This window comes from Oryctolagus cuniculus, chromosome 10 (assembly GCF_051225735.1).
Source record: "Oryctolagus cuniculus isolate XC-2025 breed Fujian yellow rabbit chromosome 10, ASM5122573v1, whole genome shotgun sequence".
In the NCBI taxonomy this organism is placed as follows: domain Eukaryota; kingdom Metazoa; phylum Chordata; class Mammalia; order Lagomorpha; family Leporidae; genus Oryctolagus; species Oryctolagus cuniculus.
The window spans coordinates 78,889,243-78,960,678 of NC_142876.1; the positions used below are offsets into that span (position 1 = coordinate 78,889,243).

The 71,436-nt window shown below is 48.6% G+C and overlaps 1 long non-coding RNA gene across 1 annotated transcript; it reads right to left on the reverse strand.

Moving 5' to 3' along the window:
* Positions 1–23,445: 23,445 nt before the first annotated feature.
* Positions 23,446–28,344, reverse strand: LOC149124301 (uncharacterized). The gene is made up of 2 exons (XR_016214208.1): positions 27,216–28,344; positions 23,446–23,881 (listed from the first exon to the last, which is right to left on the reverse strand). It is a non-coding gene; the product is annotated as an uncharacterized LOC149124301 (long non-coding RNA).
* Between the last annotated feature and the right edge of the window lie 43,092 nt (positions 28,345–71,436).

Genomic DNA, 71,436 nt, shown 5'->3' on the forward strand with positions numbered 1-71,436 from the left:
TATATCACTGAAATATATTTCTATTTCCCATCATCTGGCCAGGCTGTGGTGCTGACTAGCTTATTTCTTGCCAGAGAAAATAAGTTTAAATCATAAGCATATTTAACTAGCAAGCATAAATCATAAGCGCTTCTAATCACAAGCATGTTGAACCCTGGTACCGTTTGTACAGATGGTAGAGCTGAGTGCGTGTGCTCCTCCCTGCATTAAAGATGCAGACAAGTTCTTACTCCCCAATTTCCTCTTGAACTCAGGAAACTTAAATCATTTGCGTTTTGCACATGCAGGATTCTTTAAAGTAGGGGCCTGGAGGAAGGTTTTAGGTCTTAGGAAACATTTGGGTTTTGTGATTCACTCTTCGTGCAGAGAAATAATGAAGGTTAAACATGAACACAGTCTATCCTTATTAAAGCAAAAATAATTGGTGTTTCATGAGGATAGTCAAATTATAAAAGGACAAGATTCCGGTTTTCCAGAATGTGTCTTTTGTAAAAAACGAACATCACAGAATCACATAGAATTTTCACAGAGGTCCATTGGCTTTCAAAAAGCAGGCCCCAGGAGGTTGGTTCTACAGAAATAATTTTAGATACTGCAGAGTTCTTACTGTACATTTTATTTTTAAAAAGTATTTTGGAAAGTCTAATGAAACAATAACACCGCCGTGCATTGCATGACAAAACATTTTTTATGTGGATCGCATATTTTATTTTCCACCAGGGAATGCATTATCAGTATGCATGGCAAAACTTTAAATTTTGGAAGCTAGTAAGTACCATTTATGTACTAATTGTTTTTGTTTTATGAAATACCATTGTAGTTTTTATTGTAAAATAAAAGGTAGAGAAAACCACACAGGTGCGTAACTCAGTGAATTGTTGTAAGGAGGACACTCTTGGAAATAGAACCTTGCCGGCCACCCCAGAGTCCCCTTCAAGCACTGCCTTGCTCCCCACTGAAGTAACTGCTGTCCTCACCTCCAGGAAGCACTTCCTTACATTTCTCTCTGGTTTTATCACAGGAAGTAGAAAACCTCACTGTACCTATAAGGAGCTCTTCTACCTTTGAGTGTTGGGTCCATTTGTAAGTCCTTTAAATTGGTGAATGCCAGATGGCAAAGGCACTATGTTGTGGCTCTGTTCATAGCTATAGTATCAGTAATAACTGCTAACAGGCATGGAGTTTCATGCCATCCAAGCATACAGATGAATTAATTTACTTCTCCCCAGAACCCTATGAAGTAGACACTGTTGTTGTCTGCATTTCCAGTGTGTGGATACGAAGTTCAAGGGTGAAATAACCTCCCCCAGGTCACACCGTCAGCTGCAAAGCCAACACACATGAAAGGTACCGTGACCCCAGCCTATACTAATGCCAGGCTGCTGTGATAGAAACTGGAGATTCCATATGAGAGTTTGTAAAGGAAGGGCTCTCTAGCTTTAAGCGAAAGGTGGAAAATTTGCTGGCCTAGCTCAAACTTTCCATTTTACAGAAGAAGAAATGATACAGAAAAAAAATAAAGAATTTGTTTAAGGTCACACAAGTATTCTGTGGTGAAATTTCATCCAGATCCGCAAACCTCCTGGCTGTTGAAATCAGTGCTCTTACCTTCATGGCCTAGCTTAGGTGGGGAAGACACACTTTCTAACCTGCTTCTTTGCTTCAGTCCTATGTGGGCGAATTTGTCTTGAACCAGTTTGGACCCACCATCCACTTGCTTATTTTTCTCAAGGCTTTAACTAGGAATTAAAAAATTTATATTTGAAGCTTGCTTTTCTGTCTCACTTATTGAGTGCCCAATCTGTAGGCACACATGCCTAACACACTTCTCCGAAGAATGTACAAGAATAACACATTTGACTGGTGTGGATGGCAGGTGAAAAAGAATTAGTGTGTAGGCCCTTAAATGTATTCACGGCCAACTCTGGATTATCCCAGCACAGATGGATCATGCAAAAATCCCTCCTTGCTTCTTATTGGTGACCTTTAACTATTGGTGTTTGCAAATGCTGCTACTGGAGATTGCAAAGAGGAAGAGCAGAGGAGATGGGATTTGGTTTCTTGACCAGAATGTCAGGTGTCCTGGTAAAAGGTTTGGTGGTTTTGCCACTGAAGGCTGTAGGGAGACCCGTTGGATTCTCTTTGGACTGAAGCCATCTGGGGTGCCCAACTTAGCCTTGAATTGTGTACAGTCAGCAGGCAAGCTGGCATAATGGAATAAGCTTAGTTAGGAATTTGCTTTACTGGGTTGAAATTCTATTGTCTTGTGCCTTGACCAACTTACTCAACTTCTCCTGAGTTCTGCATTCTTCATTAGAAGGGATGGGTAGAGCTTTTTGAAAGCAGGTAACACGACATGAAGCGCCCAACTCACTCCTTTGCACCTAGCAGAGGGCTACTGAATGGCACTTCCATTGGTTGGCTGTACGCTTTCATCCAAACAGTAAAGACGGTTAACTGCTCCAAGGAAACTCTTTTGCTCTTGAGACTGGTTCAGCTCAGCTTGTCTGAGGTCCTGGAAGTCTTCACTGGCAATATCCTGGCCAAAACCACTGATCTCCCAACTGCTTGTTCCCTGGTCTCCCCAAGTTACCAGGACCATACTCGGAGAAACAAATTGGCCCCTTGCTTGAGTTCTGTGTACCCGACTTCTGAATTGATTTGCCTTGAACATAGCCTGGGTGATATTTCTAATTAGTTATTTTCTAAGGAAATGATTCCATCATTACTCCAGAATATAAGATGCAAGTTCAGTTGATAAAAAAATATTTTCCAGGCTGAACAAATTCTTGTTGAGGCATAAAGCTCCTGTTGTCCACTCTGGATTTTAGACAGTCAGACTTGTCATTGGAGACAATTATGGAAAATTCCAAGGAGTCCCCTGTGTTACATTGCATGCATGTTATTTTCATCCCGGATATCTTAAAGTTGATTGGCATTAGTAGAGCTGAGATACGGACCATGTGTAATCCCAACTCATTCACTTGGCAGGTACGTATCAAACAACTCTTACATGCTAGGGCACCGAGGACACAAAAATAAAACATCGTGCCTGCTTCATGGAGCTTACAATTTAGTAAATTGACAAACGTCACTAAAGCCATGCTATCAGACCATAAGAAAGGCAGGTGGTGTATCTGAGCCATCTTGGTGGCCCACCTACCTGTCACAGTACAAATTCAATGCATGTTTGAAGGAAAGAGTGTTTGAATGTGTTCATAAGCAGAGTCATTTTGTGTTTTTTTTTTAAGTGAAAATACCCTTAGATTTCCCAAGCCAGGTGTTTTCGCTAATCTCGCTATTGTTTTAAAATTCTCTAATAACAGTTTAGACTCTGAATTCAGTAACCGCGGAGGCTGTTTATAATTTGTTGATGCTTTGCAAACATCTTTCAAAGCCAAGCTGGCCCCTGACTTCTGCTGGGTAATTCACCGCGTCGCGCCGTCTTGCCTATACCTGGGGGGCGACGATGGCGAGCGGCCTGTGCACCAGCATGCTAAATATGGGGCTTCTGACACTGCGGAATGCACAGGCTGCTTACTCTGTAATTTTTAAAAGCCCTGTAACTCCCTATAAAGCATAGACCGCATCCAAAGAAGAAATACGACGCTAAGTCTAGGATTAAATAATATCTTGGGGCCACTGCCTTATGCATTTTCAGCAGTTTGGGAACTCCACTAAGTGCAGGTTAACAAGGGCGGGGCATCGTAAATGAGCATCTGTCCCCTGACCCAGCTGGAGACCCCTTCCGATTATTCATTCCAGAAGCACGTGCTGACACCGGGTTCAGCCCTCTGGGCTCTCCCACTCTCAGCGGTCTTTTAAGATCGGCGGGAGGTCAGGTCCTCCCCGCCCCCACCCCCTCCACCCCGTGCTTTGTGGAGTGGGCTACATGTTTTCTGGGTCTTCCGCGCTTTGAGGACCTGATCACTCTATGTTAAAAATTAAAGTAAAAGAGGTCTTAGACCGGGAGCAATCCAATTCTGCACACTTGGGTGGAAAAGGTTAAAAAAAAAAAAAAAAGGCGGAGTGGGGCGGTGTTTCAAATGCTATCTGGCAGCTCTGCAGAGGGGATACGCGTTCGATTGGGCACCACTGCTGTTCTACCTACTGACCCGAGCTCCGCAATCCAAGCCCAGCCTCCCGCTTCAAAGGCCTGGCTCCGAGCAGATCACACATTTTTCCTTGATGACAAATTAATCAAACTTGATTTCTTGGAGGAGAGGGATACAAAAGAACTACAACTCCCCCAGGCCCCAAAGTCAATACAATCCTTCTGGCTCTGATTAGGGTAACAAAAGGATATCTGAGAGCCATCTTCCTCCCTGCCCGCGGCTGTGGGATGGAGCCCAGAGCAAGCCAGGCTTGTAAAGGAGAAAGGGCCTGATTAAAACACTTTTCAGCTGTGACTAAGTGCACCACGAGCCCTCCTGACAGAGAAAATGACTTTTTTAGGCGAAGCGCACCTTTGCTCGCAAGCAAAGTTTCCGCTTGCAAGAGCTGAGAGGAAGTAGTATATTATGAATCTGAAATGTTTATAGGTCTCCCCTTTTATGTGTCTGCAGTGAAGATGAGGTTACAGCAGAAATCAGCCTTTGGCACTGGCCAGTGTTAGCGATAGCCCCAGTTTGGGATCCCTACGGCTACTTCCGGGTTAAGGAAGGAGGCATTGCTGGCATCCCGGGAATTGATGGACCTGTTAAGGCAGGCCTGGGCGGAGGGGATGCGGTGGTAGGGAGCGCGCTCCAGGGAGACAGTGCAGCCAGCCTCCTGCTAACAGGGAGCACAGGATCTCAGCGCGGAACCCCGCCTGCCGCCCTGCCAGCCGCCCTGTTCCGTGGAGCATTGGAGAACAGTGCCTGTATCCTTCTTGTGATGCGTGACGGCCTATATTTAGAAGAATTGCTATTGCACAAAATATGGTCCCCTGACTTGTGGGGGTGCTTCCTGCGCTGCCCAGAAAGATTGCAAGCAAATAGAAAAAAAAAGAAAGATAGGAAGCGGTCCCTAGCTTTGCTTCTCGGTTTGAAAGAGAAGGCGCTGGTGGCTTGGTTTGGTTTTTCTTTTAATACGCGGAGCAGAAGGCACAAATCTCTCGTCATGTGGGTGCTGCTTCTGGAAGGGTGTCGGCTTGCCTTGCCTTGCCTGCAGCCCGGCTGCGTGCCTGCCCCCCGGCTGCGTGCCTGCCCCCCGGGGCACGCAGGGCCAAGGCCACGATGGTTGATAAATGGGCAGAGTGCTGCTGGGTCCCAGGGGCCCATCTCTCATTCCTGGCGGTTGTTTTGAAGATCCATCCCCCAAGTGTCTTTCTGATCCTGACGGGCAGTTTTCAAAATTGTTTGTGGCATTCCAGGACGCGTAATAATTTAAAGCTGGATTTTAGATTGCAGCAATGCGCAGACATATCTGAGACCCCAGCCCCCGCAACCCCAGTGCCCCAGTGAGCTGGCCCCAGCCCTGTTTTGCTCTGTTCTCTGACACGGGAGCCCAAAGCTGTGGCCCACCCAGCCCCTGTCTCTGTGTAGCCCTCTGCCTGGATTCCAGCCTGCTCACTGTCTGGGGGTGCTATGGGAAAGAGCACCTTGTCCTGAGTGGGAAGACCAGCTTGCTCGTGCTGTGGGCTCCTGGCTCTTCTGAGCCTCAGTTTGCTCATCTGGGTAATGGACATAAAAAATGTCCCCACCATTGAGTGTGAAGATTAAATGAGAACATGCGAACTGTGACTTGCTGGTTATGGGGAGGCCTTGATGGTCATGATTCAGGGGACTACAGTGGTCCTGTCTTTCAGCTACTCCACCAGCTGTTTTAAAGTCACAGCCTAAGGCAGAGTGCAGACACCTTCCTGTTTTCACAGCAATCCTTGTTTGTAGAACAAAAGCAATACATACTCTTTTTTTTTTTTTTTAACAGGCAGAGTGGACAGTGAGAGAGACAGAGAGAAAGGTCTTCCTTTTGCCATTGGTTCACCCTCCAATGGCCGCCGCGGCCGGCGCACCACGCTGATCCGATGGCAGGAGCCAGGTGCTTCTCCTGGTCTCCCATGTGGGTGCAGGGCCCAAGCACTTGGGCCATCCTCCACTGCACTCCCGGGCCACAGCAGAGAGCTGGCCTGGAAGAGGGGCAACCGGGACAGAATCCGGCGCCCCGACCGGGACTAGAACCCGGTGTGCCGGCGCCACAAGGCGGAGGATTAGCCTAGTGAGCCGTGGCGCCGGACATACTCATTTTTAAAAATTTTATTTATTTATGTGAAAGTCAGTTACAGAGAGAGAAGGAAAGACATAGACACTGCTTCTTTCCCTAAATGGCCACAATGACCAGAGCTGAGCCAGGCCGAGCCCTGAAGCCAGAAGCTACCTCCAAGTCTCCTTCGTGGGTGCAGGGGCCCAAGCACTTGCGCCATCCTCTGCTGCTTTCCCAGGCGCGTTAGCAGGGAGCTGGGTCAGAAGTGGAGCACCCATATAGGATGCTGGCATCACAGGTGGCAGCTTTACCCACTACACCAGAACATCAGCCCCAATACGTCCTCATTTTAACAGATGCCAGGGGTAACAATAGCAAGTCCCCTCCCCCCCAAACAGCCTTTTGGGTGACTGTGAGAGATACCACAAGCAACCACTGTGTTCTGTTCTGTGCATCACTCCACGTCGATAGGGCTTTCTCAAGTCACACCCGGAGGGGAGGTGTGAGGATGGGTGAAGTCTGCCCCGGATTCTAGAATTTAGAAAGCCCTGCACTGGTAATGAAGTAGGTCACCGCTCACCTTCAGCAACGGGTGCTCCTGTTTCACTCCCACAGGCAGTGCATTGGCCCCCGAGGAACTGCAGCGCAGGCTGGGGTTGTAAATCCAGTTCTTCTTCTTGGCAGGGTCATCTCCTGTCCACAGGGATGGTCTTTGCCTCTTGCGATCACGCGGCAGAATGAGAGTGGTGTGCTGTGTCTTGTGGACATCTTGCTGAGAGTTGAGGCTGTCAGATTTTACGAGTATAAAAAGGTAGTTACTCTGATCTTTGCTTTGCTGTTCAGCTAAGTTCTGAGTCTTGGCCCATGGGGAGCCCTAGAAGAGCCACCCAGGTTGCTATTCCGAATGAGACAGCGGAGGCGAGAGTGGTGTCGGGGCTCCACCGGGACTCAGGGTGAGTGAGAGTCCCCAGGGCTACTTTTAAGGGGCATCTGCCGTGAGAAGGCACCACTGACAAATCTCAACAGCCACTTCAGGTGCCTGTTTGTAGATTGCATTTTAAACACAATTTTAAAATCTGCTACAGACAGAAACATCTAATTGGTTCAAAGATTGAACTGTTAAAGAACAAAATATATTTTTCTGTGACTGTAGGTTTTTTAAAAGATTTATTTATTTGTTTGAAAGGTAAAAGAGAGAGAGAGAGAGAGAGATCTTCCACCTGCTGATTCATTCCTCAAATGCCCACAACAGCTAAGGGTGGACCAAGCTGAAGCCAGGAGCCAGGAGCTTCATCTGGGTTTCCCAAGTGGGTGGCAGGAGCCTAAGTACTTGGGCCGTTATCACTGCTCCCAGCATGCATTAGCAGGAAGCTGGATCAGCAGAGTGAAGAAAGCAGGATTCAAATTGGCCTCTGATAGAGGATTTGGGCATCCCAAGCAGTGGTTTAACTTGCTGTACCACGGTGCCCACATCTGACAGGACGATGTTAAAAGCAAAGCCTGTGTGGGGCTGGTGCCGTGGCTCACTTGGTTAATCCTCCCCCTGCGACACTGGCGTCCCATATGGGTGCCGGGTTCTAGTCCTGGTTGCTCCTCTTCCAGGCCAGCTCTCTGCTGTGGCCTGGGAGGGCAGTGGAGGATGCCCAAGTGCTTGGGCCCCTGTACCCGCAGGGGGGCCAGGAAGCACCCGGCTCCTGGCTTCAGAGCCGTAGCAGTCATTTGGGGGGTGAATCAACGGAAGGAAGACCTTTATCTCTGTCTCTTTCTCACTGTCTAACTCTACCTGTCAAATAAAAAATAAATAAATAAATAAATAAAAGCCTGTGAAAGTCCTATTCCAGTGACTGATTTCCTCTCTCTGATTCTTACAGATATTTCTTCACTGTTAGAAGTTCAGACTAGGTTAAAAAAAAAGTGTTTTGAAAAGTTGTACAAACTTTCAGGTTGATTCCTAGTTGAATACTAAACATTAGTATTTAGGTAAATTTAAGTAAACAAAGCACTTGCCCATCAGATTCCTGTAAAATTACTTAGCATGCACAACTTGTCAGTGTCAACATTTAGAAATTAATCAGTGTGGCTGCCATGTGATCACTGTGAACTCCTTCCTGTTCCCTGGCTGGAATTGAGAGAAAACCAAGATTGGCCAGTATCTCTCTCTCTCTCTCTCTCTCTCTCTCTCAGCCAGTCAGAGGGTGGCACATACTAGGGCTCACACCTGGCTGGAACCCCACAGCCCCTCTGTGCCACCCTCTCCCAGGGCTGCCTTTTGAGATCTCCATGATTGGACCCTTTGGGGTCTGTCCCTTCCCTGGGAACAAGCCAGTGATGAGCCTTTCTTACCCCAGACAAAAGCAGGTAGGGACTTTTGTAGCTCGAAGAGAAACTTCCATTTCCCTTGGGTACAAGTAGGGCTTTCTACATCTGTGCTTGCCGACATTGGGTGACCAAAGCCTAGCAAAGGCCATGTCCCCTGAGAGAGTGGAGCTGAGAATTTTGAGGCCCAGAGGAAAGGTCCCTTGTCTGAGGTCACAGAGCTGCGTCTCCATCTCCTAATTCCACATCCAGTTTCCTCTTCCCTATTTTTAGGGAATTTTTCCATAATTTTACCATTGGTTAAGCAATGTGTTTCTGCATTCTGTACTCTGCTTTTCAGAGCTCAATGTAGCTGATGCTTCAAGTTTTCACTGGGGATAAATTTTTAAAAATTTTTTAAGATGTATTTATTGGCTTGACAGGCAGAGTGACAGAGAGGGAGAGATAGAGTGAGAGCTAGCTTCCACCTGTTGGTTCACATGTGGCCACAACAGCCAGGACTAGACCAGGCTGAAGCCAGGAGCCTGGAACTTTATCCTGATCTCTCACATGGGTGGCAGGGGCCCAGATACGTGGACCATCTTCTGCTGCCTTCCCAGGTCCATTAGCAGGGAGCTGGATCACAAGCGGAACAGCCAGGGCTTGGATCAGAACTCTGATATGGGATGCCACTATCACACGCAGCATCTTAACTTCCTGGGCCACAACACCAGCCTGGGGATAAATTTGTTTTTATTGTTAAGAATTTAACAAAGCACCTGATGGATTTTAGTAGCTTCTAACATTAGGGATGAAGGAAGAGTTTCACCCTGAGCACTGTTGCATTAAGACTACTTCATAGCCGGCGCCGCGGCTCACTAGGCTAATCCTCCGCCTAGCGGCGCTGGCACACCGGGTTCTAGTCCCGGTCGGGGCGCCAGATTCTGTCCCGGTTGCCCCTCTTCCAGGCCAGCCCTCTGCTGTGGCCAGGGAGTGCAGTGGAGGATGGCCCAGGTGCTTGGGCCCTGCACCCCATGGGAGACCAGGAAAAGCACCTGGCTCCTGGCTCCTGCCATCCGATCAGCGCGGTGCGCTGGCCGCAGCACGCGGGCCACGGCGGCCATTGGAGGGTGAACCAACGGCAAAGGAAGACCTTTCTCTCTGTCTCTCTCTCTCTCACTGTCCACTCTGCCTGTCAAAAAAAAAAAAAAAAAAACTACTTCATTGCAGGTGACAGAATAGCCAACCAAGACTCTTAGAAGGAAAAATGCTATATATATATAACACAACTGGAAAGTTGGGGAGAAGTGGCTTCAGGCACAGTTTGATCCAGGAGCCCGACTCTCTTGTTTCTTCTCTTTCTGTTGTCTTGGCTCCACTTCTAGAAAAAAGCACCTTCCAATTTCAGATCCATAACAACCAGAACAGGCCTCTCAGCAATCGCAGCACGTCCCGAGGTTCAGGACCGCTGGCTCTAACTGGCTCCCATCCACAGCCCTGAGCCAGTCCCTGTGGCCACAGGATGGAGACGCTGGGCCATGCCCAGCTCGGGTCACACACTCATCCCTGCAGCTGGGGTGGAATCATGAAGATGGTTGCTCAGAAAAGAGGGGGATGTTGATCCTGGGTGAGAAGACCCGAACTGACTCACGGGGCATCCACCATCAGGTCCCCGTAGCGGCGCAGTCTCCAGAGCGTCAGGCGCTCCGCCGCACGACACAGAGAAGTTTTCTGTCCTTCAGTGTAGAATCCAGAGCTTTGTATGTGGTGAGGCCCAACCGGGTTTACCAATTAGCATAAGCCAAGAAGCCGGGGGCTGGCACTGGGTGATGCGTCACTTCCAGTTGCCCTGGGGATGAAGGCCTCCAGGGGCCCATAAGGAGCTAAGTCGGCAGCTCTTTCTGGACTCTGTAGTTGAGGGGCCTCCCCACCCCACCCCGGGGTGCCACTGCACAGCTGCTCTGCCTCCCACAGCACTCCCTTCTCCTACCTCTCCCCACCCACTTTTCTGGCCCACCTTCCTCAGGAAGCCCCGCCCCACCTCCGCAGGTGCGCTTCCTGCCTTGGCTCTGAGCCCTGCAAGTGTAGCATGGAGTAGTCTATCTGTCCCTCCCGTTCGACTTGGGGGAGGCAGAGCCCCTGATACTCACTCCAGAGGCTGCCCTGCCCCCATCATAGTGTCCTAGGGTCTTTGTTCCATAAAACCATGAATCAGGCGGAAGTGCAGGCAGGCAGGGCGTCTCCCAGGCACAGGCCAGGGTGGCCCTGAGCGTTTGCTGACCTCAGTGGATGTGTCCCGTAGCTGGGAGCACCACCACCCGGATCTAAGCAACACACTGATGCCCAGAGAGAGGGTGCAGGCACAGACAGAGTGACGCCCCCCAGGCAACATCCTCTATATTGGAGAACCTCAAGTCCCAGCCTCACGGTGCCAATGGCAGGGACTCTTAACCTCCCTGTCTGTAGGTGTGTCGGCACTGTTATCCTCCCCGTCTGTAGGTGTGTCGGCACTGTTGTACTGTGACAGCGTCTTCTGCAGGGTGGCTGGGCCGGCTCTTAATTCAGCAAGGCAGCTTGCAGTCCACCAGTGAGCGTTCCTGCCATCGCGACTCACTTTCCCTGTCAGAGCCTTGGACATGCTGGAGCTAAGAATTGCCCTCATTCACGGTCAGGGCAATTTGCTTTGGGAGGAGAATGAAAAATGTAACAAAGACAGATTTGGAAGTAACCCAGGGACCCACCCCAGTGGGTTCTTGTTCTTAGCTGCCTTTTTAAAGATTTATTTATTTATTTTAAGAGAGAGAGAATCTTCCATGTGCTTATTTACTCCCCAGATGGCCACCACAGCCAGGTCTGGGTCAAGCCAAAACCAGGAATCAGGAACTCCATCCCAGTCTCCCATGCGAGTGGGAGTACTTGGGCCATCTTGCGCTGTGTCCGAGATACATTAGCAGGGAGCTGGATTGGAAGTGAAGCAGCCGGGACTTGAACCAGCGCTGTGCTACAGGATGCCCATATCAGTGTTGCGTCGGGGTGGGGATGGGGTTTAACCCAGTGCACCACAGCCCCCGCCCCTCCTGTCCTCATCTTCTGATGTGGGTGGCAGCTTCCAGCCAAGGGCTTGGCAGCCATCAAGTGTTCACCGTGATTCCTTGCAGTCCAGTTCCGTCTGGGCTGTTCGTGGGCTCAAACCCAGGAACTGCCTCCCCGCTGCAAGTGCCGGAGGTGAGCTGAGGAATCGGCCCCCAGCCCTGCCGCACTTCTGCCCCCCGAGATCCTTTCCGGGAGCTGATTTCTCCATTATTGGAGCACTTCCCACGTGTTTGCTTAAGGGAAATCACCACCAAGACATCTGCAAAGTCTCCAGGCTTTGAAGTATCCACAGGAAACTGAGCAAAGAGAAACCCAGGGTTTGAGCGACTTTGGGTGGGTGGATCTATTGTTTGTTTGGTTTGGTTTCGCAGCAGCGTGTGCTGAAGCTGGAACCCCATGTGCTGGCACCGCCGGAAATTAAAGTGCCTTCCCTTCACCCCCTGCTTGAGACAAGAGCTTTTAATGGCCTTCCTCACCTCCCACCCACAGTAATTCAAAGGGACGGGAAATAGAAGCACACCTAGAAAAAAACATGGGGTTTTCCCTTGTTCTGGTGAAAAATCAGATCGCCCTGAGTTGTCAGGATATCAGTGTACGTCCCTGGGTTTGTAATACGTTCAATATCCGAGGCACCGAAAATCTACAAAACGCGTCAGTGTGCATTAGTGCAGGTAGTCTTCCTAACAATTCCAGGCAGTAAGCATGCAACCCGTGCTCTGCAGCTATGTAGCTGGAAGGAAGGGTGAAGGCATTGGCCAGTGCCACTCAGCCTGGCAGGGCAGACCCCAGGCTCCCTGACCCCAGAAGGAATGCTCTCTTGGACTCCCGCACACTTCTGATTTCCCAGGGGAGAGTGGCCCTTTTGTGTACCTCTCCACACTGCCCTTGCTTTGGGGAGTAATCCCCTTCCTTGGTGGCGGAAGCCGGTGTTTGTGGTTCCACAGGATAAAACAGAAACAAGAAATTAAGCAACAATTATGAGATTAATAGTGACATTTATCAAGCATGGACTCCGAGCCAGGTTCGGTTATAAGTTACGTGCATCAGCTTGCTTAATCCCCAGAGGGAGCCTCCTCGGATCCAGCGAGGTGGAGTGACTTGTCCAAGGCGACTGAGCTAGGCAGTGGTGAGCCGGGGTTCAGTCACAGACCCTGCGACCCAGGCTTCTCCTCGCAGCTCTGTGCGTGCTCACTGGGCTCCCTCGTTGCTCCCTAGCTGTGTGTTTCTGCGAGTCATCACCGCGGATATGGAAATAAGCTGAGAGTGGCTGAGCGTCCTGCCCGTGTCATAGACCTTGGCAAGTGTTGGAGCCAGGATCTGACCCCAACCATCTGTCTCCCGGGCTCAGAGGACCTTCTAGCCCTCTCCCATCCTAAAGGGTACCATTTACACTGCAGTGCATAAAACCGTCGCAAGCGCGGAACTGCAAAAGAGCCCCTCGGGGTGGGAGTCCCGAGTCTGTGCTACCCAGCAGATGGGGCTTCAGAGAGAGGGTTCAAAAATCTCTGAAGAGCCCTACCCTGAGCTGCCAAGCGGTAGCACTGCGGTCTCTTCTGCACATGACAGATGGGGAAACTGAGGCCCAGGGCAGGGACGAGACTTGCACAGAGTCCTGTATCTTTTTTTCTTTTTAAGATTTATTTATTTATTTGAAAAAGTTACACAGAGAGTGAAGAAGAGGCAGAAAGAGAGAGGTCTTCCATCTGCTGTTTCACTCCCTAATTGGCCACAATGGCCGGAGCTGCGCTGATCCAAAGCCAGGAGCCAGGAGCTTCCTCTGGGTCTCCCACGTGGGTGCAGGGGCCCAAGCACTTGGGCCATCTTTTACTGCTTTCCCAGGCCATAGCAGAGAGCTGGATTGGAAGTGGAGCAGCCAGGACTTGAACTGGTGCCCATATAACCTGCTATGCCACAGTGCTGGCCCCAAAGTTGTGTATCTTACCATGAGGTGGCACCGGCAGTGACACTGTGGGTGATGGTAAGCTGATGCACACCGGTAGGGGGAATGGGCCCTCCCCGTTGCACTATAGGCCTTTAAGCTCTCTGTTTCTCCTCCCTCCCCCAAGAAACTTGGAGCAACTGCCACCCAGCTTCTTCACCGGAATTTTGCAAAGATTAATTGGATAATTTCAGAATAGTTCTTTTGAGCCGCTTGAAGGAAAAGTGCCATCTAGAAGAACAAAGTAAAATAACAATAATAATTATTACATTTAAATGTATTTATGAAAATCTCCATGGGGGCAATTAGGAGGAGACCAGCTTGTACTTGTGCAAAATTAGCAAGTTGATGAGACGGGCGAATCCTTGCTGGTCCCCTGCGGTCCCGCAGTGCTACTGGTGTAGAGACAGTGTTGAGGGTATGGGGACCAAAGTCCGGGTGCAGAGGCCACAGCTTCCGAGCGGGGATCCATCACCCCTTCTTCTGTCTGAAAATAACCTGCATGCCCAGGTTCGGGCCTTCGGAAGGTGGCACCTGCTGCACCCCACGCCAGGGACTGCCAAGTGCCTACATGGCTCTTTGCAAAAACTGGGTTGTTTCGTCACCTGCAAAAGCCAACGTGCCTCATCATTAAACACTGCCCATTTGCAAGGCTGCCACCTCCTCCTTGGCTGGGTGCCTCTGAGGATGGCTCTGCCAGTCCTCCATTGCTTCTATGTGGCGGTGGGCAGGCGGGTCCTGAGGTCTCCATGCCACGGAGCCATGACGGTGAGTTTATTCCAGGCTCCCGGAGTCCCTCCGTGGCTAACATCTGGTCTGTTCAGTCGGCGCCCCCTCTGCATTCAGAGGGCCAGAGTTTGGTGGGCAAGATGTTCTCTTTTACAATGCACTTGCCTTTGATCTTCAAGTCCAGCTTCCCCGCTCCCACACCTGGCCGCGCTCCGCCGCCAAGGCAGCCCTGCGCTCCCGCACGGCGCTCCTTTGCTTTGCTCTCCTGCTTTTCCTCCCCGACTTGGCTTTTTATACACAGATGGCCGTCATGCTGTGTGCAACTGCAGCCACAGCCTGCTCATCATCCAGTAACAGATTTTTTTTCCCCCTCCAGCCGATTCAGACAGGATAACCTCTTAGGCAAACACTCGGGTACCTTCTCATCTCTTACAACTTCATTTTCTGCTCTCACCACCCCTGACCAGCTCCCCCCCCGCCGAGTGCAACTGGAGACCTGGCCTCCTGGAGCAGTGCTTCTCAGACAGCCGCGTGCGTACACATTGCCCGGGCATCTGATTAAAATACAAATTCTGATCCTTCGGACGGAGCCAGCCTCCCAGCACTGCTGGGACTGCCAACCCGGGGGGCACACAGCAAAATCCTGGGTGGCTTTTGGAGCTTTAGCCTCTCCTCCTTGCCCCCCAGTAATGTTCCTACCTTCCCATTTCCCTCTACCAAACTTACCTGCCTACATCCTGTTCCCACCGATTCACCGTCCCTCCTCCCAGTGACTATTTCATACTCAAGTGTCAACAGCTGACAGAGAAGCAAGCTGTGGGAACTGAAGACTATGTCTTAGAGAGACAGGTAGAAGACCCATCCTGTGACCACAACATGGGAATCACATTTCATATTGTTGAGCCATCGTCGTTGTAAACGTGGCCCAGCAGCATGCTACCTTGATGAAAATTCTCAACGAGTGCTATTGACAATATGAATCTGTTCACCTGTTTCCTCCCCTGGCCCCACCCTCAGCATTCACAGGGAGCCTCTGCTCGCTCAGAGTGCCCAAGCAGAAGAATGACATCAAATGTACTTAACACTTAGCCGGACTAGGACTGGGGCCAGCATTTAGTGTAGCACTGAACACACTAGTGAGGATGCTCTCGGGCCACCTCAGAGTACCTGGGTTTGATTCCTGGTTCTGGCTCCTGATTCCAACTTCCTGCTGTTGCAGACTCTGAAAGACAGTGTTAATGGCACAAGTTACCCAGTCCCTGCCACCTGCGTGAGAGACCTGGACTGAGTTCCTGGCTCCTATCTGTCACCTCAGTCCAGCCCCTGCAGTTGCAGGCATTTGGGGAGTGAACCAGTGAATGGAAGCTCTTTCTCTCTCTTCCCTCCCCTCTCTCTCAAATAAAATTTTTAAAAATATTTATTTATTTGAAAGACAGAGGCAGAGAGAGAACACGAGAAAGAGGTCCCATCCGCTGGTTCACTCCCCAGATGGCCACAATGGCCAGAGCAGTGCTGATCTGAAGCCAGGAGCCAGGAGCTTCCTCTGGGTCTCCCATACAGGTGCAGAGGCCCAAGAACTTGGGCCATCTTCCACAGCTTTCCCAAGCCATAGCAGAGAGCTGGATTGGAAGTGGAGCAGCCGGGCTTCAAACAGGTGCCCCCATATGGGATGCTGGCACTATAGGCAGTGGCTTTACCTGCTATACCACAGCACCGGCCCTCTCAAATAAAATTAAAACACACACGCACATACACATACACACACAAAACTAGTTGTGCCCCAAATTCTGTTCCCCAGCTGAGACCAATTTATTGCATTCAGACTCCAGAAAGTGCTTTGCACGTGATAAGTCTGATGATATCATCAAAACAATCCCATCAGCAACGGGGTCTTGGTTCCCTTCAGCAGATCCTCAGGGCAAACACTGACTTCTGAGATCTGCCTGATGCAACGAATAACTCTCTCTGGGAAGGAAGCTGTCTTACACCATCGTGAACTGGGCACTTGAGATTCTCACATCGATAAACCCGGGTTAGCAGTCATGAGTTCACCAGTCCTGCACACCTGGAATCATGCCCTTGGTCCCCAACCTTGCTTCCACCATGTTGCTTAACCTTATTTAGTCTTGCTCCCCCTACTGCCCAGAGGGCATAACTACACTGATTTACTTAGGATCTATCGTGTGCTAAGCTTTGTAGTATCCATCTCTCCAGGACAGCCCTACAGAGGTAGCCAGCAACTGGAACGATGGGGTACCTGTCGATGAGAACAAGCCAGCCCTTGCCCCGACAGGCCCTCGTGGCTTCTGTGTGAGTGCCTGAGCGGCCCTGATGTTCCTAGATTAGGGGGTAGCTCGCAACAGGGCAGCGAGGTTCCCAAGGAGGGGCTGCTTCTGCTAGCACAGTGGGGTGCGGGTGTCCCTTGGGACCCAGGGCAGCTGCTTCTGCCTTTGTGCTGTGAAAGGATCTCAGTATTGTCACTGGCCTGTCCCCATTTAGCTGATGAAAGTACTGAGGATTGGAGTGAATGAGCAAATTGCCCAAGACTGCTCAACTAGTGAGTGACAGGATCCAGGTGCGTCTCGCTCTGGAGTCCGTGGCTTTGACTAACTCAACAGGACATGGGACAACGCATGTTGAAAACCCAGCAGTATCCAGGGTGTGGTCATCCGGGCCTCAGGAAAGCTTTGCCTCTTTGCCTTCCTCTGCTCTCGGGCCCTTATCTGCTTCTCCACTGAGTTCAGCGCTGTCTTCCCATCAGGGCTGGGCTGGGCTGGGCTGGGCTGGGCTGGATGCAGCTTGCACGGTTGCCCTCCTGGTCCCGCAGCAGGCCCCGGTGGCTGCCATGACTCACGGTTTCCAGCTTTCCCAGCTGCGCCGTCATCCCCGGTGGTGTTCTAGCTACAGGTTGGTGAAGTATTCCAGGGCAGGATGTTTACATCCCCTAGAGGAACGGGCATGGAATCAAGCAGCGCTCGCTTGGCAACCCCTGGCTGTTCTTCCCAGCCCGAGGCGCCCTGCCAAACCCACGCCGGGGAGGAAGCGGAGCAAGTGCTGATGTGCCTCCCTTTTACATGGAGCATAATACAAGTTTTCAGGATGATTTATTTTCCTAAACAAGAAAATACAATGGCCCCCATCCATTATTCACCATGCTGATGATAACCTTTACTCTGTTGTCAAGGATGATCTAAGGTGGTGTTCAGCCGAAGCACAAAGACCAGGCAAGGAACACACACACACACACACACACAAATACATACACACACACAGAGAGCCCCACCCCACTCCTTGCCACAACCACAGGAACAGAAATTGTGGCACACAGAGGTTTGAAACTAAGAGGCAAGGTATGTGGGTGTGCGTCCCCATTCGCAACCCTCCCAGCATCGCACAAATAGGCAGTACTTTCGCTGTAGGTGCTTGGCTTGGAAATGACCCCCACAGAAAGTGACTCTTGGTGATCACTCAATGAATGCTGCGTTGCAAGGTTTAGAGAATTTATTTCTTCCATCTGACGTTATTCAAACCAGATGGAGCAGAGAGCCTAGCATTGTGTCAGTTCTCAGGATCTTTGGTTTTTATTTCTATGCTATTTATTTTTATTTATTTGAAAGGCAGAGTAGCAGGGAGACAAAGACAGAGACTCCCAGAGATCTTCCATTGACCAGTTCACTCCCCAAATGCCCACAAAGGCAGGAGCCAAGAACTCCATCTGGGTCTCCAATATGAACGGCAGGGTCCCAAGTACGTGAGCCATCAGCTGCTGCCTCCCAGGGTGTACATTTGTAGGAAGCTGGATGAGAAACGAAGCAGACACTCCAGTATGGGGATTCAGGTGTCCCAAGAGGATGCCTAAACCACTGTACCACGATGTGTGCTCCATGGTTTTGTTTTTGTGTTCAGTTAATTATTTTTACTTGGCAGACAGGAGCTCCTATGTACTGGTTCACTCCCTAAATGCCCACAATGGCCAGAGTGAAGTCAGGAATTACACATTCAATCCAAGGGTCTCACGTGGGTGGCAGGGATAACACCTGCTGGATTTGGGAGCAAAATCAGGCACCCTCATGTGGGATGTGGGTGCCCCAGCTGGCAGCTCGAACTGCTGCGCCCAGCACCCAGTGCTGTCAAGATTTTTTTTTAAGGTTTATTTATTTATTTGAAAGAGTTACACAGAGAGAATAAGAGGCATAGATCTTCCACCTGCTGGTTCAGTCCCCAAAGGCCGCAATGACTGGGTCTGGGCTAGGCTGAAGCCAGGAGTCAGGAGCCTCTTCCAGGTCTCCCACGTGGATGCAGGGGCCCAAGCACTTGGACCATCTTCCTCTGCTTTCTCAGGCACATTAACAGGGCGCTGGATCAGAAGTGGAGCAGCTGGGTCTCGAACCGGCACCCATGTGGGAATGCCAGCACTGCAGGCTGTGGCTTTACCCACTACGCCACAACTCTGGGGCCCTATTGAGGTCTTTGTACTGGCCTAGTTAACACCTGCATGTGTTTGGGATGAAGAGAGGGCTACCTGAAATGCCAGTGCTCCCTTGCCCCTGGAAAACTGTCTAGGTCTTTTTTTTTTTTTTTTTTTTACTCCCTGGGAATTACAATTAACCAGAAAAATGTAAAAGTTTGTTTGGGTTCCAAGCAAGTTTGATAGAGTGGCAAAAGGTACTTTCTGAGTAATGAGAACTTTTTTCCAAGTACAGAGTGGGTACTTGGAAAAGTTTGTGGAAAAATGGAACAATCAGTGTGTGTGCGGGGTCTTCAAGCAGGTCATGGCCGCTGTGTTCCATACCGAACTAAGCGTGGATCTTGAACTTCATGCCCAAGGTGGTGATGTCACCAAACGTAAATATATGTTTCTGTTTCCCTTTCCTTTCAGCGTTGCAGGTGGCACGTGGACCAAATGTGTCTGTTCAGAGGAGAGGAACAGCAGAGAGCAGTTGGGGCCTCTGAACCCTGTCCGTGTGTCCTGGGGTGCTCTTTATTAAAAGACATTTAAAAATAAATTAAAGGCAAAATCTTTTTCTGATGCCCTTAAATAGCGTTTTGGCCAGGAGAAATTTTAACTGGCCTCAGCTGTTCTTCCTGCAGGCCCTCCTGGTTTTCAGATTGATGAGTAACAGACAGGGCAGTGTTTGGCGACAGCTGGGTTAGGTCTGGCATCGCTTGGCTGGAAGACTCCAGGCAAGCCAGTAACCTCTCTCATCCGGGTTATTAGTCCACGGAAACATACAAGCGAATGTTGGTTGTTGTGAGGCTGATGTGAAGTCACATGGGTATTTACCACTATAGTGAGCATAAACAAATCTTGCCGGAAATGCTGCCTTCACCCCCCGGGAAAACCCGCAGACGTCAACTCTGCGTCCCCAGGAGTGGGTGTTGAGGCACAGAGCGTTGAGCTGACCCTTGGGAGGCTCCCATCCCATTGGAGTCGCGGCTGCTCTGTGATTCTGACTCAGCTTCCTGCTGGTGCTCCTGGTGGGCGTGGAAGGTGGCCCAGGTGCTTGGGCCCCTACCACCCACCTGGGAGATGAATGGAGTTCCTGGCTCCTAGCTTTGGACTCACCCAATGTGGGCTACTGCGGGCATTTGAGGAGTGAACCAGTGCATAGAAGATCTCTCTCTGCCACCCTGCCTTTCAAATAATTAATTAATAATAAAATAAATAATAAATAACAAATTATAAATGAATAAAATAAATATAAATAAATGAATATTATTTTTTAAAAGAGCAAACGTCCATGTGGCTGGGGAGAGACAATGACTCTGGGGCCCGGAAGGCGGGGAGTCAGATCATGACAGTAGGCTTAGGAAGGCCCAGGAAGAGACCATCAATCAATAGACGTATCTCCAAACCATATGTGGTCCTATAGTGTTCTTAGCACCGATAACAGAAGACTGTGTTTTCTTCTTGCATCCTTTTCATAAGCGTTGACTGAGTGTCTGGCATACGTAAAGCCCTCAGAGAAACCTACTCCAAACAGGGGGACACTTAGCTATGTAAGCAGCCCTGTCAAATTTCAGAATTTTGCAGCAGGAAAGCACGCCGAGGGGCAAAGTTCCTGAAACCAACGGGATAAAACAATTGAGCCACCTGGCCTCCTTCTAGAGCTTTCCAAAAGATAGCTTTAAATCTCTGTCCTTCTTTCCTGCAGGGGCTTCTAAAATTCTTTAGGCTTAACTCCACCGCTCTCTACTTGCAATATCATGTTCAGGATTATTCTAAATGATTCCGAGACGTTCCACGACTGTGTCTATTTCAAGTCTGTTCTCAGAAGATGGAACTCCACAGAAGGCGGTTCACAGGATTTTCAGTCCGAATCTATAAATAATTGGTGTATCCATTTTAGCCCCCCAGAACTCCCATATGGTTCTCTGTTCACACAAGACACGAGGCCGAAAGCTTGGAAGGATAGTAATTCTGCAATGCACTAACATCGCAGGATATTTGTGATGATAGTAGCTGCCCATGGCTTCTGGTGCTTGGAGAATGGTAACTTGGGCTCTCCCAAGGTGATTGGCACCAGGGGGCTGGCAAGGGCGGAAAACACTTCCCTTGCAGGTGGACGCTCATTTCCCCTGTCCTTTTCAGTTCCTCTCTGTGTTCTCGTGTGCTTGGGCTTGTCGTGGTTCAGGATCTAAAAGTCCTGACCTCGTTCCTGCTCCTCGTGCAGACTTTTTGTCATTCCTGCCTGTGAGAGAGGCAGAAGAACACAGCTTGTTTGGCAGATCCCAGATGGAGTTTGCAGGATGGATATTAGAAAAATCATCTTCATTCGACTGGTAAACTGAGCATTGAAATTGGAACAAGCCATGAAACGCCATCCGTATCGGGAGGTGGGGTCGGGGTGAAGGCAGCCCTTGAAGTCACGTTTGCATCTGTAAGGAGTCACTTTAAGAGTTCCTGATGGGTACAGTCAGTTCAGACTCTGAGCTGAGTGTGTTGGAGTCTCTGATAATGTTCTGATTAAGGACGCGCAGGGGGCTGGGGGTGGGGGATGGCGGGGAGCAGTAGCAAACACACACTCAGCAAAAGATGGGGGAGACGTGGGGACCAGGCGCGCCCCTCCGATGTGGTGATGACAGTGAAGAGAGAAGAACATTGTAAGGGCAGGGACTGAAGCAAGAAAAGCCCCCCCAAACAGGAGAGGGAAGAAAGGTCAGCAAAGGTAAGTTCACGAGCAAAACAGAGATTTGGGGTGCAGGGTGGGGGTACGCAAAGGGAGCTGGATGAGAGACTAAGAGAAGCAGGAATCAAGCAAGCAAAGCGCCCAGCATGATTTATTAGGAGCATTTAATGTGAAATGGTGGTGCCTACTATGATTGCAGATGGCGCAGCTAAGAAGGAAAGCGAATTTCATTGTGACAGGGCAGGAAAAACCCAAGAAATATTTGACATTCAAATGCCTTTTTTTTTTTTTTTATAAACTGCCTTTGTTCCAAAGTTCTTACTTTGTGTCTGGCTAAATGCATATTAAGTTTTTCTCCCTTCATCACGAAACACTATGAGCTCGGTATCTTTACAAAGTGGAAAGGGGGTCTCCATAGATTGGAGACTCAGGGATGCCTTCCCTGCCTGGCACCGTCAGCCCAGACCTTGTGTTCCGATCCTGTGGGAGTGATGGGAAAGCTGAAATGGGCAGACTGGAAGAGGCACAGAGTGTGAACAAAAGACTTCTCCAAGGCGGGAGTCGTTGGAGTCAGAAGCGAGGGCTCTGCTGGATGGTGGTGTCTCGTCGCTACAGAGAACTGGGCATTTGTTTCTGCAAAGCTCCAGTCCCCTCAGAATCATCTCATGCATGCATTTCATTTACCCAGAACCACCCCACCTCCCCCTGCAAACAAAACGGGAATTGCAATCACCTCCCCCCACCCCTCCCCTGCCCCGTGCCTTGCAGGGAGAGTGACTGGCAGTGCAGCCGCAGAGAACTGGCAAGTTCTGGATGAAGGAATTAAATTCAGGCCCATTCACGATGCACGTTGACTTTGTGGGTGGAAAGAAACCTGGAGGAGAGAGAGGAAACAAGCCCGAGAGCCTCCCGGATTTGGCAGGCAGACTTCCGGAAGGAGGCTTCTCCAAGGAACCTTCTCCTGGAATTAAACCTGGGACTGGAATACATTTGCAAATGATCGGGGTTGGGTTTTCTCGTGTCATGCTGATATGGGTCCAGAGAGTTTTGTGGATTTTTTTTTTTCTTGCAAGAAAGATATACAATGAGAGTGCAGATCTGAAAATTCTGGGCCACAAATCATCGACTTAGAATAGACCCTGCCCCCTCCGAGCCTCCTTCCAAAAACGCCATGGCGTTTGCAGAGAACGCCACCTTTGAGATGTCGGTGTATGCAGTAATAGTCATTGAACAAGAACATAAACGCCTTCAAAACACGCATCAGTTATCTTGAAGGTTTGTGTGGCTGCTCAGACGCTCTCTGTAGTGCTTGGCCCTCCGCAGATCACATCAAACCTGCTTTCTTATATACGGCTCACCATTCCTGACACATTTATCTGGTGTGATTAATTAAAGATGATTTTTAAACCCATATATTTCTGGAAAATACAGAAGAGACAGCCTAGAGTCTCTGTATCCATCAACGGTGGTCATAAACTTCCATAAGATGGCACTGTAACATAAATTATAGAAAGAGGCAGCTTTGTGGCAGAATGGGGAGAATGAACGGTAAATGGCCAGGGTGGCAGGGAGCCTACGGGATCTGGTCCCTGGGCTGGGCATTTTGTTGTAGTCCCCCTGGTCTTCAGGTCAGGGAAAAGCCACCCAGGAATTCAGTGCAGTTAGGTTCAACAGAACCAGAAAGAGCTGATCTTTTTACATAATAGGAAGAAGAGAAACCAGACCACAAAGTGCAAGAACGCAAAGATTCTCTTCTCACCTGGTCCTGTCGCGGGCATACAGTAAGAACAAAAAAAGAAACCCTGTGTAACCGTTTTCCCATTTCTCCCTGCTTTCCTGTCATTGGCAGGGGCAGGGGTGGGGGTGTGGACATTCTCAGCAGGGCGGCCAACCCCAAGGTCTTGGCTGTGGAGTCCCAGTGCCAGTGCCAGCACACTCATCACCTTGTTTGTTACAAAGCAAGTATTGCCTTTTACAGACGGGCACTGGGGGATGCCAGGTATCCACGGGCGCTGATGTAGCCAGGCCTTCTTTCCTTTTATTCCATGCTTGGTGTGAGAAGGGTTGGGTCGCAGCTGCTTCTGCCAGAGTCGCCCTGGCTTAGTGGCAATTCCTTTGAGATGAAAACCTCATCTAGATTGCTTTGTAGGGGCCCCGTAGCTTTCAGGTGCATCTGAAAATAGCAGCCTTGCCAGGGAGTTCACTGCTTTACAGGAAAGCTTTACAAAGCATACACAAATGTCAGAGTTTCTTGGAGATCTTAGGCTATTATGCTACCAAGTGGGTCCTCTCTTTGGCTTGGCACAGAACCAGGTGCGCGCTTTTTCTCGGCTTAGCAGGCAGGTATCCAGGCCCCGTCCGATAGCATAGGCTCAGGATGCCGCAGGAACTTCCACAAGATGGTTTCCCAACATCCATAGCCTGCCTGCGCACAGCAGGACTGCACAGGGCTAAGGGCAGGTCACTGGGGAGCCTGGCTTCGTGGGCTAGCATCATTTTTCTCCCTACCTCCCTGGAGGAGAAAATAGGTAAGACAACAAACCACTGGATGTGGTAGCCTGGAAAGCCATGGCCTGGTCACGTGGCCCTGGGTGCCCCACAGCCTGATTTCCAGTGTGCTTAGAGACCCAGGGCTTTTCTCTCTCTCGGGTGAGCTAGGCCACAATTCTGGGGAAATCTGGCTCGACCGATTTCTTGCGCAAGTCACGGGGCTGGAGAGTCTGCAGAACAGAGACAAGTGGGGTGATGACCGGATTTGCTCCCAGAGGGCACAAGTGGGGGTGAGTGCAGCTGCTCCCCTCCCCTTGCAGACCCACCCCGTCTGCTTCTCAGCGTGCACACAGCCTCAGGAGGGGGCTGTTCTGGGGACAGCGAAACGCAGTGACTTGCTCCTTGTCAACTGTGTCCTCTGCTTTCTGTTGGTAAAAATCCGCGGTGAAATCACCTGCAGGTTTGTCCTGCAATGGCTGGCTGGGGGGAGAAGATGCTTACCTCTTGCCCCTATCCCCTCTCCTCTCCCCTCCCCACTGTCCACCACACACACAGTGATGTCTCCAGTCAGCACCCATATGGGCTGCTGGCATTGCAGACAGAGGTTTAGTCTGCTATGCCATAACGCTAGCCCCGATTGTGCAGGTTGTGATCAATGGGCCGTGCCTTAGGTTCCTGGTAGCTGAGTGTCTTAGTCTGGCAGGTTAAGCCACTGTCAGCAGTGCCAGCATCCCACATGGATGCAGGTTCAAATCCTGGCTGCTCCACTTCTGATCCAGTTCGCTGATAATGAGCTTGGGAAGGCACTGGAGGTTGGGCCCCTGTACCCACACGTGGGAGACCTGGATGAAGCTGCTGCCTCCTAGCTTTGGCCTGGCCCAGCCTTGGCCATTGCAGCCATTTGGGGAGTGAACCTGTGGATGAAAGATCTCTCTCTCCCTGTTTGTGTTTCCCCTACACTCTCTGTAATTCTGGCTTTTAGATAAATAATTAAGTCTTCATAATATATATTTAAAAAAAAAAAACAGAGCACCACACTAGCGTTTGGTGACAGCCTCTGGCTGCATCACACCATGGCTGAGGACATCACGTGGCGAGACAGAGAAGTGTGCCTGCACAGTCTCTCTTCCTCCTCTCAGAAAGCCCCAAATGACATCGTGAGGGCCCTAACCTCATGGTCTTATCTAATACGCATCACTTCCCACAGACCGTGCCCCCAAATAGCATTAACAGGTGGATTTGAGGATCAAGGCTCCAACACGTGAGCTTGGGGAGGGCACACTCAAGGCAGAGCACTGACGCATGGATGTTTCTGCAGGGAAGCCTGTGAACAAGTGCACGAAGCAGGATAAAAAAGTATTAGAGGCCAGTGCCGTGGCTCACTAGGCTAATCCTCCACCTGCGGCGCCGGCACACCGGGTTCTAGTCCTGGTCAGGGCACCGGATTCTGTCCCAGTTGCTCCTCTTCCAGTCTAGCTCTCTGCGGTGGCCCGGGAGTGCAGTGGAGGATGGCCCAAGTGCTTGGGCCCTGCACCCACATGGGAGACCAGGAGAAGCGCCTGGCTCCTGGCTTCAGATCAGCGCAGTGCACCAGCCACAGCGGCCATTGGGGAGTGAACCAACGGAAAAGGAAGACCTTTCTGTCTCTCTCACTGTCCACTCTGCCTGTCAAAAAAAAAAAAAAAAAAAAAAGAAGAAGAAGAAGAAGAAGTACTAGAAAGTGGTCCAAAGCAGCCCAGATCTTGTCCACATCAAGCTAATTTTTTAAAAATTTATTTGAAGCCGGCGCCGTGGCTCACTAGGCTAATCCTCCGCCTTGCAGTGCCGGCACACCGGGTTCTAGTCCCAGTTGGGGCGCCGGATTCTGTCCCGGTTGCCCCTCTTCCAGGCCAGCTCTCTGCTATGGCCCAGGAGTGCAGTGGAGGATGGCCCAAGTACTTGGGCCCTGCACCCCATGGGAGACCAGGAGAAGTACCTGGCTCCTGTCATCGGATCAGCGCAGTGCACCGGTCACAGCGGCCACTGGAGGGTGAACCAACGGCAAAGGAAGACCTTTCTCTCTATCTCTCTCTCTCACTGTCCACTCTGCCTGTCAAAAAATAAAAAAAAATAAAAAAAAATTTTATTTGAGAGGTAGAGTTACAGACAGTGAGAAGGAGAGACAGAGAGAGAGGTCTTCTATCTGCTGGTTCACTCCCCAAATGGCTGCAACATCCGGAGCTGCGCCGATCTGAAGCCAGGAGCCAGGAGCTTCTTCTGGGTCTCCCACGTGGGTGCAGGGGCCCAAGGACTTGGGCCATCTTTTGCTGCTTTCCCAGGCCACAGCAGAGAGCTGGATAGGAAGAGGAGCATCTGGGACTCGAACCATTGCTCATATGGGATGCGGGCACCGCAGGCAGAGGATTAACCTATTTTGCCACAGCACCGGCCCCCAAGCTAATTTTTTTAAATGCAACTTTTCCCCTTAGAGCCTGTGAATCAGAACTGTGACTAAGGGCATGTGCATTTGTATTTAAGAGTAAATATAATGTAGAAGTTACATCCATTATCTCTGGATTATTGGTGAGGGGAGTATTTGAGATCTGACCTTGAAATTGCTTCTAATTACAGTCTCTTTAAATGTTCGTTGCTTTCTACTTTGCCCTTAGTACTAATGAGAGCCTCCAGTTCAGAGGTTGCAAATGCATGTGTTTAAAATGACCAGGGAGAGGCTAGCATTTGGGACAGGGGTCAGGACACCCTTGGGACACCCATATCCCATAGAGGAGTGCCTGGTTTGAGTCTCAGCACTGTTCCCATTTCAGACTCCTGCTAATGTGCACCCTGGGAAGCAGCAGGTGATGGCTCAAGTGTTTGGGTCCATGCCTCCCATGTAGGAGACCCGGATGGGGTTCCTAGCTCCAGCTTCAGCTTGGCCCAGCCCAGGCTGTTGGAGACTATTGGGGGTGGGAAGTAGCAGATGGGAGATCTCCATCTCTGCTTTTCAAACAAATAAAAAATAAATTCAAAGGGTCAGGGAGATGCTATGAATGGGGTGGGTTGGGATAGACAACAGAGAATAGTGAGGACCAGGGACAGAAGATCACCTGGGCCATCCAAAGCAGATGGCCGCCTTTAGGCCCCACCTGCCTACGGCTGCCAAGTGGGGAAGTGCCCCACATCATCCCACATGTCAAGATAATTCAGAAAGCAATGTGCTGTGAAATACCTCCAGTTTTTAAATATTAGCAAACTATTTGATGTTTAAAAAAAATTCCAAGCAAAACATACCACTTGTAACCCTTTTACTAGTCACTCAAAACCAAAGAAAACAAAGTTTCTATCAAAAACCTATATCCATGCCTTATCTTACCAACCTCCAAGCAGCTTCCTGCAGGTTCCCCATGGTTTCTGTCACTTCCCCTGTAGTTTTGATTGCCTTCTCACTCAACCCTGACACCCATGGCCGGGAGTTTCAGTTGTGCACTGCATACAATGAAATCACCCCATTCCACCTGGGACGCTGTTTTTCCATTGCTGTGCTCCCATGCTGTTGAGGCTGTCTGCTGCCCGCCTTTCTTCCTTCCTTCACCCCGCACGTCTCTCTGAAGAGCCACAGCTCTCCTTATTCACTTTTAATGGGACACAGCTGAAATAAGCCAAGCCCCTCATTGACAAATCCTGTGAGCTTTTTCTGGGTGGTTCTTCTTGAACTCACTTGCATAGTTTGCACTCTCTGAATTGGCCTCTGGCCTTGGCCTGTCCATAGCACTCCATGCCCTGGGTCCTTCTTTTATCTTCATCTTTCCCTTAGCCATCCCCACTGCATTGTCCTCCTGCCAGGCTCTGGCCTCAGCTTGCTGCTTCTCTCTGTACCGCTCCTTGGTTCTCTCCCAGAACTAGCACAGGGCCTGCATCACAGCCATTCCACCATCGAGACCATCAGGAGACCCTCTGTGCTCACAGGGGAGGCCTGAGCGTCCAGCTGAAGTGGTCTACAGGCTGGTGGAATCCCTGATGAGCCCCGGCACATCTTCCTGGTCTCATTGTTCCTGCCAGTCCTTTGTGACCCAACAGTTCCCGTTGCAGCTGTCATGAAAACCGGTCGGGTCTGTGTTCCTCGTGATTCTATGTCCCAGTGACACTTCCTCTCTCTTAACTTACTATCTTCACCCTCAGGCTCCAGTCTCTCTCTTGCAACAGAAACCTGTAGTTCCTGAAGCCCACCAACAACTCTGCTGTTTACCTAGTTGTCTAAGGGCTCCTCATTGCCTCCCTACCAAGGTTTTCAAGTCATCAGTTACCCTAATCCACTGTATTTTCAATGTTGTTGACCTTAATTCCCATGCATATACACCATAGGTTTGACAGACTGCATAACTTTTTGAAACTATCTCCTACTTTCTGGAAGGAAATATGCTCTTATGTAAATTGAAGGCATGCTTGAATGTCCAGGGGCTAAGATGCAATTGCTATGGTTTTTCCAATCCATGGATAGCGTGATATGCAGTGGAGATATTTAAAAATCCTCTCCATTTGGAACTTCTAGAACATATTGTGTCTTAAATGTACTCCCAATGATTAAATGGAAGAAGAGGAGTTCATGGTCTTTAAATATATTTAAAAGCTTTTTGTTGAATTAATTATTTCCTGAGCAAATGCTTAAAAGCTGTGTGATTTGGCTAAATAAAAATAACTTGTGTGGATCAGTGTTGCCAGTTGATAATGGAACGTAGCATAGACCAACCATGGTGGTAGGAAAAGTCGGGATTAGGTTTTCTGCTAGCAGTGGTCATGTGTATTGTCTAATAGGGCCGTGACTACTTAAAAATAGTTTTTGATAAATTGGATACATGACTAAAGTATGGTTTTACCTAGAATATATGGTTCATTCAGAAGCCCAGGACAGAGAAGTTATTCTGTCCCTTGGAATAGATCTCTGCCTTTCAGTTTTGCGGTGGGATTTGTTAGAAAACTCTTGGTACATCATCAGGGACATGTTGGTTTTCTTCACTGACTGTCATTAGGAATAAAAGTCCTGTGTGTTTTGCCAGCACTCAGACGCAGGAAATATAGCACTTACTTTGGTCCACAAATCTTCTCATGATATAATAACAATGAAAATGGCCTTTGGTCATCAATGGAGACAGGTGGAAGCCCAGAAACCTGGAGGTGGGTGGTGACTTAACATAGAATCAGGCTGGTGCCGTGGCTCACTAGGCTAATCCTCCGCCTTGCGGCGCCGGCACACCAGGTTCTAGTCCCGGTCGGGGCGCCAGATTCTGTCCCGGTTGCCCCTCTTCCAGGCCAGCTCTCTGCTGTGGCCAGGGAGTGCAGTGGAGGATGGCCCAAGTGCTTGGGCCCTGCAACCCATGGGAGACCAGGAGAAGCACCTGGCTTCTGCCTTCGGATCAGCGCGGTGTGCCGGCCGCAGCGGCCATTGGAGGGTGAACCAACGGCAAAGGAAGACCTTTCTCTCTGTCTCTCTCTCTCACTGTCCACTCTGCCTGTCAAAAAAAAAAAAAAAAAAAAGATAGAATCAGGTTAAGAAAGTATTTTGTGGAATCCCTCCTAAATATACTTTTCCACTATTACCAAAAATTTAAATAAATAAAGAATATGGAGCAATGTTGATCGCTTTCTCCTTTTACTTCGTAAGAAAGTTCTACATCCCCATGATAAAATTGGGGGTTGGCATAAATTAATCTTCCCCTGTACGTATGAGTTGGATTACCGGCCTGCTAAATGAAAGAGGTTTTTTTTCTTTTCCCCAAAATAGACAAATACATCCTAGCTTTCAAAGTTCGATTTCCAGCTCAACTAATTGGAGGTTCTCATGTGCCTTCCAGATACTATTTGGTTTCTTATATTATAAATACCTAATTCAGATATTTGCACAGCTACAAATATAGCCTAAGCAAATTGAGAGGTTATGATGCGTTAGAGAAAATACACTAATGATGTTCGTGTGAACAAGTTTCACTGGATGAAGTACTGAGTCTGGGTCTAAGAAGACTTGTCCATCTTGCACCTCTACTTAAGAGTTTTGCTGCCTCTACTTATGTTGAAAAGGTCCTTTCAATTCAACTTCAAGGCTGTCGCCTTTGCTCTGGGGGGTCATGATCTATGGCTACAGAGGTGATGGGAGGCAGATGTCAGGAGAATGAAGTCTTTGAAGGCCTTCCTTCCCAAGTTCGTAGCCCCCAAATTTTTGTACTTGTGCCTGCGAGGCTGGAGACACTGATTCCGCTGATATCACCTAATGGTAAATTCCAATATTTCCCACGCCCTGATTATGCATCACACACGTAGATGGAGCAGGTTGCTCCCCACTGAGTAGCAACAGCTCCTAAATACCTGCACGGAACTGAGATTATCAAGATCTGGCACTTGAAGATTGTGCTGTGCAGAAAACATTTGTCGACTGAAGGTAAATCGCTGTCTCCATCTCATCTCGGTTGCCATAATTTTCCCTCCTTGCACGACCACATTTTTCTTCAAAGGCCGCCAGAGTAATTTGAATAGGGGTTGGCAATTATGAAACACTTTGAACGCCTGGTTTTAGACAGAACTTCTTCTCTTGCTTTTCAAGCTGATTGATCCCCACCGTGACATGCCACATCTGGTCGTGTCACTCCTGGTCTGTTTATGTAACATCGCGTGGTGTCAAGTGGTACTGGATTTTGGCACAGTCATCAGCCAAAGAGATCACAAGTCAAACATTATTTCTGAAAATTGCAAAAAAAAAAAAAAAGTGCCAGTGTGTTTTAAAATTTGTTCTGAGTTTTGTTTTTTTGCAAAAAGGAGAACTATTTATTTTAAAAGCTTTGCTTTTTAAAATTCTCAATTCAGTGAATGGTTGTTCCCACAAACTGGAGAGCAAAGAGTTGCATTACTCAATTGAACAAATATTTACTAAGGCATTGCTATGAGAGTATTTGAAAATTCACGGAAAATGGAATGAGAAGAGAAGTTTATTTTGGCGAAAAAACTTCTGTCATCAAAGCATAGTTTTTCATTCTTTTAAAAATGTTTTATTTATTTATTTTCATCTATATGAAAGGCAGAGTGACAGAGAGAGAGAAAGAAGCTGAAACACATGCACACACACACACACACACACACAGATCTTTAATCTGCTGGGTCACTCCCTAAATGTCCACAATGGCCAGGGCTGGGCAGGGCCAAAGCCAGGAATCCAGAACTCAATTCGCATCTCCCACATGGGTGGCAGGGGCCCTGCACAGCATCTGCTGGGTCCAGGATTCATTAGCGGAAAGCTGAATTGGAAATGGAATAGCTGGGTCTTGAACTGGAACTCTGCCAATATGAGATTTTGGCATCCCAAATAGCTTAACTGGCCATACCACAATGCCCACCCCTCATTTTGCAGAATACACACTTTCCACAAACTTTTTGACGATATACCCTCTCCCTCAAATTGCTAGGTTCTGAATTGGGCCCCACATTCATTTTCTGGGCCCCACAGGAGAGAGAGAAGCTAAATTACCCATTTCACTCCATTAGTGGGAATTATTATGCTTGTGCCGCACCAGGTACTTGTGACTTGAGGCTCTTGTCTTATCCTTCAACCCCAGAGTCACAGCACCTCACAGCCTGTCAGTGTCTTCACTTGGATGTCCAGTGGGATCTTAAATTTACATGTCCAACAGAGACAGACGGTAAAACAGGGGTTCCAAGGATTGGAGGGAGGCAGAGATGGGGAGCTAGTATTTCACAGGTTTCTGTTTGGGATCCTGAAAAAGTTCTGGGAGTGGATGGTGGTGATGGTCACAGCATTGTGAATTCACTTAGTCCCACTGAACTGTACACTTCAGATTGGTTAAAATGATAAGTGTTATGTTCTGTACATTTTACTACAATGTTGAAAAAGTACGTTACCGGAGAATTAAATGTCTTAACTAAAGACAAGGAAAGACACCATTAATTCCCAAATGGGGATGTATGAAGCATGGTGGTCTGTGTGCACACAGGATCCTGTGTGGTAAGCCTGGCCCCAGTGTGGTGCTGTTGGCAGGTGGTGAGACCTTCCAGAGCTGGGGCCTGGTGGGAGGGGTCAGGTCGTGAGGACACACTCATGCTTGTCTGTAGGCAGTGCTTTCTTGCTCTCATGGGCATAGGCTGTCAGAAGAGAACCTGGCACCTGCCTGGAGTGCTCCCTTGCTGGCACGTGCGTTCCTTCTGCACACAGGCCCTTCCCCTCCTGCTGCTCTGCCGTGTGTGACGCAGCCAGAGGGGAGCTGGGCAGAGTGCTGGTGCTGGTGACGTTCACCCCCAACCTGCCTCTTCTCACTAAATGGCACCTCCATTTGCCTCTTGGGCCATGTCAGAACCTTGGCGTCATCATCATTCATTCTCCTCCTTTTCTCGTATCTGACATCTGTCCCTACACCCACGGGGCTCTTTCTCCAGAATTCACCCAGAATCTGACTATTGCTCATCACCTCTGGGGTCCAGTTATCTCTTGCTTGGAGCAGAGTGTCCCCTAACTGGCCTCTCTGCTTGTGCTGCTGCCCTTCCTTTCTCTACTCCCCACCCCTTAGTGTTGGTTTTGTTCCCAGGCAGCTCTGGGCTGGTACTGGTCCTTTTAGTTGGTCCTTCCAAGGAAGGGAGTTTCTCTCTATCATTGGTCCAGCAAAATTCCCAGGACTGAGTTCCATGAGACCATTTGGGAGCTACATGGGAAGGGTGGAGGTGGGGAGAAGGCATTTATTTTGCGGACCTGAATCACATGCCCACCCTGTGCTTAAAGAGAGAACAGGTCCATTCACAGGGAAATCAGAGACAGTGAAATGGACACTGTGAGGACCAAACTACCCACTCCTCCCTATATCAAGGGAAGAAAACAGATTACGTTTGTCTGTGTAATGGTCTCCATGAGTGCAGGTGAGTTTCAAGTTGGTTGTGAATGGATCCTCATGTCGAATGGGAGAGAGCTGACTTAGGGCGGAAGAGATTGCCTGCTTATGTTAGACCATGATGGGGAAAGATGGGGGTGCTTGGAGCATGGGAGTGAGGGAGATTTGGGAAGTTCAGCCAATCCTTAGAGCCTTTATGGGCTCTGACAAAATCCCTCCTTAATTGAGGGCATATTCTGTTTAATTGAAAAATAGGCAGTGAACACTTCAGCGCCTTCTGACCCCATCCCTCCACCCAGTTTAGCTCCCTGAGCTCAGCCTCTATGCAGTGCTTCTCTGTCCTTTAGCTCAAGGCCCAGCAACTGGAATTCTCAGCCCTGCCAGTGAGCCACGCCTCCCCTTCCTGAAGTTACTGTACAGGGGAAGAGCATTTGCTTTGGCCTCAGGAAGACGTTGATTTTCAGCCCTGACTATGCCACTCACTGCATTGCATTCATTTTTTTTTTTAATTTGACAGATAGAGTTAGATAATGAGAGAGAGAGAGAGAGAGACAAAGGTCTTCCTTCTGTTGGTTCACCCCTCAAATGGCTGCCACGGCCGGCGCTGCACTGATCCAAAGTCAGGAGCCAGCTGCTTCTTCCTGAGCTCCCATGCGGGTGCAGGAGCCCAAGCACCTGGACCATCCTCCACTGCCTTCGCGGGCCACAGCAGAGAGCTGGACTGGAAGAGGAGCAACCAGGACTAGAACCCGGTGCCCATATGGGATGCCGGCGCCACAGGCGGAAGATTAACCAAGTGAGCCACGGCACCGGCCCCCTGCATTGCATTCTTGAACAAAGCACTTAACCTCCTTGGCCCTTGGTTTCCTCATCTGCAAAGTGGGTGTGATAATAGGTACGCCATTGTGTTGTGATGACCGGAAGAAGAAATCTAGGAAGACCTAGCACAGGCCCAGGCTCATGGAGGCACATGGTGAAAAACATTCGGTTGCTATGCCCTTAGTGTTTAGGTCCTGAGCCCTCAGCACTGCTCTGTGTCCCTGTTAGTTAAATTTCCCGGGTCTAGCTATGTCGTGTGAATGAAGCAAATATTCCAGTCAGAATGCAAGGTGATGTGGTTGCAGGCAGCAGAGACCAACTCTGGCTCAATTAAGCAGACGGAGAATTTATGTGCAGGATAAAGGGCGTCTCAGAGAACATAAGAAGATCTGCACATCTGGGTCTGAAAAGTACAGGAACCTGGCTCGGGTCTAGGATAGAGGTAGCAGACCCTCTAGGACTTCATGGTCAGGACGAATCAGCTCCAGAGAGCGTCTACCCATTCATTCCCTTCACATTCCTCGGGCAGCTCCTGATTGGTCTAGGGGAAATACATGCCCAAGGCTTGACCAATCAGGACATCTCTTAAGCACACAGCCATTGTAGCAAAATCACACTTCATAGTAACAGACACTCCTCTACTTATGATGGGGCAATATCCTGATAAGCCTATCCTAAGTTGAAAGTGTTGTAAGTAAAAAGTGTGTGTGACACACCTAACCTACTGAACATCTTAGCTTAGCAGCACAATGCACTGTAGAGCACCAGTTGTTGTCTTCATGATTGCATGAGGGGACTGGGAGCTGTAGCGTGTGCCCCTGCCCAGCGTCATGAAAGCAAGTGATTGTACATGGCATGAGCCTAGGAAAAGACCCAGTGCACGCTTTGAAGTGCAGTTTCTACATGTGTGTCGCCTTTGCACCATTTGTGAGGCCAAGAAAACCTCCTAAGCTGAAGCATCAGTCGGGGGTTGTCTATATTCCCTCGGGATGCTACGTATATCTGATCGTCATTCAGGAATTTATTAAGCACCTACATTGTGCCCCGGGCTAGGCTCTTGGGTGGAGAAAAGATCAGTGCTGCCCTTGTGCAGCTCACGGTCCAACAGCAACTGAGTTCAGTAGGACCTTTTTGCCCTAGAGTGTAATTTAGGGCCTTTTTCCCACTAAAAGAGTGTGCAGGAGGGCAGTCGTAGCTATTCAAGGGGAAGCCCAGCCACCTCAGTAGAAGGGGGAAATGGCTGCGGGCAGGAGAAAAGCAGCAGATGTTAGTCCATCTTTCTGAGCTTTAGTTTCTTCAGCTGTCAAATGGGATATTTTGAAGAGCAAGTGAGTTAGCCGGTGTGAGGTTCCGCGAATAGTACCTAGAAGAGAGTGTGCTGTGCACCTGTTAGCTGTCGTCGACATCTTCATGCAGGCTCCAGATCTTCCTGCTCCTTCTGACATCTTGTTTTCATAACGGAACCCAGAGAAATGGTCAACTCTTGGCCATGCCATAACCCCCTGAACCACCGAACTTTTGGGGGGAGTAATAAAAAACAAGAGAGAGAAAGTTGGCAACCTCCCGTTCTGCAGTCACATAGCCGGTGCCTTCTCAGGTTTCGGCATCCACAGAGGCTCTGCAGCCTGTACGTGTTAATTTAAGTGAACTCTAAATGGCAACTTGTGCCGGAGCCTCGGGCTGTGCAGACAGAGCCCTGCTCTGCAGAAGGTTCCAGGCCGATGGCTTCGATCCAGCCTTAACCCTGCACATACTCATAACACTCGACTGACGGCGAGTGATTGAAATGTAAGTTTTTGTTGAGCTGAGATGCTAAATTCAGGATTGGGAGCATATGGATTGCTCCATATTTGTTTTCTGCATATCTGATGTTAGCAATTTAGAACATCCCTGGGACGCTCCCTGGAGAATTTCAGTTCTGTAAATGAAACAATTATTTTGGCAGTTTGGGAAAGATAGATGCATAACTTTCAGGGTATTTAAAGGGGAAATACACCTTCCCCAAGTCCCTTTCTCCCTTGCCAGATACAAAGAATGAAATCAGAGTGCCGAGGGAATAGATGGCGTAAGTGGGAGAATTGCCAGTCAGTGTGTTGTCTTCGCGATTGGATTTCGAGGACTGACGGCGAGCAGGCGGCAAAAGCGCTTCTCTAAATCTGGGTGTAGAGAACACCACTCCTGGGGTATCGTGTTCGTTCATGCGGTCACCAGGTAGCTAACAGGCTCTCCCTGAAGTCCGAGAAGGACCCGTGCTCGCCCTCGGGTACTATTTACAGTGGGCAATGCTGTGCAGTCCGAACACTTGAGTTACAGGTAACAGAAAGTGGCTTACGTTAAAAAGAGGAAAAGCTGTTCTACTGGTGAGCTGGTGGCTTGTGAGAGCCAAGTGATGGGAAGCTAAGAGCAGGACCCAGGAAGTAAAAGCTGCAGGGCCCAGGAGTCCCTTTGTGTCACGCATCGCACGTATCTGCCAGAGTCTTCCAATGTACCTTCTGATTTGCCCATGGTCCCCCTCGGTCTGCATGGCTGCTCCATGGTGCCTGAATTCCCAGATCTTCTCTACATCTGAGAGACCGTCTCAGAAGGAAGAGAGCCTCTTCCACCCAATTCTGAACTCTGGGAGAGAGGCTGATTGGCTCCATTGTCAGGTGTTCCCTCCAAGTTCCGTGAGCTCGGGGTGAGGAAGGGGGATGTGGAGTTACGTACAACCTTGTCACTCAAACTTGTCCCTGGACCTGCAGCCGGGGCCACACCTGGAGCCTGGTAGGAGTATCACTTCTTGCGATCCCCAGTCGTCTCTGTGAATGTGTTAGCAACAGAAGTAACTGGCTCTCTGTGTGTGCGGTGGGTGGGCAGGAGGTTGGTGTGAGCCTAGCAGATGGCCCAGAACATTCTTGCTACAATCATATAAATGTACTCCGCTCTGGAGGCTACTTCCGCAGAGAAACGTTAACTCTTAAGAACATCTGTAGAGCAGAGCAGCATGGGTCTTTTTCATGATATAAATGAAACGTTTCGTGTCTATGTGAAGCTTGCTCAGTAATTGCTGGATTCTCTCCTTGGCATGTGGCAGGCTTCTATTAGGATGTTTGCGACCTCGCGTTAATCTGAACAGTTCCTGCTCCCCGGGGCTGCTCACAGGGAGGATTGGTGAACCTGCCAGTGACAAGAAGGTCAAGTATGCGACTGCCCCCGCCCATCCCAGGCTATGTGGCTATGACTGACCGTGGTCTTACTGGGGCTGCCCTTGGTCTCCCAGCCTGGGGCTCCTGCAGACTGCGTTGAACCTGAGAGTGCTGACTTAAGAGACCAAGGGGTGTCTCCTCCTTCCCTGTGCTGCTTACACTTGAGAATGCCCACTCTGTGAAGATCCTTGAGTGGATCCTTGTGGCCAGGCCTTTAGCATTTGTCACTCATAGCACCTCTCAGCTGCTCTTTAGGGCCATCGACCTCACCTTTTTTTTTTTTTTAATTAATTTATTTATTTGAAGACAGAGTTACAGAGAGGGAGAGAGAGAGAGAGAGAGGTCTTCCATCCACTGGTTCATTCCCCAAATGGCCGCAATAGCTGGAACAGGGCCAACCCAGGTCTCTCACATGGGTGCAGGGGTCCATGCACTTGAGCCATCCTCTGCTGCCTTCCCAGGCCATAGCAGAGAGCTGACTCAGAAGTGGAGCAGTCGGGACTCGAACCAGCACCCACGTGGGATGCCAAGTGTTGCAAGCAGCCACTTAACCCTCTACACCACAGCGCCCTCCTGCCCTTAAAGTTCTGCTGGTGTCTTAATTTGGCAACCGGGGTGCAGAGAGGGTAGATAACTGTGCAAGAAGTGGAAGCCGAGTATACACGCCCAGGAAGTCTGGCTCCAGCATTTAGACCATTAGGCCTTAATTAGCCTTTGTCTTCAAACAAATCTCATACAAGGTCACATGAACCAGGTAAAATAAACAAGTGGAACAGCTCTTGTGCATTTGCCGCGAGGAGCGCGTTTGGCTCAAGACTCTTCTCCCTCTCTGAAGCGTGAAGGACTCCAGGGAACTCAGTTTGCAAACCACCAGCCTGACCCGGTCTGCTCATCTCACGAGTGCTGACTCCTCGCAGACATGGAGTGGTGATGTGTCTTATCAGAGCTGGGCGGCGGGCTCTCAATGGCAACTCAGGGGTCGTCTGTGCTGAAGAAGACATGGGGAGAGTGAGTAAGGAAGCCTTGCTCCAGGGCCTGCCCCTTCAGCAAAAGCACTCTCCCATCACGTTGATCTTTTCTTTTAAAAAAAAAAATTACTTATATGAAAGGCAGATTGACACCAAAAGAGGGAGAGACAAAGAGATCTTCCATCAGCTGGTCCACTCCCCAAATGGCCAATGCCAGGCCAGACCAAAACCAAAAGCTTCTTCCAGGTCTCCCAAGTGGGTGCAGGGACCCCAGCACTTGGGCCAACTTCTGCTGCTTTCCCAGACACATTAGCAGGGAGCTGGGTCAGAAATGGGAGCAGCCGGGACTCGAACCGGTACCCATATGGGATTCTGGCAAGCAGGCAGCAGCTTTATCTGTTATGCCACAATGCCTGCTTCCCCCTCCCCATTTTTTTTTTTTTTTATTTTTTGACAGGCAGAGTGGACAGTGAGAGAGAGAGACAGAGAGAAAGGTCTTCCTTTGCCGTTGGTTCACCCTCCAATGGCCGCCGCGGCCGGCGCGCTACGGCCGGCGCATCGCGCTGATCCGATGGCAGGAGCCAGGAGCCAGGTGCTTTTCCTGGTCTCCCATGGGGTGCAGGGCCCAAGCACTTGGGCCATCCTCCACTGCACTCCCTGGCCACAGCAGAGAGCTGGCCTGGAAGAGGGGCAACCGGGACAGAATCCGGCGCCCCGACCGGGACTAGAACCCAGTGTGCCGGCGCCGCTAGGTGGAGGATTAGCCTAGTGAGCCGCGGCGCCGGCCCCCCTCCCCATTTTTAAAAGCACTTTTAGAAGGTGTGGGTTGTAATTTTTTAAAAAGATTTATTTTTATTTATTTATTTGAAAAGCAGAGTTCGTTTGTTTGTTTGTTTATTTATTTATTTGAAAAGCAGAGTTACAGAGAGAGAGAGACAGGCAGAGAAAGAGGCACCTTGCATTTGCTGGTTCGTTCCCCAAATGACTTCAACACCCAGAGCTGGGCCAGGCCAAAGCCAAGAACCCAGAACTGCATCAGGTGCAGCGGCCCAAGCACTTGAGTGGACTGCAATACGGAATTGCCAGCCGGCTTTGCAAGCAGCAGTTTAACCCGCTGCACCACACCGCCAGGCCCATCTCCCCAGGTTATAATTCTTCCCTGCTCTGTCCTGGTTGAGCTCTGCATGATTTACTGTCAAGTTCCTTCCTGGTGCTCAATTAGTGGATTTCCCCAAGCTTCCAACCTGAGATGACTGCAGAGGCTCCATTTTGAAGAAGACAGACCTGGCTATGGTGAGCGGCTGTTTCGATGCCAAGCATCCGCTCAGCTCGGAGTGGCCGTTTGCAGCTAGCTACTCGTGCGGAAATGACTGGCGCTGTCCCCACGGCAGCACAAACCTGGTTCCTGGTGCAGGGGACAGCTCGGGACCAGCTGCCCGAGCTGCCTGCACGCCCCGTGACACCCACTTAGGAAACTTCTTTGTGATTTGCGCTCTGCTATCAATGGAGATTGAAAGTATTGATTGCAGTCGATTGCTGAGGACCAAAATAAAGTGAAAGGCTAATTGACTGCCGTGTCCTGCATCGATCGGGTGCCACAGTTCATCGCCACTGAAATTATTTTCAAGTACTTTGGTTTATCATTCCTAATAAATATAGAAATTGAGTAATCAAAATGACTTACATTCACATCGAACCAAAAGCTTTTAAGGAAGTGTCTATGTTTAAGTGAGTCCATATTCTATGCCGGTTTTCCCATCAGGCCCCCAGGGCACATCCTGACAGTACTGGGATACAGCCTGGCTTCAGAAACAGGCGTCATCAGCTCAGAAGCGGGAATCCCGGGCCCTGGCACCTCCCCAGTGATGTCACAGGAACTGTGCACCTGGGATTCGGAGGAAGAGCCATTGGCACGGCCGTGCAGCCCTTCTTAGCTATAAACCAATGCTATTTTTCTCCAAGCAGCAAGACTTTATATTTATTTCACTCCCCTTGGCATTTCTCATAAATACCTAACAGTTGTTTTCAGGTTTACAGTGATGTTAGCAGTAATGTGGTTAAATCAAAATAATCATTAGCCATATACATATAGATTATATGGTGTGCCTTAGAAATACAGCTTTAAAAATAATAAATTTAAAAGAAGCTCTTGTGGCGTAGCAGGTAAAGCTTCAGCCTGCAGTGCCAGCATCCCATATGGGTGCCGGTTCGAGACCCAGCTTCTTCACTTCCAATCCAGCTCTCTGCTATGGCCTGGGAAAGCAGTGGAAGATGGTCCAAGTCCTTGGGCCCCTACACCCACGTGGGAGACCTGGAAGAAGCTCCTGGTTCCTGGCTTCAGATCGCACAGCTCCAGCCGTTGTGGCTATCGGGGGAGTGAGCCAGCAGATGAAAGGCCATACCCCCTGCTTTTAAATAAATAAATAAATCTTTAAAAAAAAAAAAAAACTTTTGCATTCTGTAAAGCAGAGACTTGAGATGCCACAGTTTTTTTTAAAAAGATTTTTTTCTTTGAAAGGCAGAAGAGAGAGAGAAAAGGAGATAGGGAGGGAGGGAGGGAGAGAGAGATATATCTTCCATCCACTGGTTCACTCTGGAAATGATCACAATGGTCAGGGCTGGGCCAGGCTGAAGCCAGGACTCAGGAATTCCATCCAGGTCTCCCACATGAGTAGCAGGGGCCTATGTACTTGGGCAATCATCTGCTGCTTTCCCAGGTGCATTAGCAGGAAGCTGGATGGGAAGTAGAGCAGCCAGCACTCAAACTGGCACTCCGATGCGGGATGCCATTGCTGCAAGTGGCAACTTAACCTGCTGCACTTGCTTTGAGAATCGGGGCTTTATAGCATAGCACTGTCCAGCAGAAAAGCAACATATTGTTTCTCAGAAATACTGCCATGCGTACAATCTAACAATAGAAACCACCACGGTGACAGGAAAAGTGCGTTAGGATCACAGCATCTGGAAACCTTGTCAGTGACACATAAAGCAAAAAGACAGGGGCCTAGTCAAGGTAGTAGCTCTTTTTTTCTTTTCTTTTTTTTTTTTTTATTTGACAGAGTTAGGTAGTGAGAGAGAGAGAGACAGACAGAAAGGTCTTCCTTTTGCCGTTGGTGCACCCCCCAGATGGCTGCTATGGCCAGCGCTGTGCCAGTACTGTGCTGATCCAAAGCCAGGAGCCAGGTGCTTTTTCCTGGTCTCCCACAGGGCTGCAGGCGCCCAAGCACTTGGGCCATCCTCCACTGCACTCCCTGGCCACAGCAGAGAGCTGGACTGGAAGAGGAGCAACCGGGACTAGAACCTGGCGCCCATATGGGATGCCAATGCCGCAGGCAGAGGATTAACCAAGTGAGCCACGGCGCCAGCCCCAAGGTAGTAGCTCATTTTTGTGTGGTAAAGACACACATGCATACCAGAATCAATGTGGTCACGGACTGAGAAAAGACCCGGCGTTTGCTTGTAGCCTTGGAAAGCTCACAGTTTGGGAGTGGTTATAGAGCGGTGGAAGGGGATTATCTGAACCCAGACTGAAAGTGGTAGTGACCGTGGTGGGAAGTGTGGTGCCATCACGTGTATTGTAAACTGAGGCAGCCAGTAGGTGTTTGAGGTGTGAGCTTACTGTGTGGCTACACAGTCTGCCCAGCTGGGTGCATTTTCTGTGTTCACCTAGAGTTTCTTGCAGATCTAAACAAACACATTATTTTTACTATATTCAAACCATTCCTCAATATATCGATTGACTTAGAACAATTTCAACGTGGAGCCCATATAAAAATGATTAAGGAGATCCGTTAGTTTTTTTGTACTAAGTCTTTGAAATTGTGTGTGTTGCAATTTCTCATTCAAGGGCTCTGGAATCCTGCACAGCTCACAGCCACTACACTGGACAGCAAAGGTGTAGGGAGGAAGAATACTGGACCATGAGGTTACGGAGTTGGACAAATCTGCCATGGAAAGTGGAGGAGAGAGTGTAGGAGTTCCCTCTTCCTGTTGACCAAGGACAGGGATTAAGCCCATACTCCATACTTTGTGTACTTATGAAAAAGAGAGATATCCTTTTTCAGAAAGTAAGTTCTGGGGTGAGCGTGGCGATCAGTGGGTTAGACCACCACTTGGGATGCCTGCATCCATGTCAGAGTGCCTGGTTCAAGTTCCGTCTACTCCACACTTCCAATCCAGCTTCCTGCTAATGTGTCCAAGTATTTGGGCCCCAGTCATCCACATGGGAGACCTGGATTGAGTTCCTGGCTTCTGGCTTGAGTTTGTCCTAGCCCTACTTTTGCAGGCATTTGGGGAATGAACCACCAGATGGAAGATCTCTCTCTCTCTCTCTCCCCATGTCTTCCTCTCTCTGTATCACTCAGCCTTGCAAATAAATAAATAAATCTGTAAAAAAAAAATGGATTCCTATGCTTAATCGACATTACAAGTCCACTTCATTTATACCTCACTTTTAATTATCATCATTTACATTTTTATTTATTTATTTGAAAGGCAGAGAGAGGGGCCAGCACTGTGGCATAGTGCATAAAGCCACTGCCTGCAGTGCTGGCATCCCATATGGGCACCGGTTCCAGTCCCTGCTGCTCCACTTCCATTCTGTCTCCCTGCTAATGTGCCTGGGAAAGCAGTGGAGGATGGCTCAAGTGCTTGGACCCCTGAACCACACATGGGAGACCAGACCCGAATGAAACTCCTGGCTCCTGGCGTCAGCCTGACTCAGCCCTGACCATTGTGGCCATTTGGGGAGTAAACAAGCAGATGGAAGATTCTCTCTCTCTCTCTCTCTTTCTCTCTGCCCTCTGCCTCTCCTTCTCTATAACTCTTTCAAAAAAAAGGCAGACAGACAGACGGATGGACATCTCTCATCTCCTGATTCACTCCCCAAATGCCCACTACAGCTGAGACTGGACCAGGCTAAAGCCAGAAACTTGGAACTCAGTTGGCATCTCCCACATGGGTGGCAGAGACCCAAGTACTAGAGCCATCACTGCTGCTCCCCACCATGCACATTAGCAGGAAGCTGGAATGGGGAGCAGATCCAGGACTTGAACACAGGGACTCCGATGGGGGATGCGGGCATTCCAGGCAGCGTCTCAAGTGTTCTGCCAAACACCTGCTCCAAGCGAAAGTCGTGCAAGTGTCAAAGCACAGTCTGATGGTCAGACAGCTGTCACTCACCTGTAGGAATTTCTCCAGGGGAAGAGCCAAGCCTCCAGAGCTCTACAGCCATGGTGCTGCATGGACACAGGCTTGGCCGGGAGCAGGTGTAATCAGTATTTCCTGAGCCGACCGTGACTCATTTGTCAGTCCGTGACTACATTTGCAGTGTAGTTTAAGTTCTTTTTTTTTTTTTTTTTTTTTTTTTTTTTTTTTTTGACAGGAAGAGTGGACAGTGAGAGAGAGAGACAGAGAGAAAGGTCTTCCTTTGCCGTTGGTTCACCTTCCAATGGCTGCCGCACCGCGCTGATCTGATGGCAGGAGCCAGGTGCTTCTCCTGGTCTCCCATGCGGTGCAGGGCCCAAGCACTTGGACCATCCTCCACTGCACTCCCGGGCCACAGCAGAGAGCTGGCCTGGAAGAGGGGCAACCGGGACAGAATCCGGCGGCCCGACCAGGACTAGAACCCGGTGTGCCGGCGCCGCAAGGCGGAGGATTAGCCTAGTGAGCCGCGGCGCCGGCGTGGTTTAAGTTCTTGAATGGCAATATGAAAGGGCTAGAAAAGTTTGAATAGAACTCTCTGCCTTTTAGCCTGCGAGTCTCACCACTCACTCATTCACTAAGCATTCATTGGCCACGTGAGCACGTAGCTCGTCACCTCCCTTCCCATCCTCTGTGCCTCTGCCAGATGTGATGCTCCGGTCTCCCCAAGCACATCGAGCTCTTCCTCTTTGGCCTTGCACGAGAACTTAGGCACCCGGCTCGTCCCTGCTCCTCCCTCAGGCCTGCGTTCAGCCATTTCTTCGTTAGAGATGAGGTCTGAGCAGGACCTCTCCCCTTGGCCTCACGTCAGTGCACTGTCCTATCACTGCGCCTTCCTCTACTGTTTGCAGCAGGAGTTTAAAAGCTCTGTAAAGGCACCGATCCTAGTCCTTGTGTTTTGCCTGCAGCTTGCACACCTTCAAGGCTGGAGCTCGAGACTCTCCTGATAGCATGGGAGAGACCCGATGAGAGTTCAGGACCAGCACTGAGTGAGCAGTGGGTTGGATTGCAAGACCCTCTGGGCTTCCTTGTCTTGCAGCCTCCAAAGTAGCTTTCTTGCCAGAGCCCGAGTAAGTTTTTTAAAATCCAAATCACATCACGCCATGCCCTTACTAAATCCTTTCAGTAGCTTCTCGTGGTTACTAGAATTCAACCCAAACCCCTAGTCATAGCCCAGAAGGGCTGCCATGGTCTGGCCTTTGCCCACCTCTCTCCTTTCCCTCACACCAGCTTTTTCATCATCCTCCATACTTACACCTGCTCTGCGCTATTTCCTGTCCTTGGACAACCGAGCTCTCCCATCTCCAGGCCTTTGCCTATGCTGTTCCGTCTCCTTGGAATACTCTTCCTCCACCCCCAGATTTTCATATGCTCAGCTCATTCTTCATCCTAACTCAAAAGTCACCTCCTCAGAGAGGCCTTCCCCTACTACTTGACCTAAAATGACCTTTTCTGATTTCTCTCTCTCATCACTCTGTTGTATTTGCCTTATAAGGTTCATGTCTATGAGTCATGATATTATTTATGTTTTTTTTTTTCCCTTTTGCCTCTCTCCTCATTTAAATTGTGAACTGGGGGTTGGATCCTGCGTATCCTAGCTGCCTCCCTAACAGCAAGCATTTGTAGGTTCTTAGTTATATTTTCATATGAGTAAGGGACCGTTGTGTGTGTGTGTGTGTGTGTGTGTGTGGTCAATTAGCCATGAGTGGTAAAAGGGATGGAGTCAGGGATTTCTGGCTTAGGACTCAGAGCCGCTTTGTCTTTGTTTGGGTTCTTACCTAAGAAGGCCCAGAAACAAGCATCCTGTACAGGTAGTTTGAGAGGGGAATGGACTGGGAGAGGAGAGGTGAGCAAGGCCAGTTCTCAAGCTCCCTACCTTGTGGATACCTAGAGACACCTGGGGAGCTCCGGGAAGCTGAGTAGAACACGTGTGTCAGAGCGACACCTTCTGTTCCCCCTGCCCTGGGAGGGGTGGGGGAGCTGGGATTGGTACCCAGGGAGTCTTCTGTAAGTTAATTCTCTTGTACATCTGGCCTACAAGGTCCAGTGGGCTTCAGCTCCCATGTCAAGCCTGGGGGCAGCTGGGAGACTGCAGACCGCTACAAGAGTAAAGCCCAAGGAAATGCAGCCAGAGCACCAGCATCCACTGCCCAAGTTGGTGGCCAAAAGAAGGCCCACAGGAAAGGAACATCCAGAGGGCAGATACCAAATAGGCTTAGGGAACTTGGGTAAGACTCACCTGCAGTGAATCTTCATCCAGGTGAAGATGTCTAGCAGACAGTTGTAAATATGAAGGCAGCTCAAAAAGTTTGTGGAAAATGGAATTAGTAGAGAAGTTTATTTTAGTGCAGAAAATGCTGACATCTATGTATAAAAGGGTTCTTCAGTAGACTCATGAAAAATGTACTATGGGGTTGGCGCTGTGGCGCAGTGGGTTAATGCCCTGGCCTGAAGTGCCCGGCATCCCATATGGGCACCAGTTCAAGACCTGGCTGCTCCACTTCCGATCTAGCTTTCTGCTATGGCCTGGGAAAGCAGTAGAAGATGGCCCAAGTCCTTGGACCCCTGTACCCGCATGGGAGACCAGGAAGAAGCTCCTGGCTCCTGGCTTCAGATTGGCGCAGCTCTGGCCATTGCGGCCATCTGGGGAGTGAATCATCGGATGGAAGACCTCTCTCTCTCTCTGCCTCTCCTCTCTCTGTTTAACTCTGACTTGCAAATAAATAAATAAATAAATATTTTAAAAAAGAAAAATTTACTATGAAAACCTATGCATGAATTTTAATTTTTGCACCAAAATAAATTTACCTTTTAAATCCATTTTCCATGAATTTTAAAAATTATCTATTGCTGCATTTATTTGAAAGGCAGAGTGATAGAGATACAAAGAAACAAAGAGAGGCTGGTGCCGCGGCTCACTAGGCTAATCCTCCACCTTGCAGCACCGGCACACCGGGTTCTAGTCCCGGTCGGGGCACCGGATTCTGTCCTGGTTGCCCCTCTTCTAGGCCAGCTCTCTGCTGTGGCCAGGGAGTGCAGTGGAGGATGGCCCAAGTCCTTGGGCCCTGCACCCCATGGGAGACCAGGATAAGTACCTGGCCCTTGCCATCGGATCAGCGCGGTGCGCCGGCCGCAGCGGCCATTGGAGGGTGAACCAACGGCAAAGGAAGACCTTTCTCTCTGTCTCTTTCTCTCACTGTCCACTCTGCCTGTCAAAAATAAAAAAAAAAATAAATTAAATTTAAAAAAAAGAAAGAGAGAAACAGAGAGAGATTTTCCATCAAATGGTTCACTCCCCAAATGGCTGCAATGGCTGGGGCTGGGCCAGACTGAAACCAGGAGCCAGGAACTTTATCTTCTTCTCCCATGTGGGTGGCAGGGACCAAAGCACTTGGACCATCTTCCACTGTTTTCCCTAGAGCATTAGGGAGCTGGATCAGAAGTGGAGCAGCTGTGATTTCAACCAGCACTCTTTTGGATGCTGGCAATAAAGGTGGCAGCTCAACCCACTGCACCACATCATTGGTATGGGAAGGAACTGTTTCTGAGTAGTAGCCTGATCTACCGCATTGGAGAAAGAGAGAAAAGAAATGGAAGGAGTCCCTGTCTGACTTCTTTCCTGAGTTGTGCTGCATTATCATTGCTTTCTGTTGTTGAATTGTCAGAGCCCTGGTATGGGTACTGTTGACTCAGTTGGGGTTGCTGGTGTGAGTGGCTTGGACAGAACTGGTCAGAGGGCCTGGGTGCATCTTCTTCAGCATTGTTGAGGGACTCGCTGCTCAGAGGACCTTCTCCAGAGCCCTGAGCCTCATCACGGCAGAGAGACAGGTGCACATTGTACCTGTTACCCCACCCTCAGCATGGTCGAAGGGTTGAGAGACAAGAAATGGGAAGCTGGAGAGAATCAATGACTTTGAACAGGCATATTTTCTCTTTGATCACGAAGGTTTGCGATTTAGTATCTTCCGAATCTTTAGCTTACAAATCCATGCGAGCCAAGGAGATAAAACACACATTGCTACCATTACAGAGGGTGAGCCGGTAATTATCATCGAAGAGTACAATTGCAAACACATTTTATTTAAATATTTATCTTAGAGGACTGCGGTTTGAGAGTTTACAGTGCTTCTAGCGAGCGCGGCGGTTTGGAAGCCAATGAATGACCTCTCCTTTCTGGCTCTTGGGCTGGCTGCTGGAGGCTGGGGCCCCTCTCCCTGGATCCCATCATCCCAGCCGCACCAGGCGCATGGGAATGACTCGCTACATTTTCACGAAATGAATAAACTGTAAAATTGGAACAGAGCAGCCCATGGAGAGGTGGAGGATCGGAATGAAATGACATTTAAGAAAATATTGCATGTTCAAGGTAGAAAATTCTGGCTTCTCCCCCACTTTGAATGGAGCATACATTCAATAGTATGTGATTTTGTACAACATAGGGATGGTAAATATCCCCAAATTACATAAATATGCTTCCCCCCTTATAACCTCAGATATAGACTCTTATGAGCTCTTCAAAATAGAGGTTGCTCTGTGCACACAGAGGTTTGGTCTTCAGATTAGCATTTATTTATCGACGGCTGGGGTGATACAGGGCTGACTCTATGTCGAGAGAGCGGCAGTCACTCAGCTAATTGTGTTTATCACCCTGGATTCTTTATTTGCTGATAGCAATGGAGCATTTTGAAGTTTTCGTGTGCCGCGTGTTCATTTCCCTAGCTGCAGTGAATACAGTTTTTATATTTATGTGAGACTGCTAATGTGTTCTCGCTAGAGCATGAGCAGTGGGTTTCTGACAGTTCTGTTCATTAGTCAGCTTGGGGGAAAAAAAAAAAAAGCACCCATTGATATAGAAGGAGAGTGGGAGCCAGCAATTGAGAGCACAATTGAAGCCACATTGGATTTAAATATTTATCTTGTGAGTTGATTCATACAAAACAAGAAGCCACCGTTTTTGTAATTTATGAATGACTTTGCTGCCGAAATCTGCAGAGCAAGATGGCTGTTGGGGTTGGGTGTGATGCAGTCCATGGCTGCGGGTGAGGAGAGTTAAATAACATCCAATGATTCCCTGTGATGTGTCATTAAGACTGCTAAGTGTGAATGTGCAGAAGATGATAGCGCCGTGCAGCTGTTCACTTCCGAATCCCAACTCTGCCTTGTGGGCAGAGAAGAGCTTAGAGATAGCGTTTGGTGCCAATAACACCATGAGCAAATGCATACAGATGTGAGCCACAGCTGATTGCTCTTCCAAGTACTTCATTCATGTCAACTCTCTGCGATCAGTCCTGTTGATGCCTCCACTTTACACAAGGGGGTTAAGGAACCTAACACATGGGGCCAGCGCTGTAGTGTAGTAGGCTAAGCCTCCTCCTGCAGTGCCAGCATCCCATATGGGCACCAGTTCTAGTCCCGGCTGCTCCACTTCCAATCCAGCTCTCTGCTAATGGCCTGGGAAAGCAGTGGAAAATGGCCCAAAATCTTAAAAACAAAACAAAACCTAGCACAGTTCATACTAGCTGAACTTAGCAAGTTTGTAGGACAGGGTTTCTGAGGGTTCGGCAGAGACACCTGACTCCTCACTAGTTCTGGTTGCTGTTTGTCCACTGTTTGATGATGATTAGCTACTGTGCCTTAAATATTTTTTTAAAAAACCCTTTTATGTATTAATTTTATTTATTTGAGACAGAGAGAGAGAGAGAGAGCTCCCACAGACTGGTTCACTCTCCAATGCCTGCAACGGCTGTGGCTGGGCCAGGATGAAGCTGGGAGCCAGGAACTAAATCCGGGTCTCCCATATCAATGGCAAGGACCTAAGTACTTGAGCTATCATCTGCTGCTTCCCAGAGTGCACGTTAGCAAGGAGCTGGAATTGGGAGCAGAGCCAGGACTTGAAGCCAGGTACTCCAACAGGGTACATGGGCATCCAAGGAGTATCTTAGCTACTAGGCCAAACACCTGTCCCTCCAGCTTAAATATTAATGCATGGTGCTGATTCCATGTCCTGTGTCTTGCCAGGCGACAATTTCAGCCATCTTCCAATCAGTTGGCTTCCATGCCTTTAGACCATCCAAAGAGGGTTAAACCGGGAAAGTTCTGATGCCATGTGCACCCACCACCCCTCTCCCTCCTTCCCCACACTGCATTCTTGGGTGTTTTGCCAGCTGACCTTGGCCTTCCAGCTCCCTCCACTCTTGTCTTCATGTACCTGGAGAACTTGAGCTCACTTTTAACTATCAGTCAGCTTGTGCTCAATCACCAGTTGCTTTATATGGAAGTCTGCATTATTATAGATATTTACTGAAGTGTAATTTTAAAGTTGGTTATCTGTTGTTGGATTTTGAGGTTATTTACAATTTACCAACATTGTAAACACCGCAAGCATTTTTGACTAGCTAGCTTTGCAGCTTTGCATACTTATCTTACTGTGTTTTTTTGTTTTGTTTTTTTGTTTGTTTGTTTGTTTGTTTTTTAGGATAAATCCCCTGGTATACCAGTGTTGGTTTAAGCCTCTTTATGCACGTTGTGTTTGCTCTCCACAAAGGTGGACTTCTTTAAAGGCTTCCGTGGTTATTCCATGTCATCCATACTTCCCATGGAGGGAAGTAGGCTAGCCGTTGGGTGTATGGGTTCAGGAGTAAGCACTTGGGTCAGTGTTGCTCAGGCCTGGGGTTATCAATGGCAGGCATTACTATAGGAAAAACAGAGACCTGTTTTGGAAAGAAACAGAGTCAGCTCAGCAAGTTGTATGTGAAGAGAGATACAACGGAGCAAGCAATGAAGGGGCTCCGGGCACCATGCTGTGTGAGCACTAGGGACCAAGGTGAAACCTGAAGCAAACTCTTAGAAAGCAATACGCATCTGGGAAGGGGCAATGATAAAGGAACACTGACTGTAGATACTTTATAGGTCATGGGAAATGCAGCAAAAAGTGCTAAGCCTGGTGTTAAACAAATGAAGTTAGAAGGAAGAAAAGGGAGAGGAGACCCAGCTTTGTTGCCCATGTTGGAAGAAGATCCGCAGACCAGCTGCCTTTTGCAACTTTAGTATTTAAAGAAGCTGTGCCTGAAAACCAGGGGTGGGGTGTGGCATCCCTGCTTTTTCGGGGGCTAGACTGCATATCCGATTTGTTAAGTGTAACCAAAAGTATCGAAACCTGAGCACTGGTTCATGGGACCCAAACTCAAGAGACTGACATGTAACGCCAGAAGGCCATTCAGTTTATACTGCTATCTGTATCTACAGAAAGCACCATGGCACATGCTCACGGAGCTCTGTATTATGGACAGAGCTTCATGGGCTGCTGCATTATGATTAAAGGTTGCTTCATACCCCTGATTCTAGGAGCTGAATTGGTCTGGTGACCTTAATAAGCAGTGTGTTCATTGTGACTCTGTCAAACTTAAATGATTAGAAATCAAACTTAAATTGGCATAAGAAAAGAATTTCCTTGTTCCTAAGACTGGGAAGTCAAAGGGTTCAGGCACAGTTCGATCCAGGAGCTGCAACAATGTCACCTAGATTTTGCTTACAACTGAGGAGCGTGTCTCTTGTAGCCCCCGTCCCTAAGCCAGTGCTCAGCGGGCATTTGTTGAATATGTGCAAGACAAACCACCGAGCCAAGACACTCTTTCCCAAGGCAGTACTAGAAAGTTAACTGTGACGTTTTGTGACCCTGAAGAAACACAGATTCCCCATACTTCCTGATCATCATTCGTATTGAAATGCCAGTTCCCAGTGTGGGTGTTATGGTACAGAGGGGTAAAGCCTCTGCTTGGGATGCCTGCATCCCACATCAGAGTGCCTGGGACAGAGTCCTGCCTCTGCTTCTAGTCCAGCTTCCTGCTGATGTGCACCCTGGGAGGCAGCAGGTAATAGCTCAGTGCTTGGGAGACCTAGTTCTTAGCTTCAGACGTGCCAGCCCTGGCTGTTGTGGGCATCTGGGGAGTGAACCAGTGAATGGAGGAGAACTGTGTCTTTGTCTCTCTCTCTGTTGCTTTGGCTTTTGAATAAATAAATAAACTTAAAAAAAAATCAATTCTAGCCCTTTTCCCCAGGGGATGCAGCAGGCTTGGTGGAACCCAGAAATTGTGTGTGTGTGTTTTTTTAAATATTTATTTGAAAGGCAGAGAAATAGAAAGAGAGAGAGAGGGAGAGAGAGGTTGAGAGAGACAGAGAAAGATCTTTCATCTACCGGTTCACTCCCCAAATGGCTACAGACTGAAGCCACGAGCCTGGAACCCCATCTGGGTCTCCCACATGGGAGGCAGGGGCCCAAGTCCTTGTGCCGTCTTCCACTGCTTTCTCAGGCTCATTAGCAGAGAGCTGGATTGGAAGCAAAGCAGGTGGACTCCACCTGGCACTCCGATGTGGGATGCCAGTGTCAGAAGCAGTGGCTTAACCCACTGCAACACAATGCTGGCACCCTCAGCTGTTGTGTTTTTAGCCAAATCGCCAGGCATCCCGGTGTTTAGGAGAGGAGGGGGCAGCTAACTATGCAGATCCAAGTCTCAACTTTTAGTGTTCATGCGAATCCCTTGGAGATCTCCCCGGTCTGCAAGTAGGTGTGGTTCAGTCAGCAGGAGGCAGGGTCTCGCCCTCTATCTCTAACAAGCCCCTTGGGGGAGAGCGCTGCTTCTGGTTTGCAGAAGACACAGAGGGAACCACTGATCTGCAGCCCTCTGGTTGGCAACTGCAGTCAGTTGTGCTCTTCCAGGGACTCTTGGCAAAGTCCGAGGACATGTTTGATGATGGGGACATGGGGGGAAGAGTTGCTCCTGGCATCCCTCCGGTGGGTAGAGCCTAAGGTTGCTGACCAGCTTTCTCCTGTGCACAGGACAGTGTCCCCGGGCCCATGTACGCAGCATAGAGTTAGTTGTCCAACCCCCAATGTCAACATGACTGCTGCTGCCGCAAAGCACCATGGAAGCTTCTCCCTTGTGCAGCACACACTGCAGGTGTGGCATGATTGGGCACATGCTTTATTGATTGTCACCACTCTCTTTTCCAGTGTGCCCAGGGTTCCATGCAAGATGCCTTGTCTGCATTCGGACAGTTGTGGAAGCACATGCTAGCCACGAAGCCTGTGCCAGGTGCTGCTAGTGCATGGGAGACCCATGGGCAGGGTGGCAACTGCTGTCCCTCTGTTTCCAGATGTGAAGGCTGGGGCTCTTAGAGGTGAAGCAGCTCTCAGATCATTTCTTAATCTGTAAAAAAAAAAAAAAAAAATTCACCATAATTGTACAAGTGTGGATTTTCTGATAGCATGTTAATGTATACCGAAGTACAAAAGGGTATATATGCCGGCGCCGCGGCTCACTAGGCTAATCCTCCGCCTTGCGGCACTGGCACACCGGGTTCTAGTCCCGGTCGGGGCACCGGATTCTGTCCCGGTTGCCCCTCTTCCAGGCCAGCTCTCTGCTGTGGCCAGGGTGTGCAGTGGAGGATGGCCCAAGTGCTTGGGCCCTGGACCCCATGGGAGACCAGGAGAAGTACCTGGCTCCTGCCATCGGATCAGCGCAGTGCACTGACTGCAGCGTACCGGCCACGGCGGCCATTGGAGGGTGAACCAACGGCAAAGGAAGACCTTTCTCTCTGTCTCTCTCTCACTGTCCACTCTGCCTGTCAAAAAAAAATGGTATATATGGTAGAAAATAAGTCTGTTCCTCCTCCCATTCCCAGCCAACCTGTCCTTTGTGCCAGGGGTCATGGTGTTCACAATCCCTTGGGCATTCATTCAGCAAGGTCTGTATTAAAAACAGGTAGAGGGACGGGTGTTCAGCATAGTTGCTGCTGGGGACACTCCCATTCCTTCTTTGTTCCAGCTCTTCCGACCCTGCACCTGGTCCAGCTTCTTGCTAAGGGAGCGGATGATGGCCTAAGTGCTTGGGTTCCTGCCACCTATGTGGCAGACCCAGATTGAGTTCCAGGCTCTTGGTTTCAGCCTGGCCTAGCCTTGGCTGTTGCAGGCACTTGTCTATCTCTGTCTGCCTTTCAGGAAAAATAATTTTTTAAATAAATAAAAACTTAGAAAAATGATAAAAGTAGACAGATACTTCTGACAAATACCACTCTGTTGGTTTCCTAAGGCTGTCATAATAAAGCACCTCTCTCCCTGCTCCCACCTATCCCCCCAGCACTGGGTGGCTTCAACCAACAGAAAGGTATCCTCTTCTGGTGCGGGAGACCAGAAGTCTAAAACCCATCATCAGCAGGGTTGGTTCCTTCTGGGAGTTCCTTGGGGGAACCCGGTCCATGCCTCTGTCCTGGCATCTGGTGGAGGTTGGCAGTCCCTGGGGCTCCTTGGCTGGGAGGTGCGTCACTCCCTGTCTGTCTCCATCTTCACCTGGCCTTCCCCCTCTGTGTCTGTGTCCAGCTTTCCCTCATTTTTGGAAAATGCCAGTCCCTGGGGTGGAGCCCCCCCCTTCTGTAGGACTTGTCTTGATGTCATAACTTCTGCGAAGTCATGTTTCCAAATAGTATGATTTTCAGGGGTACTAGGGGTAAGGTTCTCACAATTGAAACCATGACAGCCACCAAGCATTGCTTTGTATCTTCCTGTTTTCACCCTGAAGTGAATCTTGGGTGTTGGTCCACATCTGTCTAGAGAGAACTGTAGCAGGTGTGAATCCTTGCCCTACATATGTCTGTATCACTTGGGGAGCTGCTTAAACACACAGATCGAGGATCCCCACCCCAAACCATGTCTCAAGTCGGTAGGGCCCTGGGAGGTGTGTTTTTAAGAAAGTTCCCAATGACGCTCTTAGATAAGTAGGGTTGAGGGCTTCCAGACTTTGTATCTTGTATTGTGCCGAGTATTGGGAAGATGGAGATAAATATGGTTCATCCTTGCCCTCCAGGAGCCTAGAGCAGACCCTAGAACAGACTGTTGCAATATAAATCAACAAACAGGAGGTGCCGTCAACCCAGCTGGGGTGCAGACATTGGATGGGAGGCAAGAGAAGAAGATAACGCTCTGCCTGAGAGTGAGAAGGCAGCAGTCAGCTGAGCTTGCCCTGCTGTAGGAGAAGGCACAGAGCGATGGAAAATGCAGAGAGCCATGTGTGATGCAGGAAGCCCCAGTCTGGGCTCTTGTCTGCAACACACTGACAGAGGTGGGCGAGTGGCCAATGTGACCTAACAGTGGCCTTTTGCATCCCTCCCTTCTGCTCGTCTGATAGCTAAAATCCCTTTGCCAGTTGATAAAGGCTTGCCCCCCACCCAGGTCTGCTCAGGCACGTTGGCTCACCCTGCAGAGCAAACCTAGAGATCTGAGGAGGCTGAGAGTGAGTCTTCCAGTCTCAGCCCTGAACACTCAAGAGCTGGGACCCAGATGTGACCAGAGAAGAAGCCCCAAGGACCCAGCACCAATAAATGTTAGTGCAGAAATGACTTGGTTGCCACCAAGAAAAGTCGCCAACGTGGGAACAGCATCCCTTACAATCCCTTCCTTGTATTTTAAGAAAACTGATGATGCAAAACTTGGGAAGAGGCTGGGGGAAGGTGAGAAGAAATATGAACCATGGTTATGTGGAGGCTGGCCATCTGGAGCGAATCTGCCTCATCAAACAATCCCTAATTGTTTTTAATAAGGTGCAGAAGTTATGTTTGGCTTCCTCCGCTCCTTGCAGTCTCCCTGTTGAGACTGTTTTTTATTTTCTTATGAAACAATAAGGCCAAGATAATTAAAACACAGCAAACATATTCACCTCCCTGAGAATGGGGCTGGTAATTAAGAGTTCCTTCACTTAGAGAGAGTTGTTTTTCTTTTTTTCTCTTAAAAAAAAGTATGTATTTATTTGAGAGGGAGAGAGAGAGAGAGGACACTCCCATCCACTGGTTCACTTCCCAGATGCTCACAATGGCCAGGACTGGGCTAGGCAGACTGTGGAGTTGAGGAACCAATCCAAGTCTCCCAGGTGGGTGGTAGGAACCTAATCACTCAGGCCATCACCGCTGCCTCCCAGGAGCTGCGTTAGCAGGAAGCCAGAGTCTGGAGCCAGAGACAGGAATCGAATTCTCAGACATTCCAATGTGGGACACCAGCATCTTAGCCCCTAGGCTAAATGTCTGGCTCCTGCCTTTCTTTGTGTTGCAATGTTAATAAAAGAGGGCTGAGCAGGGCAAGGCTATGTCTCAGTCTTCATTTCTGTGGATGTGGTCTCCTGGCTTCACCAAGTAGCTGCCGGCCCAGTTCGGGGCCCCTGGTACTTCTTGCATTACCAGGTTGGCCCCAGGTACCATGGAAGAGCTTGTCACAAATATATCCAAGAACTTTCCCCAAAATCCTGTAGAGTTGGATACTTTTTTATTTTTATTTTTAATAGAAAACTTTTATTTAATAAATACAAATTTCAAAAGTACAACTTTTGGATCATAGTGGTTCTTCCTCCCCCCCCATAACCACCCTCCCACCCGCAAACAATCCCATCTCCTACTCCCTCTCCTATCACAATCTTCATTAACATTCATTTTAAGTAGCTTTATATACAGAAGATCAACTCTGTACTGAGTAAAGATTTCAACAGTTTGCACCCACACAGACACACAAAGTATAAAGTTTGAAGATTGGTTTTACCATTAATTCTGATAGTACAACACATTAAGGACAGAGAGGTCCTACATGGGGAGTAAGTGCACAGTGACTCCTGTTGTTGATTTAACAATTGACACTCTTATGTATGATGTCAGCAATCACTCGAAGCTCTTGTCATGGGCTGTCAAGGCCATGGATGCCTCTTGAGTTCACAAACTGAGTTGGATACTTTTTTAGATGTGCAAGATTGGGAAGGGGGAGAATTGGGCACCCCAGGGCAGCATCGCAGGGTGAGCCTTCTGGGATAAAGGAAGTAAAGGCTGGTAGAAAAATTCTTCCATATTAATTCTCCAGGTCTAGAAAGAGATGAAAAATAAATAAGCTCCGGTACTATAATCCCCAAGACCAGGGGTACTGAGCAGGTGCACAGGGCAAGGAAGACACAACCTGCACAAGTATGGGGTCTCGCAAATGTCTCTCTGGCTTCTGCTCCCTGACCCATGCTGCCTGTCAGGGAGTGCAGGAATTGCTTGGCTGGATGTTAGAATACACATGCCTTCCATGCTCCCTATGACATGTGTTCTATAAACCACTTTACTGATGAGGAACCGAAATTGGAGAGGCTAAAGGTCAATACAACAGTGGCAAAGCCAGGATCTGAACCCTAACTAGATCATTCTAAAAGCCTGTGCCCCTCATCTCCACACTATGTTTGCATCCCACTTCATCTCACAACCAAGGTGCTGCTCCTTTTTCTTCTCTCTCATCTTTTCCTTTCATCTCTCTCTCTCCCCCTCCCTCTCTCCCTCCCTCCCTCTTTTTCTCTTTTTCTTTTTCTTTTTTTGATGGTTGATTATCAGAGGGAGTCCCATGTCTTCCATGCTTGTTGGGAATGTTTCAATAGTCCGCAGCAGGAATTTACTCCAGATTGGTGCACACACAAGGGGATTAGCTGGTTGCAGGAAAGGGCTACATCTTGAGGCTGAAACCAGGCTGTGGCCTCCGGGTCATTCTCCTTCCCACTGCAGGCTTCTTTTTCAGGTGGCCTCCCTCCAGCCTCTGTCTGAGCCCTGCCCACTCAGAAACATCCAAGGTAACTTGGTATCATTCCACTTGGGAACACATCCTATAGCTCAGCCAGTCTGCTGCCACCACGCCCTTAGGAACCCCCAGACCCTCTTTTAAGGATGTGCTGAAGAAGGGAGGATCAGGGTTCTTTGCCTGACCCAACATATCTTTGAGAGCCGAGAGCTTGGCTTTGTGAGCCAATCTCTCTTTTTTTTTGTTTTGTTTGTTTGTTTGTTTGTTTGTTTTTGTTTTTACAGGCAGAGTGGACAGTGAGAGAGAGACAGAGAGAAAGGTCTTCCTTTTGCCGTTGGTTCACCCTCCAATGGCCGCCGTGGCTGGCGCGCTGCGGCCGGCGCACCGCGCTGATCCGATGGCAGGAGCCAGGTGCTTCTCCTGGTCTCCCATGGGGTGCAGGGCCCAAGCACTTGGGCCATCCTCCACTGCACTCCCTGGCCACAGCAGAGAGCTGGCCTGGAAGAGGGGCAACCAGGACCGAATCCAGCGCCCTGACCGGGACTAGAACCCGGTGTGCCGGCGCCGCAAGGTGGAGGATTAGCCTAGTGAGCTGCGGCGCCAGCCTGAGCCAATCTCTTTTGACAAAAATGCCAATCCACCGAGAATCCAGTGCATTTGGCTGTGATTAGCCCATATGTCCAGCGTTGGACAAGTTCCTGTGGCCAGCAGGCTGCCAGGCTCTGCTCAGCCAGGCCTGAGCTCGAATTCCGTATCTGGGGGTGCAGGTGGAGCCCCACCTGGACTTGAGGGCTGCAAGTGGGGAGCAGTGAGGAGGGAGGAGGAACATGGGCCTGACGAATAAACTGACAGAAGCCAGCAGGAGGACGGCTGGGAATGTGTGCTGATGGCGGTGAGTTCTCCCAGGCAGCCAATGTGGTCCCTCACATCTGCTTTCTGGAGCCGGGTGGCAGAGCCCATGGCAGGGGGCGCTCTAGCTGAGAGGAGTTCTCAGAAGGAGGGCGTGCAGCCTGCCGGCTGGGCTGGGGAGGCACGAAGCCCATGGCAGGAAGTAGAAGCTCTGGTTTCTCTTAGGTTTGAGGAGCTGGAAGCCAGAGGAAGGGGGTGATGGATTCATTTCTGCAGTGTTCAGCCTGCCATTGCCAAATGAGGGTTAAATTTGCATGCCCAGTTTTCCATGCAGAATATTGTTCTCATGCAAATACAGTTGCTGCAGACGCACTTCTGCCCAGCCTGTGAATAAATCCTGCAGTACCGCCTGTCTGTTGCCCATGGGCACTTGGGAATACGCAGTTCTTGTTCTAAAGGGTGTGCTGACCAGGGAAGTTTTTGGTTCTTTGCCTGATCCAGAGTATCTGTGAGAATCAAGGACTTGCTTTGTGGTCACGGTCTCTTCCTTCACTTGGAGGGAAAGAAGTGTCCCTCCTGGGTCACGCATGGACCACAGGGAGTGGTGCTGCCTGAAGATGGACATCTGGAAGGCTCCGCTGCAGGCTTGGAGCCACAGCAGGTCTGCAGATGGCTGTGGTCTGGACCCTGTCTCCTCTAGATCCATCCCCGGTCCACTCGGCTGCTTCTGGATGCATCTGGAGAGTGGGTTTTAAAAAATACTAAAACTGGCCGGCGCCGCGGCTCACTAGGCTAATCCTCCGCCTTGCGGCACCGGCACACCAGGTTCTAGTCCCGGTCGGGGTGCCGGATTCTGTCCCGGTGGCCCCTCTTCCAGGCCAGCCCTCTGCTGTGGCCAGGGAGTGCAGTGGAGGATGGCCCAAGTACTTGGGCCCTGCACCGCATGGGAGACCAGGATAAGTACCTGGCTCCTGCCATCGGATCAGTGCGGTGTGCCGGCCGCAGCGGCCATTGGAGGGTGAACCAACAGCAAAAGGAAGACCTTTCTCTCTGTCTCTCTCTCACTGTCCACTCTGCCTGTCAAAAAAATAGAAATAAAAAATAAAAAAAAAAATACTGAAACCTAGACCTCCCTTGCTGACTTTCTGACTCAGATAGACATAGACAGGTGGAACCAAGGCTCAAGTTTTTAAAAAGTGGGTAGGTTGGCCGGCGCCGTGGCTCACTAGGCTAATCCTAGCCGCAGCGATCATTGGGGGGTGAACCAACGGCAAAGGAAGACCTTTCTCTTGTCTCTCTCTCTCTCACTGTCCACTCTGCCTGTCAAGAAAAAAAAAAGGAAGTAAAAAGTAGGTAGGCTTGAGAACTGTTAGCATTCTCAACCAGAAGTTGGAGCCTGCATGTTTGCTCCCTGGCCCATATGAAGGTACTTCAAAAAAGTTTGTGAAAAATAGAATTAAAAGATAAATTTAGGAGCAAATGGTTAGCCCAGTGGTGAAATTGTCTGCAGCCTACATCAGTGTGCCTGGGTTTGATTCCCAGCTTTGGATCCTGACTTCAGCTTCCTGCTAATGTTGGCTCTGGGAGGCAGTGGTGATGGCTCAAGTGGTTGGGTTCCTGCAACCCAAAAGGAAGATCAGGATTACGTTCTTGGCTTCTGGCTCCCAGCTTTGGCCTCCTGGATACTGGGGACAGTTGAGGAGTGAACTAGTGTCTGGGAGCTCTGTCTGTCTGTCTCTTTCTCTCAGTCCCCCTACATCTCAAGAAAATAGATAAGGTTATTATGGTGCATAAAAATAAGGCTTCCTAAAATTTTTAAAATATGTATTTATGTGACAGGTAGAGTCACAGACAGAGAGAGGTAGAGGGGGAGAGAGAGAGAGAGAGCGAGAGAGCGAGAGAGCGAGAGAGCTCTTCTGTCTGTTGGTTCACTCCCCAAATGGCCACAACAGCCAGGGCTGAGCCAATCTGAAGCCAGGATTCTTCCAGGTCTTCTACACAGGTGTAGGGACCCAAGCACTTGGGCCGTCCTCCACTGCTTTCCCAGGCCATAGCAGAGAGCTGGATCAGAAGTGGAGCAGCCGGGGCTTGAACCAGTGCCCGTGTGGGATGCCAGCGCCACAGGTGGAGGCATAGCTTACTATGCCACAACGCTGGCCCTAGGTTTCCTAATTTGAGGGTGGAATGTGCTGCCTTGAGAATCCCTGAGCACCTACAGCTGAAGTCATACAGGCAGAGACTCCCGTGTGGATTAGTCTGAGCATTTTCCATGAACTTCCTGAAGCCCCCTCACACCTCAACACAAGTGTGCATTCATGCAGTCCCCCACTCCTTCTTTCCTTGTCGCTCTGCCTTTTTTGTTCCCTTCTCTGATACGTTGCCCTTTCTTTGGCTGCCACTATATTAAGATCTTTAGTTAGGCAGCCCCAGCGGCTTGGACCCCAGTTTCTTAATCTATGAACTGGATGAGCCGGGGCTCCACAGTTCCTCTCAGTCCTCTCTAGGTGAGTTTTTGGAGAGCTGAATTTCAAAACTGCAACAAACCCACCCACAGGATTCCAAGAAGCCTGCTTGGTTGAACTAATGGAACTATGTCTTGAGCATGATATACAAGGTGATTTCAAAAGGTTGATGGAAAATGGAATTAAGTTGATATTGGTGCAAAATGTTTTTAATCCATGCATATGAAAGGTCTTGAAAAAGTTCATGCATGGGCTGGTGTTGTGGCATACTTGGGTTAAACCACTGCCTGCAATGCCAGCATCCCATATGGGTATTGGTTTGAGTCCTGGCTACTCCACTTCCAGTCCAGCTCCCTGCTATTGCACCTGGGAAAGTAGTGGAAGATGGTCCAAGTGCTTGGGCCCCTGCACCCATGTAGGAGACCTGGATGAAGCTCCTGGCTCCTGGCTTTGGCCTGGCCCAGCCGTGGCCATTGTGGCCATTTTGGAAGTGAACCAGCAGATGAAATCTCTTTCTATCTCTCTCTCTGTCTCTCTGTAACTCTACCTTGCAAATAAATAATATTTTTAAAAAGTCACAGAAATGTGTATTATGAAAAAATTATGCATGGGCTTCAAAATATTTTGTCCTGTAATTCCATTTTGCCACAAACTTTTTGAATAACCTTTATCTAATCCAAACTCATGTTTCAGGTCCATAGTCCTCACCTGAGGGTGAGTTTGCCTGCAGGGGACTGTTGACAATGTCTGGAGACATTTTTGACGACCACAGATGCTCTGCTGTGGGTGTCTAGTAGGTTACACCAGGGATGCTTGGCAGCTGCCAACAGTTGCTTGGGACAGCGCCCCCTTGCCTCCAACAAAGATTTATCCAGCTCCAAATGTTGATAGTGCCAAGATTGACAAGGTCAAGATCAAGCTTGACCTCGCCTATCAAAACCCCATCCAGCTTGACATGTACTTCCATCAAATCATTTCTGGTTCATGTGAGCTTGGCTCAGCCAGGAGGCTGCTAGAAGTTGTTTTCAACCATGCCCATGAACTCTGCATATTTTTTGGTTTTCATTTGATTTCTCTTAATGTATGAAGCACTTTCTATACTGTGACACATGGCTTCCAAAGCTGTTTTTTTTCTTTCTTCTCGCTTGTATTCCCTCACGCTGCACCATTTTGAAGTGGGGGCGAGAGGGACATCTGTTTGGGCCTGAGCCTCTGGAGGAGGTCCTAAAAATGTCTCAGGAGGCGCTGAGTTGGAGACCAAAGAGGCGGCTTTGGTGTGAAGGCCCTGGGCAGTCCTCTCAGCTCCCCAAAGATGGAGTGATGGTGCTAAAAGTGGCATCTAATTGTCCCGTTGCATGTTTACACTACTCCTGCTACAGTAAGGGAGAAAAATGAAACCCAGCAGTGCTCAGCAGTGTTGGGGAGTTGGAGATTGATTTGCAGAGTTTACAGCCAATTGGCCAACAGGAGGGGCTGTGTCCTTTATGAGGGGAACACAAGGGACTTGTGGGCTGAGGGTGTTGGAATCACTAAATTGGTTGGTTGGTTGGTGTTTTCCCCTTGACAATGAATTGTTCATGCCTTACTTATCTTGAGTTTGGTTTGACAAGGTCTCTGTGTTGCTGGACCAGGAAAGGAAAACCGAAACAAGAGAACAAATCATGGATGAGACAGAGGGTTGGGATTACAAATGTCCCCATTTGCTGGCCCACAATCTTAGTGGATTACAACTGTAAAAGATGGCGACACCACAACTTTGGCTTACACAGATTTGCGGAGAGCATATGAAATAAATAAATGTTCTAGGGGCAGGAATTTGCCATAGCAGTTAAGATACTGGTGAAGACACTGTATCCCATATTGGAGTACCTGGGTTCAATTCCTGGCTGTGGCTTCTAATTCCTAGTTCCTGCTAATGTGCATCCTGATGTCTTGAGTAGTTGGGCTCCTGCTATCCATACAGGGGACATAGATTGCCTTGCTAGGTCCATGGCTTTGTCCTGGCCCAGCCCAGCCATTGCAGACAACTGGGGAGTACATCTGTAGGTGGGAGCTCGATCTCTCTCTCTCTCTCTCTCCCTCCCTCTCAAATGACTTAAAAAGAGAGAGAGAGAGATGTTGTCTAAGGGACCAATATAAACATATTGAAATGTCAAACTCTGTGACTATTCAAAAAATATTTTTAAGCTTTTCTAATAAGAAGTAGTACAGTAGAGAGCTTGTTGGATAAAAATAATTGTAAAAATTTGAAGAACCCCGGAAGGAATCACCTGACATGAACCATTCTGAAAGCAGAACATATGAGTGAGAATTAGTTTTCTGGATTTCCGGGTAGACTACAATTTTGATAGAAGTGTCGGAAGATAGCAGCGTGGCTTTCCTTTGCTCTCATGGAGGAGGGAAAAGGGGGAGTTTGGCCAGAAATGCCAAAGCCCCCAGATGCTGGTCAAGAGGAATGGGTGGTAATTGTAACTTTATCCATTTACACGGAACAGCCAACCTCTAAGACTCTCGTACTCTCCTCCCCAGCAAACCAGAGGCATCAAGTCCAGCCAGCCAGTGTCAAGGGCACTGGCTCTTAATTAATGGTTTCTTTCTTTGAGTTCTCTTAAGCAACAATTACTGATAAAACTCCAATTTTGAAGGTGTCCAGGCCAAACCCACATGCTTTCCAAGTCAAATATGTCTTAAATGATATCTGTACTGTTTACACACGCACACGACTTGTCCCAACTGGTGACAGTGTGAAGTATTTGGGAGGACTTTCCCCACAAGGCATCTAATCAAAAGTGGGGACTTTTCTTTAGAAAAGGAATGTGTAAAAATAAAAGAGGTGGAAGAGATGAGGTGAGAGGAATAAGTGAAGTTCGGCCATTTGGCGGGTGAGCAGCCTGTGCCAACTAAGGCCCTAAGCAGGTTGGAGGTATAGGAAAGCAGGTTGGAGGTGTAGGGAAATAATGGGGGCGGGGGGGGGCGGGGTGTAGAAGTCATCTCGTGATCCTCAGGATCAGACTGGCCTTGATTCAAGTCCCCACTTTGGCATACGGCACAGTCTTAGAACTGTGGTTTCTTTACCTGCAGAACAGGAATCAGAGTGCCAGCCTCATAGTGCTCTGTGGATTAAATGGAAAAATGCATGCGAAATCTCTAGCATGTGCTTGGACTATTGTAGCTGCCTAAGGAGTGGGAGCTCTTGCTGCTGCCAAAGTTATTTTTCACATAGAGTACTACTAAGAGGGACTTCAGAAAGTTCATGGAAAAAAACGAAGTAAGGGTAAGTGTTTGGTTTACTGGGTAACACTCCACATGAGATGCCCACATTCCATATCAGAGTGCCTGGGCTCAACTCTAGTCTCTAGCTCTTGATTCCTGCTTCCTGCTAATACAGACCATAGGAGGCAGCAAGTGCGAGCTCAAGTTACTGGGTCTCTGCCACCCGTGGGGAGACCTGGATTGAGTTCTCAGATCCTGACTTTGGCCTTGTCTAGTCCTGGATGTTGTGGGCCTTTGTGGAATGAACCAGAGGGTGGGAAGTCTCTCTGTCTCTTTGTTTCTCTGTCTCTACCCCTTGATTAAAAATTTTTTTAAAGACTTATTTATTCATTCCAAAGGCAGAATGACAGAGAGGTGGGGAGAGAGAGAGAGACTTTCCATCTGCTGGTTCATGCCCCAAATGGTCATAACAGCCAGGGCTGGGCCAGACTAAAGCCAAGAGCTAGGAACTCTATCTGGGTCTCCTATATGGGTGACAGAATCTCTAGTACTTGAACCATCCACTGCTGCTTCCCAGGTGCATTAGCAGGAAGCCAGATGGGAAGTGGAGCCGCTAGGACTCGAATCGGCACTCTGACTCCAAGGATCTGGGATGTCAGTGTCCCAACTGGTACCTTAACCTGCTGTGCTACAATGCCAGCCCCCAGAACTGGTGACTTTTATATACTTGAGAGATGAAAGGGTAACTCAGCCCCAGAACACAATTCTAAATGTAATTTAGTATCCTGAGGAACTCAGAAAAGAGTAGTGGGTTTTTAGCATCACAGTTAAGATGCCTCTTGGGACACCTGCATCCCTTATGGGAATTAGGTTTGAGTCTGGGCTCTGCTCCTGCTCCTAGCTCCCTGCTAACGCAGATCCAGGGGAGCAGCAGATGATGGTTCAAGTACGTGGGTCCCTGCTGTTCACGTGGGAGACCCAGACTGAGTCCCTAACTCCAAGGTTCAGATTGGCCCATCCCAGGCTGTTGTAAGCATTTGGGGAGTGAACCAGCAGACAGGAACTCACTATATCCGTCTGTGTGTGTGTGTGTGTGGTATGTGTGTGTGTGTGTGTATTTGTGCTGTCTGCCTTCCACATATATAAAATAAATAAACTAAAAATTTTTAAAGAACTCAAAAAAGACAATTTTGGTTTCACCTTTATCATGTAAATTTATACAATTACAAACATCAGAAATGTAGAGACTAGTATCCCCATTACTTAGATTTCGCAGTGGATAACTTTTTCCTATGTTTGTATTTTTCTTTCTCTTTGTTTCTTTTTGGTTAAATTATCTTGACATAGAGGAAGGTCATTACTATATCCTAACCCTAGGTACTCCATTATGTAGTCCTAAAATGACATAACCATAGTATAATTAAAGCTAACAGAATTAATATTAATTCTCCAATATTATCTAATACTCAATTTATATTTAAATTCCTCAGATGTCCCCAAAAGTTCTTTCCTGGATGATTTGTTCAAACCAGAATCCAGGCAAGGGCTGTGCTTTGCATTAGATCATTATGTCTCCTGAGGCTCTTTTAATCAAGAACACTCTACCCTCGCCACACCCCGCCCTGCTCCTTCATTTCAAGGCACTGACTGTTAATGAGAGTGCATCTTTCTTCCTGTAGATGGTCTCACAGTCAGGATTTCTCTAAGTCTGTTCAGTGACAATTTCTTGGAAATTGTGCTCTAACTTGGGATTTTTTTTTCCTGACTCAGTACCATTTTTAATCCTTTCATTCATGCACCCATTCATCAAAACAAATCAACCAACAGTTACCGAACACTCGCTCTGCACATTTCCTGTTTAAGCTTTTGTAACAAGAAGTAGCACGCTAGATCAGTAGGATGCACTGAAGGGACCAGACCCTGTGATAAGCGTGTCTGATAGAAGGGGCTTTTCTATGCTTCTCCTAAGACTTCCTTTCAAACATTAAGAGCTCTAAAATAATTTTCCTTATTAAGGAAGTCTAAGAAAGGAAATTGCATTGTGCGGCCAAGTTTGAACTTCCATGATACTGTTACAAGTACTGGTAAGACCACTGGTTGCATCTTCACTGAGCTTCTAGTAAGTTCCAAGTGCTTAACACACATCGCATGGCATCCGAACTTCACTATCAAACCTTCCAAGTAGCTGTTAGTACTCACTTCCTGATGTTAGCATTTTATGAATGTTGCGACTGCAGCTCAAGCCTAAGATCGCACAGTTAGTGGTGACAGAGGTGGGACTTTGCTTCTGATTCCCAGAGTCTTTTTGCAAAACTACTACTGTCTTATTTCATGACTTGCTCAGTACTCAAATTGATTATTTGGTTTTGTGATATCAAGTGGCCAGTTTTGATTGTTTTTCCTTGTTTCTATAGGGTATCAAATGAGCATAAACAGGCCAATGAATTTGAGAAAGGTCTTCCTTCCTTTGGTTCACCCCTCAAATGGCCGCTACGGCCAGTGCACTGCGCCAATCCAAAACCAGGAGCCAGGTGCTTCCTCCTGGTCTCCCACGCGGGTGCAGGGCCTAAGGACCTGCCGTCCTCCACTGCCTTCCCAGGCCACAGCAGAGAGCTGGACTGGAAGAGGAGCAACGGGGACAGAATCCGGCGCCCTGACCGGGACTAGAACCCAGTGTGCCGGCGCCGAAGGCGGAGGATTAGCCTAGTGAGCTGTGGCAACAGCCCAGATTGTTTCTTCTTCACTCATTTAGACACCGTAACCAATCAGTTGGAAAAGAACAGAGTCTATCAGCTGAAAAACCTTAAATGAAGGGATTCATACATTTCTTCTGTAAAGGATCAGAGCAAATATTTTAGGCTTTGTGGGTCATATAGTCTCTGCCACAGCTACTCAAGTCTGCTGTCATAGTGGGAAAGTAGCAGAAGATAGTGCAGAAATGGATTGGAATAGCTGTGTTCCAGTGAAACTTTATTTATAGAAATGGACAATGGGCTGGGGGCTGTAGCTTGCAAATCCCTGCCCTGAAGCAGAGAAGGTGAAGTGCCCAGGCTAAAGATGAACATGATCACCTTGCATAATGTTCATAAATAATTAAAGATTCACATCTTAAAATCAGGCTACTTCACTCACGTGGCTTGTTGGTTCCAACTCAGCCTGTTGAAAAACTTGGAGACCTGGTGCAATCATTTCAGCATTCGACACTGAAGGGGTGTGAACAAAACTGGCTGTGGACCCAAGTGTGGGGTGTCCAGGGGGCTGTGTGTGGGCTCCAGCTACTCTTCTGCTCAGTATTCCTTCTTCCCACCTTAATAGCTCAGTCTCCTTATTGCTTAATCTTTGTCCATCCACCTTGAGTCTAACTGTTTTTTATGATCTTTCTCTAAATTTAAATGACATCATTAAAGAAAGATTTTTTACTGGAAGGTATCTAATAATATCATTCATATTAAGAGAGACAAGGCTTAAATCATTTCCTGTTGCCTCTATCCAGGGATATTAACATTTTAATTAAAAGGGAAAACTTGAAGTTTATTAGACGTGTAATTGTGGAGTATGAGCCTCTGGAGAAAGGTTAGGGACCCCTGGCAGGGGCACTGGAGCCTTTCACAGTGTGTGAGATCACCCGGTAGCCCTACACCAGCTCTAAGTGGTTGTCTTCACCCAATTACACTGCTGTACTGGGGTCTTCGTCAAGATGTCCCTTGGCCAAAGGGGTGATGGCCCTGGTGTGCTGGTCTGCAAAGTAGAGGGGCTGGGTGACATGCAACAGGATATACTCAAGGTAACTGTGCTGCTTGGCCATGATCGCCTGCTCTACCAGGTTTCCCTGCAAATCCCACCAGCTTTAGGTTCTCAGACCTGCAAGCAGACAGTGCCAATCCATAAGAGGCACCAGTTGTGGCAAAGTCAGTATGAGATTCTCACGAGACCAATACAGAGCTGCCTGGCTGCTCTTCCATCCCCTGAGCTCAGTAGGAAAAAAAAAATCGCTGGACCTGGAACTCCTTTTGAAGACTGGAGACATCTCAGCAGCACTTTTTCTCTAAACACAAAATAAGGAATTCTTGTCTCAGGTGGGCTCATGCCAGAGTGAAGTCATCCTGTCATTTGGAAGGGGTTGTGCTCCCAGGGTGTAAACTCTTTTCTTTTTAAGATTTATTTATTTATTTGAAAATCAGAGAGAGAGGAGAGACACAGAGAGATCTTCCATCTGCTGGTTTACTCCTCAAATGATCATAGCAGCCGGGGCTGGGCCAGTCCTGAAGCCAGAAACCAGGAGCTTCTTCCAGGTCTCCCAAGTGGGTGCAGGGGACCAAGCACTTGGGCCATCTTCAACTGCTTTCCAGGTGCATTGGCAGGGAGTTGGATTGGAAGTGGAGCAGCCAGGACTCAAACCAGCACCCATATGGGTTGCAGGTACTGTAGACAGCAGCTTAACCTGCTGTACCACAGCCAGCCCTGGTGTAAACTCCTGATATCACAACCCAACCTTGAAAATTGAGCAAAAGCAATTCCAAGCTGAGATTTGCAAAAGCAAATTGGAATTGCAATAACAATTCCAAATATTTGAGATTCTTTTTGGAGCTATTATGAATTGCTTGGAATAGTCATGAGCTCAAGGGACACACAACAGCCACATCTGTTTAAAAAGAAAGATTTATGTATTTGTTCACTTGAAAGAGTGACAGAGAAAAAGAGAGATGAGGGAGAGAGAGGGAGAGAGAGAAAGGGGGCGGGGAGAGAGAGATCTTCCTACTGCTCGTTCTCTCCCCAAATGGCCTCAACAGCCACATCTGGGCCAGACCAAAACCAGGAGCCCAGAACTCCATCCAGGTATCCCAAGTGGGTAACAGAGACCCAAATATTTGGGTCATCATGTCCTGCCTTCCCAGGGTGTGCATTAGCAAGGAGCTGGGACTCAAGCCAGCACTGATATTGGATGCAGCATTCCTAGTAATGGCTTAACTGGCCGTGCCATATGCCCACCCCAAAAGGGTCACATCTTTAGCTGTGGCTGGTGGAGGTTTAATGCCTAGAGTTCTGTCGCAGCATCTTTGCTACCTGCGGACTGTGGGGGGAGCAGTGGGAGAGTGGGGGGAGTCTGAGGTAGAGCAGGAGCTGCTGAGTCCCAACTAAGCTGAAACCTTGACACCCTGCAGCCCCTATTTGGACCTCCTGCAGGTCCAGATCTTTCTCCTCAGAGTCATGAATGGCTGACAGCTTTTTCAGATGTTTGATGCAGTGCTGGGTCCCCCCGAGAGCATTTTAAAAGAGACCTTTCCAGCTCTGTCAAGATTTTTCATGCCATGCAATTGCAAAAATGGTTAGACTCTGTCCCTGTGTTGGTGGAAACCCTGCAGAAGTCCCATCTTATGCAGAGAAAAGCCTAAGACCTCCAGTGGCCCACAAGGCATTGCAACACCTCACCCTGCTGCCTTGGCCTCCCCTCTTGCTGCCCTCTCTCCTCTCTCTTCTGCTCCAGCCACACCACCCTCTTAGCTGTACTTTCTGCCACAGAGGTCTGTCCCAGGGCCTTAGTACTGCTGTTCTCTCTGTATAGCACATTCTTCCCCCAGGTTTTATCCTGGCTTATTTCCTTGACATCTCCTATGAGGCCTTCCCTGGCCATCCCAGCCAGATACATTCTATTCCGTCCTACCTGTAAATTTCTCTTTATCATATTGAATCATAACTTAAATTTCTTTAATCTTATCCATTCCTTGGAATTCCTGCTACTGTGTAATTTCTGTAAGTGCAAATTCTTTTTGGTGGTTCATTGCTCTATGAGGATATTTCAGAACGCTTGTGGAAAAGTAGAATCAAAAGATAATGCACATTTCCACGAATGTTTTCCCTCATATTTCTAGCAGGTGGAATCCTCGTAGGGCCTGACACATAATTGGAGGTAAATACATGTTTTCAGAATGAGTGAATGATATCTAATCCCTCAGGATTTTTCTCACTGCTTTTTGTAAACTTTTTTAAAGTTGCAAACCATAAAAACCAAATCCACTCTAGTTTTAAGCAAGGATTCACAGACTTCTATAGCCAAGCCAAGATGAGGGCACATTGTCCTTGATTTCTCTCCTACTGTGGCTAGGCATTCTCCATGGCGTTTGGAGCGTGTCTTCCTGCAACTCTGAACTTCTGCCCTTATGGTTTTTATTCAGAGGCAACAAAGAGCTCAGCTCCACACTTAAAATTCAGTGGTAGGGGTCAGCATTGTGGCACAGCAGGTTAAGCTGCAGTTTATAATATGGCTTCCCTTATCAGAGTGTCTAGGGTCAAGTCCTACCTCTGCTTCTGATCCAGTTTCCTGTTAATGCACCTGGGAGGCAATAGGTGGTGACCCAAGTGTTTGAGTTCCTACTATCCATGTGGGAGACCCAGCTGGAGTTCCTGGCTCCTGACTTCTGTCTGGCCCAGCCCTGGCTGTTGCAGCCATTTAGGGATTGAACCAGTGGATGAAAGATTCTCTCTCTCTCCCTATATCCCTCTCTCTCTGTCCCTCCCTTTTTCTGTGTCTCTCTGCATTTCAAATAAATAAATCTTTAAAAAAAAATCAGTGGTAATAGGGCTTCTGCAGTCTGAATCCCTCAAACTGGTGCCTATGGCCAGTGAAAACGAAGCCTGGAAATGAACCCATCCTGGAGCTTAGGGGGTTAACAGGAGAATGGAAGAAAGGCGGTGCACAGATGTGGTCCCTGGGGCATCATGAACAGGGCACCCTCCCATGCACGTCCACCATAACCACTTCCTTCACTCCTGTTGTAACTTGCCTACCTCCCTTCTGAGACAACCCAGCATAGCACACTCTGTATGTGTGATCTCCAGAGTGGTGGGCACATCCACGGCCCAAATGCTAGAGTCCATCGCAGTGTAGAAGAAATACTTCTGTGCTTTGTGTTTCATCTCATGCTTTGAAATTGTATTTTAAGTGCTTGGTTTCTAATGCTCACATCAACATAATTAGATGAATGTACATGTTCATACTTTAGTTGTTCATATATTGTATACTCTATAAATGAGCAAAAATACACATATTTATGCAGGTTCAGAATACTTCAGTGTCAGTTGTTCGTGATCACAAAAGCTTAGGCCACTAAACTTAAAGAGGTCCCATGACTGTATATCTTCTTTCTTTAAAAAAAAAAGATTTATTTAAAATGCAGAACAACAGAGAGAGGGAGAGGCATAAATCTTTCATCCATTGATTTATTCCTCAACTAGCCACAACAGCCAGGGGTGAGCCAGGCTGAAGCCAGGAGCCAAGCACTCCTTCTGTGTCTCCATCTGGGTGTCAGGGGCCCAAGTACTTGGGCCATCGTCTGCTGTCTTCTTAGGTGCATTAGCAGGGAGCTGGATCTGAAGTGGAGCAGCCGGGACTTGAACCAACATCTTGATATGGGATGCTGGTGTCTCAGGCTGCAGCTTAACCTTGTGCCACAACGCCAGCTCCCATAATATCTTTCTGAAAAAATGGCAACTTATTACTGTTTTTATAAACAAAAACTTCCATCTCTCTGTTTTAAAAAGACCAATGATTGTATCTCCAAGGATATTTTGATGGTTGCCCATAATGTGTGGTCCCAGCCCCTGACAATGCCTGTGGGGAAGCATTTAAGCTTCCTGGATGACACTCTTTCTTTTTTGATTTTTCTGAGAGTTTGAATGACAACTTTAAAAACAAAAGCTTTCCAGTTTAAGCTGTGTCTCTTCTACTTGAAACCGAAAAACATTTTGAAAGAAGACAGATATAATAATGAAGTAAAAAAAAATTGTGGGCAAGGAGAATAACTGATTTTAAAAAAGAAGAAGAAAAAAAAAGAGAGCTAATGAAGGCCCAGAGCAGAAAGCAAGAAATCATTCTGGGAGGACAGCACATGTGGTTAGAGGACTAACCCATATTCAAGTCAGGAATATATTCTAAATTATTGAAGTCGGAATGACTCTCATATTCTATTAAAGAGGAAAAATGGTATTAGAATAAATATTAAAAGGAGTCAGGATCTGGGGCATTAATCTTGCCGGAATATTATTAGCTTCCCCAGTCTGTGTGTTTCTGTCCTTTTCCCATCAACTCTGATATACCACTGCACAGATAAGCCCCTGGTAAGGACTTCGTAACAAACTGGTAAAAAAAATATGCTAGGGACTGAAGCTGTCGCTCCAGGACACTGGGACAGTGCTCTGATATTTTCTTAAACTGCTATCAGTTATTTTAATTCCATTTCTTTTTTAAAATTTATTTATTTACTTGAGAGGCAGAGTTACAGAGTGAGAGAAAGAAAGAGAGAGAGAGAGAGAGAGAGAGAGAGAGAGATCTTTCATCTTCTGGTTTGCTCCCCAAATGGCCACAATGGCTGGAGCTGGGCCACTCCGAAGGCAGGAGCCAGGAGCTGCTTCTGGGTCTCCCCGACGTGGGTGCAGGGGCCCAAGCAC